Raw genomic sequence first — 72,089 nt, 5'->3', positions numbered from 1 at the left:
CTTCAAAAAGTAAGGACTTTATAAGAAAGGCCTTAAGTCAAAGTCCAAAGGGAGCAGAACTATTTAATTTGGGGCCTGGTGTTCCACACCTGGGACCTGAGATCTGGCATGGAGCTCAGGGTCCTGGATTGTCCATACAGGCTGCAAGGGCCAGGGCAAGGTGTCTGCTATCAAAGGAGCGAACAGGAACTTCCCTGTGATCCAGTGGTTGAGACTCCCCCTTCTCATGCAGAGGGTGTGAGTTCGAGCCCTGGTAAGATCCCACATGCTTTGGGGCCAAAAAACCAAAACATACAACAGAAACAATATTGTAACCAATTCAATAAAGACTTAAAAATTGGTCCATGTCAAAAAAGAAAAAAAAGAAAACAGTCTAAAACTAGAAGGGACAGGTAAGCTATAAGCTGGAAAAGCAAACAAGTGATGCTGACATCATATAGTACAAAAAACAAGAGTTTTGGAGTCAGTTGAGTTTAAATCTTGACTCTCCCACTCATTATATGCATGAACTTGGCTTTACTTCTCTCAGGTTCAGTCTTCTGATTTGTGAAATGTACCTACTTAACTATAGACTTGGGCTTCCCAGGTGGCTCAGTGGTAAAGAACCCGCCTGCTAATGCAGGAGACTCAGGTTTGAAGGAAATGACAACCCACCCCAGTATTCTCGCCTGGGAAATCTGATGAGCAGGAAAACCTGGCAGGCTACAGTCCATGGAGTCACAGAGTTGGACACAACTGAGCAACTGAGCAAAATGCACAGCCACAGACTTTGTGGTCAACTCCCCCAAATTCCTGTCACTTCAACGGATCCATCCAAGCCAATCATGAGATCTCATTCTCCATGCAAATTATTAGGCCAGAATGGCTAGGGAAATACAAAGAAGGACGCCTTGGACTGAATTTTGTCCCCACAAAATTCATATGGTGAAGTCCTAACTCTGAGTGCCATGGTATTTGTAATTTGGAGAGGGGCACTTTGGAAGGTAGTTAAGGTTAGATGAGGTCATGGGGGTGGGGCCTCAAGATGGAATTAGTGCCTTTGTCAGAAGAAACACCAGACAGCTAGCACTCTTGCGATCTCTTTTTCTCTCTCTGCCATGTGAGGACACAGAGAGAAGGCAGCAGTCTATAAGCCAGGAAGAAAGTACTCATCAGAACCTGATTATAGCAGCACTCTGATCTTAGACTTCAAGCCTCCAGACTGTGAGAAAACAAATTTCTTTAAGCCATTCAGTCTATGATATTTAGTTATGGCAGCCCACTGTAATACAAAGGACTTAGTGGAGGATTCTGGGAAAGGTTTTCCTTTCTCTGCTAGTGGAAGGACAGGAAATCTGTCTCTTTTAAAAAAAAAAATTGATTTATTAATTTTTATTTTTGGCTGTGCTAGGTCTTTGTTGTGGCATGTGGGCTTTCTCTAGTTGTGGTGCACAGACTCTCTAGTTACCTCAAGTCATGCGGGGTCTTAATTCCCGAACCAGGGATTGAACCTACATTCCCTGCAATGGAAGGCAGATTCTTAACCACTGGACCATCAGGGAAGTCTCGAGGAAATCTTTTGCTCATTGCTTACATCAAAAAGCATATAAGGAACCCCCAAAAGCACATAAGGGGCCCATTCCACACTACCAGGGAATCAGCTTCAGAACACAATTGATACATAGAATTGGACAGAATTGTAAGAAAATGGAGTTAGAATCCTGATGAAACCTTGCCTGGAAGCCAACATTGTGTTTGCTCTTCCTGTTCTATAAGCCAGTGCAAGTTCTTACTCTTTAAGCAGTCTTGAGTCCAGTTTCTATTCTTTGCAATTTTATGCAGTTTAGGGTTATCAGAGGGCTTCCCAGGTGGTGCATGTGGTAAAGAACCCAACTGCCAATGTAGATAGACCTAAGAGACACGGGTTCCATCCCTGGGTCTGGAAGATCCCCTGGAGGAGGGCATGGCAACCCACTGCAGTATTCTTGCCTGGAGAATCTCGTGGACAGAGGAGCCTGGAGGACTGTAGTCCATAGGGTTGCACAGAGTCCGACATGACTAAAGCAACTTAGCACACATGCACACTTAGTTACTGGAGGACAAAATCAAATAATGAAAGTAAGGTGGCATATGTAAATGATAGCTATTATTATTTCAGGTAAGCAGCTGATTTGTGTCACTCAATACAATCATCATGACTGGGTGATCTACCTGTATACAGAGAAATCTACTATCAGTGAGTAAGGATTATGATGAAGACAACCAGTCTCTGAGAAAAGAGGGAAGACTAGAAGAGGTACAGAATTGACCTGGGATTTGCCCCTGGCAAACCAGATTTAGATTCTGGCTGACGGTAGAAACCAGCAGAAGAAGCAAAGCAGAACTGACGTAAATGTCAGGAACTGCAGCAGTCTCCTTCCTAATTTCCATTTTTCAGCTACAAGTTTTCCTATGCTCCTGGCTTATCAAACAGTTGGCTCTGCTTTAGGAACTTCCTTAGGTCCTTTCCTCACCCTCATTTGTGCTCCCATTATTAATTTCTCTGGAATGTGCTCTTACGTAAACTCTACTTCTCCTGTTTAAGTGCTTATACTACTCAAACAGGTTAAAAAACAGTCAAATTAATGGAGTTCATTTAGTTCTCATTTTGCGGTACTCTTCTTTGGAGTCAAGTGACTTAGTTGCATATTTAAAGCAAAACAATAAAAATGTCTGAAAATTATTCCAAAACCACATTGTTTACTTGATGGTGAGCAGTTTCTAAACAAAACCAACGAAGCCAGGAAGGCTGCTCTAAGCCACTGGACAGCTCTTCCTTGAATTGTTGTAGCTGGTAATTAAGCTGGTATACATGGTATGATTGTTAGAGTTTTCTATTTTTAGCAGTAGTTCTTCTAAATTCTGAAAACTCTTCAGTCCTTGAACTACTTATGAAATCATTTCCTTGTTTTCGAGAAGCAGGCTTCCCAGGTGGCTCAGTGGTAAAGAATCCACCTGAAGATACAGGAGACTTGAGTTCGATCCCTGGGTCAGCAAGATCCCCTGGAGGAGAAAATGGCAACCTGCTCCAGTATTCTTGCCTACAAAACTCCATGGACAGAGGAGCCTGGCAGGCTACAGTCCATAGGGTCACAAAGGGTAGGACCCAGCTGAGCAACTGAGCACATAGGGCAAAATATCAAATTAGCTATTATGATCCTAAAACAAAAATTAAAGAAATGTGCAGGTTTTGACTACAAGGATGTTCATGACAGCATTATTTGTAATAATAATGATAAAAAAAATAACCAAAGTCCAATAACTGGGGATTGGTTTGATCAGTTATCTCACACACTAGTAAAGTAATGCTCAAAATTCTTCAATATCTCACACGCTAGTAAAGTAATGCTCAAAATTCTTCAAGCCAGGCCTCAACAATACGTGAACCAAGAACTTCCAGATGTTCAAGCTGGATTTAGAAAAGGCAGAGGAACCAGAGATCGAATTGCCAACATCTGCTGGATCATCAAAAAAGCAAGAGAGTTCCAGAAAAACATCTATTTCTGCTTTATTGACTATGTCAAAGTCTTTGACTATGTGGATCACAACAAACTGTGGAAAATTCTTAAAGAGATGGGAATACCAGACCACCTGACCTGCCTCTTGAGAAATCTATATGCAGGTCAGGAAGCAACAGTTAGAACTGGACATGGACCAACAGACTGGTTCCAAATAGGAAAAGGAGTACGTCAAGGCTGTGTATTGTCACCCTGCTTATTTAACTTCTGTGCAGAGTACATCATAAGAAATGTTGGGCTGGATGAAGCACAAGCTGGAATCAAGATTTCTGGGAGAAATATCAATAACCTCAGATATGCAGATGACACCACCCTTATGGCAGAGAGTGAAGAAGAACTAAAAAGCCTCTTGATGAAAGTGAAAGAGGAGAGTGAAAAAGTTGGCTTAAAGCTCAACATTCAGAAAACAAAGATCATGGCATCCGGTCCCATCACTTCATGGGAAATAGATGGAGAAACAGTGGACACAGTTGCTGACTTTATTTTTCTGGGCTATAAAATCACTTCAGATGGTGATGGCAGTCATGAAATTAAGATGCGTACTCCATGGAAGAAAAGTTATGACTAACCTAGACAGCATATTAAAAAGCAGAGACATCACTTTGTCAACAAAACTGTCTAGTCAAGGCTATGGTTTTTCCAGTGGTCACGTATGGATGTGAGAGTTGGACTATGAAGAAAGCTGAGCACCGAAGAATTGATGCTTTTGAACTGTGGTGTTGGAGAAGACTCTTGAGAGTCCCTTGGACTGCAAGGAGATCCAACCAGTCCTAAAAGAGATCATCCTAAAGGAGATCAGTCCTAGGTGTTCATTGGAAGGACTGATGGTGAAGCTGAAACTCCAATACTTTGGCCACCTGATGTGAAGAGCTAACTCATTTGAAAAGACCCTGATGCTGGGAAAGATTGAGGGCAGGAGGAGGAGGGGACAACAGAGGATGAGATGGTTGGATGGCATCACCAACTCAATGGACGTGGGTTTGGGTAGACTCCGGCAGTTGGTTATGGACAGGGAGTCCTTGTGTGCTACAGTTCATGGAGTTGCAAAGAGTTGGACACAACTGAGCGACTGAACTGAACTGATGGAGTAACTGTGAATGACTAGTTACAAGAAATTTCACTTGGCATTTAACAAACTTTCATGATGTTCCTACCATGTTTAAGACCTCATATGCTAAGTCTTTAGGTTGAATGAGATCCCTAATTGGGGAGGCAGATAAGACAATTGATTACTGCATTTTTGGGTAACCCTTGACATTATGATTTCAAAACCAGAATATCTAATGTAAGTCAACAATGAGCCACCCTTATAATAATGATATAAGTAAGGTCAAATCATTTGCTCCTTATTCTTCTCTGTTGCTGACACAACCCTCTGTTAAGTTGTTAACTTCTGTTATATTCTAGAATAGATCATCCCCTTAGGCAATTCTATAGGGTAAAAGTATAGTTTGGGGTCTCTGAGTGTGATTGGAGGAGATTAGCTTGCAAAATTTTCAAAATTCATTAGTGCTTTATATATCTTGCCTACTCAACCAGTGGATCCAACTGAAGTACTGACAGGTCAATGAATGGATCACTCCCAAACATCAATGACTTCATTTCTCATCGAGTAGCTGCCAAACGGTTGAGAAACTGATGACAGCAATAGAGGTATTCCCCAACCTGATAAAGTCACCCCCTTCCCCAGTTATTACTTCAGGATCCCAGACCTAAGTTATTGAAACCATTCTTGTTTTGAGAATGGGCATGACCTAATTCAGGCCAATAAGGAAAGTTTGTTCAGGACTTTTTGGAAATGTCCTCACTTTGAACATGTGACGACTATGCAATCCCCATGACCTAGAAAGCCTATCATCAGGAAATCGGTTGTGTAATATTAAATATAACCCTTGGGAGAGGATTCTGTGTTAATGCTCACCCCACATACAGCCAAAGAGGACATTGGATAAAAGCGATCATCCCAGAGGATGGAACTAGGGCTTAGTCAGGGCAAGAGAAAGGGTGCAGACTGCCAGTGTGGTTAACCAAGTCCTCAACTCTCCACATGGCATTGAGAGCCCAACATTCCTGTGCAACAGGATGTGATGTGTGTTTGAAACTGTATGTTGTTGCCCAGTCTTTCATTTTCTAATCCTTTAATCAATTTTCTTCTTTTCTGATTATGCTGGGGTACTGGAGGTTATTTATCATTCAGACATAGGCCTCCTAGGAGGCTATAGCTAGAATTGATAAAGATGACAACGTAACACCCAGATTGCTGAACTTGGCACGACTCCTGAGTGAACGTATCTCATGAAAGGGGGTTGTGCATGAAGGTGTATGCCCAAGGTACTCTTCCCCGACCAGCTTCCCCAAGTGTCGACCAAGTCCCACCCTAGAGATTGTCCTACCTCTGAATTAGACCTGTCCTCAGGAGGAGCATACCTCCAACATTACTCACAGGGAGGCAAGGGTGTGGAATGAGGGATGGTACAAAGGCCTCAATGTAGGACAACTCCCTGCCCACCTCACCCCACAAGGTCTGTTACAATGGTATCGCAGTTCAGCTTCTCCCTCTGCCCAGTCCTAATCTCACTCAGAGTGGTTGATCCCAAGAGTACTGCACCAAAATTCCTATCTCAGACTCTATTTCCTGGAAATTCAACCTAAGATAATAAATAATGATAATAACATTAGGAAATACTTAGAAGCAACTTATTACGTACCAGCCACTCTTCAAAGTGTTTCACATGTTATAAACTCAATTCTCACAACCCCCTGTGGTAGGTGCCATCACTAACCTTGTTTTACAGATGAAACAACATGAAGCACAGAGAAGTTAAGCAAGTTATCCAAGATCACACAGCTGTTAAGTACCAAAGCTGGGGTCTAAGCTTAAGCCTTCTGTTTTGAGAATTCTGTGCTCTTAACTGTGCTGCCTCTTATACACTTGGGATAGTGCTTACCATGTGCTGACCACTTCCACACCTGGAAGTACCACTGCAGATCAGTTCAAGGCCAAGAAAAATATTGAGTTTTCACATGAAGCAGCTGCAGTCCAGATAAGTTTGGTGGTGGGCTCACCAACTTTTGGTGATCTCTGGATCACCTCTAGCCCCACTGGCAGTCTCAGAAGGAGCAACCATCAGCCATATCAAGGACACCAGAGAAGAAAGACTCCTCGGTGCAGACTAAAGACTGCATTGCCTTCTTTAAGCAAAGAATATGACAGCACCAGTGGCTGCTGAGAACAAGAAGACGGCTCAGAGGGAGGCCAAGAATCTCAGACAGCCTGGCTCCACATTCAGTGCTGATCACACTCTACCCATTGTCTCTCAGCAAGGATGCTAGCAAGCCCAAAGAGTGTCTAGAGTGAACTCCATCATCCTCCTACTCTGCCCTGCAGTAGCAACCAGGTTCTTTCTTTTTGGTTTTTATTTTATATTGGAGTATAGTTGATTAACAGTGATGTTTAGTTGCAGGTGTAAAGCAAAGTGATCCGGTTATACCCATACAAGCTTATAAATAAGTTTACCTGTATCATTTTTTAAATTCCACATTTAAGTGATAACATATGATATTTGTTTTTCTCTGTCTGACTTACTTCACTTAGTATGATAATCTCCAGGTCCATCTATGTTGCAGAAAATGGCATTATTTCATTCTTTTTTATGACTGAGTAATATTTCAGTGTATATATGTACCACAGGCTTCCTTGGTGGTTCAGTGGTAAAGAATCCACCTGCCAATGCAGAAGATGTAGTTTCAAACCCTGAGTCAGGAATATCCCCTGGAAAAGGAAATGGCATCCCAGTCTAGTATTCTTGGCTGGGAAATCCCATGGACAGAGGGGCCTGGTGGGCTACAGTCCATGAGGTCCCAAAAGAGTCAGACATGACCCCAGTGACTAAACAACAACAACAACATATATGTCCCACATGTTCTTTATCCATTCATCTGTCAATGGACTTTTAGGTTGCTTCCATTTGCTGGCTATTGTAAAGAGTACTGCAATGAACACTGGGGTGCAAGTATAGTTTTGAACCATGATTTTCTCTGGATATATACCCAGGAATGGGATTGCTGGATGGTATGCAGTCATGTTCTTCAGGAAGGTAACCTTGATGAATCACCATCCTGCTTTCCAGGTGCTAGTTCAAGAACTTGGGCCTCACCTCAACTTATAATATTGCCCTGGTCACAAGGGTTATAATAGCAAGAATTAATGTGAAATGTGGTAAGGACATTAGGAAAGCTTCCTTGAACTCACAGGTGGTTATCTCACCACTTGCCTAAGTGGGAGGTGGGCATGGAAGTGGCAAGACAAAAGGAAATAGTGCTCATGGCCTTGAATTAGGTCAGCCCAGAAGCCTGCATCTCTACTGGGCTTGTAGCTGCAGAAGCCAGCACGCCCTCCTTGCTGGTAGGTGTGAGTTAAACTGCCTTTGCCTGCAGCTGACAGCAGGGGTGTCTCCAGCCTTCACTCACACCGCCTCTCCTTCAGATCTATCAATGTTCTTATCAGACAGATTATTGGGAAACTTTTTATTTTTTTTTATTATTTAAAAGGCATTTATTTTTTATGAAGTATTGTTAATAGTTCAGACTCTTTTGGTTGCAAGTGACAAGAACAAACTTTAGCTATCTTATGCAAAAGAAAGAACTTTCAGATCAATCAGGACATGTCCCAGAATCCAAGGACTGAGTCCCCACTGGAACACATTAAAGCCTGAAGCACTATAGAGAGTCCAAGGTCTTCCTCATTCGCCATCTCTCTCCAGTGCTTTTCCCTTTTTCTTATCACCAAAGGCTCTCTATTTTGCAGTGCATGATGAAGAACATAATGGCACGTAGCTTCAGAATTTTACAACTTATCACCAATGCAGAGATAAATTGATTCATTTTTCCTTCCCTCTCTCCCCCCCCCCGACCCCTCCCTTCCACTTCCCTTATCTGTATTTTGAAATCTCTCTGCCCAAATTTCAAAACGTGTGCAAAATAGACTTCTCAGCCCAGCTTGGGTCAGGTTGCCATCCTGAACTAACAAACAGTGGCGGGTGGCTGGGAGCGAGGTGTTGAGTGCAAGGTCATTTCTAGGAAAATGGTTATTCTTGCTACATTGAAAGGATAGAGGAACAATAAACGGAAAAAGAAGTTCCCAGTAATATTCATATGAATAATGAAAGGGAATACAAGGAAATGAAAGCAGTTTTACCAGGGTTATGGGATTATTTATGACATCATTCTTTTAAATTCTTTTCTTTAGAATAGAAAACAGAGTAGCAATTAAAACTGAAACTTCATTGTCATTCAGACCTGTGGCTACATTCCAGCTCTACCACTTACAAGCTTCATGGCTGTATGCCTGTTATTTAACTTCAAATGGAGGTAATAATACCGATTTAAGAGTTAAGGGTGAAATGAGTTAACCTGTGTAATGCACTTCACACTTTCACAGCACATGATAAGTGCCTTATTTTTGTTGTTATTCAGTCTCTGAGTTGTGTCCAACTCTTTGCAACCCCATGGACTGCAGCACTTCCTGTCCTTCACTATCTCCCAGAGTTTGCTGAAGCTCATATCCATTAAGTCGGTGATGCCATCCCATCATCTCGTCCTCCGTTGCCCTCTTCTCCTCTTGTCCTCAATCTTTCCTAGCATCAGGGTCTTTTCAAATGAGTTGGCTCTTTGTATCAGGTGGCCAAAGTATTGAGCTTCAGCTTCAGCATCAGTCCTTCCAAATATTCAGGGTTGATTTCTTTTAGGATTGACTGATTTGGTCTCCTTGCAGTCCAAGTGACTTTCAAGGGTCTTCTCCAGCACCATAGTTCAAAAGCATCAATTCTTCATTTCTCAGCCTTCTTTATGGTCCAACTCTTGCATCCGCACATGATTACTACAAAAACCATAGCTTTGATAATATGGGCCTTTGTCGATAAAGTGATGTCTCTGTTTTTCAATATTTTGTTATAGTTTTCCTGCCAAGGAGCAAGCATCTTTTAATTTCATAGCTTCAGTCACCATCCACAGTGATTTTGGAGCCCAAGAAGATAAAAATCTGCCACTTATAAGTGCCCTGTAGTGAAGTGAAGTGAAGTCGCTCAGTCGTGTCTGACTCTTTGCAGCCCCATGGACTGTAGCCCACCAGGCTCCTCCACCCATGGAATTTTCCAGGCCAGGGGACTGGAGTGGGTTGCCATTTCCTTCTCCAGGGGATCTTCCTGACCCAGGGATCGAACCCGGGTTGCCTGCAATGCAGGCAGATGCTCAGATGCTTTACCATCTGAGCCACCAGGGAAACCCAAGTGCCCTATAAGTGGTAGCTAATGTTATTTATGAATTTTCTATAACTGATTAAAATACTATTTCAATACAAATCAAAGGTGGAAAAGGGAGGAGATTTCTGGTGCTTGTCTGAAAGCCAAGTCATAACTCACTGGTACTAGGAGAAACGGTTTTTGCTAGCACCTGTGGGTGAGACCACACCTCTACCTTGGAGGTCAGTGGTTGATGAGATACGAAGTCTGCAGCCCTGCCCTTCTGTGTGGGAACATTTCCACGGGGGAGTTGACAATAGCAGAACCATTAGCAGCGTCTCCTTGAGAGCCATCTGGCATTGATTTTTCCACTGTTTCCTGAAGGAGGACTCTCCAGTGCCTGAGCATGAAGGAAACACTGATCCTTCTCTTGCCTTTGCAGCTGCTGACATGGAATCGTCTGACTTTTCTCTATTCACTCTGACACAAAGACAAGCTAGGAAGAAGCCACTGCTCTTCCATAGAGAAGGTCATTATTTCTGAGTTAGTCCACGGGCACTATGTTTCAGTTTACAGTTTGTGTTTAGTTTTGATTCCTATAAGTTTTATGTTGAGGATAGAGTTAGCTCATAATTCGTGTTAATTTTATATTGTGTGTGTGTGTCCGATTCTTTGCAACCCCATGGACTGTACTGGCCAGGCCCCTCTGTCCATGGAATTCTCCAGGGAAGGATACTGGAGTGGGTTACCATTCCCTTCTCCAGGGGATCTTCTCAACACTGGGATCGAACCTGGGCTATGCCACCAGGAAAGCCCTAACCTAAAAATTTTCCATTTAAAGTTTGCTTGCCTTCTGTATTACTGCTACTCTGCCATCACTATTGGTAACTTCAGTTTTTGACTAAACTTTTGACTATTCATTCTCTTTTGGCAATAGAGTTCCAGATGATTCTCTGAAGCAAACCTAATAAAGCAGTATTTCCATGAAATCTTTTGAGTGTGCTAATGTATTATGGTTAACAATTGTAAATACAAAGGTTCAATATAAGGCAAACTTAAGAGTTGTTTCTTTTGAGTGGAATCATCTTTGATTAGACTCACATGTAAATTTAAAAATAAATCTAAAAAAATCAACAAACCGTATTGATGTGTTTCTTTTTAAAATTAATTTTTATTGGAGTATAGTTGATTTCCAATGTTGTGTTAGTTTCTGCTGTACAGCACAGTGAACCAGTTATACATATATCCGCTCTTTTTTAGATTCTGTTCCCATACAGGTCAGTACAGAGTGTTGAGGAGAGTTCTCTGTAGAGTAGGTCTTTACTAGTTCTCTATTTTACATATAGTCATGTGTATATATCAATCTCAGCCTCCCAATTTATCCCACCCTCCTCCTTCCCATCTTGGTAACCACAGGTTTGTTTTCTAGGTCTGTGACTCTACTTCTGTTATATAAAAAGGTTCATTTGTACTATTTTTTAAAATCCCACATATAAGCAATATCATATGATTGATGTGTTTCTGATCACAAAATTACTTACTACAAAAAAAATTGCTTACTAGACCCTTGTTGACATTTTAATAGTAACTGGTTTAATATATTGGAAGGGAAGCCAACTTTATATTGGGACCAAGAAAAGAAGTAAATAGGCCAGTACAATTCATTGGCGGTATATTCTATACCTACCCTACGAAAAATTATGGCACATACTTATAATATGGCATGTACTTAACATTCTCTTTGTATGATCTTTTGTACAAATCTTGGATCTTGTGTTTTTAATAAACTTTCTTTTCCCAGTGACGATGTTATTTTGGTAGACTTCTGAAGTTGGAGAACTGCTACACTGTCAGTAATCCCAGTTGCAGTCCTAAAATTAATAAACATACTCCAGTGTCCACTGATCCACAGCATCTCTTCTTTCAACAGCCGCTGCTCCTCCTAAAGGGACACAGAGTGACCCCACCCAGCCAGCACCTCACCTAACTTGGTCGGGCACCAGCTGGAAAAAAGCTCTGTATATTTAGTATGGCATCTGGAGAGTTACTTCACAGCACATTGTCATCCTGGCCCAAGGGCATGCACCTACTTCCCAGGTGGACTGTCTCTCCACACTGTCCCACTTTTCTTGTTGCTTGTACAAAAGGTCAGAAGACCAAAAACAAACAGAGGAGGGGAAAGAGGAACACAAACACTGAACGCAACGTATTTATTCTAGCGCTTTCTTACAGGTGGTAGTTGTTTAACACCTGCGGACACCGTGGCTCTTTTGCATGTCGCAGCTGACGTAGATCTGGATATACTGTCAAAAAATGACACCACAACCGTCACTGCTGTGCTATTTTTAAAAGGAAAAAGTGCCTATTTTTTGAGGCACAGAGCAAGAGCTCTTACCATTGATTTCCCCAGAAATTTCTGCATAAAATCCATATACTTGCTGTGGGTGGCATCATTGGAGTTTAACCTCTCCCTTAATTTCTGTGTGTGTATGTTTTTCAACTGACTTACCTTCCAGATTGTGACACCATAACCCAGGAATGGGCTTTCTCAGTGGCTCAGTGGTAAAGAACCTGCCTGCCAGCCCAGGAGACACAGGTCCCATCACTGGCTGGGGGAGATCCCCTGGAGAAGGGAATGGCAACCTGCTCTAGTATTCTTGCCTGGGAAATGCCATGAACAGAGGATCCTAGCAAGCTACAGTCCATGGGGTCACAAAGAGCCGGACATGGCTTAGCGACTCAACAACAACAAAGCCTAGAAATAAATGGTGTTTTAGGCCTATTTGTATGCTTGAGTTTTCCATTCGTATTGAATAAAATGGGAGTAATAAAGTTTACATCTGTTTTATTCTAGGGACATCTTTAATACTATAAAATACTTTGAATAACCTGTGTTATGCCTTAAAAAAATCAAGTTTGCCTGTTTTCACCATATCCTGTATTATTTTCTGGATTTGGGAACTCAGAGTGCTAACCTTTTAATGCATTAGAGGAAATAAGCAGCATAAACAGAACAGACTCAGTCCTACCTATGTATCTGATGGTATAATGGGGAAAAATGGTACTGTGGACATATGTACTTATATAGTGACCAGAAACATAGATTTAGGAGGCTGAACTAGGTGGTGCCAAATTCTGGCTCTGCCACATGGGGATTGTTCGACTTTTGGCAAGTTACCCTCTTAGTCTAAATTTGTAAAAGGGGATCCAAAAAAAATGTGTCATTGTAAACATTCAACTATACACACACATGTGTATAAATGTACATGTATATGTAGGAATATGGACTCCTGGTGTCCCAGAGGTAAAGAATCTGCCTGCCTGTGCAGGAGACACAGCAGACGTTGGTATAATCCCTGGGTCAGGAAGATCCCCTGGAGAAGGAAATGGCAACCTATTCCAGTATTCTTGCCTGGAGAATCCCATGGACAGAGGAGCCTGGTGAGTTGCAGTACACGGGGTTGCAAAAGAGTCACACACAGCTAAAGGACTAAACAATAGCAATGTATATGAATATATACATGACTTTTTGTTATAATACTGTCACACACATTCTTCTATGTATCAATGAAAGTGAAAGTCTGACTCTTTGAGACCCCATGGACTGTACATGGCCAATTCTCTAGGCCAAAATACTGGAGTGGGTAACCTTTCCTTGCTCCAGGGTAACTTCCCGACCCAGAGATTGAACCCAGGTCTCCCACTTTGCAGGCAGATTCTTTACCAGCTGAGCCACAAGGAAAGCCCAAGTATACTGGAATAGTTAGCCTATCCCTTCTCCAGCGGATCTTCCCAACCCAGGAATCAAACTGGAGTCTCTTGCATTGCAGGCAATGAGACCAACTGAGCTATCAGGAAAGCCCATATCTATCAATACTTGGCATTAAACATTGTGTATGATCCACAGTAATCAATCAAAATAGTATCTGTTGTTATTTTTATTATCTGCCAGCTTAAAGACTTCCATAATGGGAGCACATTTATATATACTCATACATAATAGCAAACTATATTTTCACCTTCCCCAGATGAAAAAACATAATTTAGCTATAGTATTGTGTTGGTCAAAAAGTTTGTTAGGGTTTTCTATAACATCTTAAGGAAAAAACAAATGATCTTTTTGGCCAATCCAATATTTGCTTATAACGGCAGCACAGAAAGCAATGACAATTTTTGGAATTAAACCCTGAAGCATTGATATTGTGCTGTGATATGGCTAGTAGTGTGGGTAGTAGAAGAATGTCCAACAGTAAACTATGTATATGATGGTTAGTATTGTGCAAAATCACAAAAAGATCTTGTATTTGTGCAATTAATCATAGACTACTTTCTTAATAGTGTTTCTAATTTTGTTTTAAACTACTGTTTCAATTATTTATTGTCACGTATCTTTTCATCACGTGTGATCTTGCCTCCCAGAATAGATTATGTCACCTGTATTGGGTTGGCCAGTGCTTTCCAGGCACTTAATGACTTAGTTTTTCCTTTAAATATGTCCATTTGAAATGCTGAAGAACGCAGTGTGACTGCTTTCACTTCAGTGGAAATCCGTTTACTAATCTGCAAAATGAGAGAACTAGGTCAGATACCCTCTAGGGTCCTTTCCCATTCTAGGCATAACATGATTTCATGTTCATTGAGATAAAATACCTCAAACGTGGATTTGCTCCAAACCTTAGCCAGTTGTGCTGCCCACTGAAAATTATAGAAATATTTCACTGAGTTATTCCTGGAGTCAAACAGCATGTTTTGAGGATAGGCTGTAATGTGACTGTCTGTGGTTGCAGAAAATGGCGATGGTGAGACTGGCACGGGGACAGCTGCCCCTAACATGCTACTTGGGAAACCCAGCAACAAACAGCAATGTGACTGCTTAGCAGGAAAACTGAGGACAATATTCAAGTGTGAAAAACCAATTATGCTGAAACCAGAGCCAAAGATTCAGGTCCTTGCCTGGAGGGAACTCGTAAGTCTTTCATTCAGCAGAGCTTCATTTTTGATAATGTTCTTCTCCCTTTAAAAAGGGAATAGTACCTATTTTATCATCAAATGACACCGGATTGTGGAGGTGTGCTAACACCATTCAGGATCACATGTCAGATGCTCATATTTCTGTTGAACACTAAGAATCTTTATTACTGTTGATAGGTTTATAGATAGGAATTTGTAAACTGTCTTCGTGAATACAGAGATATGTATGTTTCGGTGCCAGGGTATTAAGTGTGCTCTCATCCAGTATTAAGGAGGCACGGTCAAGGTGATGAACAGATTATGTTAGGGATTCATGTAAGTAACTCTCTCCTGGAAACTGATGCCTCTGTTGTTGTCACAGTAACCCGAAGGTTCTGCTGCTTGCCCATTATGCGGAACCACATTTCCCCAGGAACGAATGGTCCATCGAGCCCTGCATCAGAACCATTGGGGTACTGTTAAAAACGCAGCTTCCATAACTTACTCCTGGTTCCCTGACTTGAAATGTCTTGGAATGAGGCTATTTGAATAAACTCCTCAGGTAATTCTGATGATACATAAAGTTTGAGAACCCTTGACATGGACAGAGTGACTTGTCAAAATAATGGTATGGCCATGTCACTCTTCTACCTAAATTCTTAATTGGCTCCACTAAGGCACAGAAGCAAGTGGAAATTTTTTTCACCTGTCAAATACGGCTTTCATGACCTCTGCATAGGTCTCTGGGTTTTTCCTTCTTTAACATCTGCTGTGTGCTTAAAATTGCAGCAACGAAGGACAGAGCATGCCACTTCTCGCCTTCTTATCTGTGCCCACTAGATTGTCTATCTGGAATGTTCTGCCCATCTTTCTTTCATTTCAGATTCCGTCTATTTGGAATGCTCTTTCTTACTCCTCCCCTTCATTACCTTCCACCTGGGTTAAGTCATCACCAGTAATGCTCTTTCTCTGAATAGATTGGTCTTATATTGAATTATAAATGTAATGTTCTTTTTCTGTCCAACTTAACCTACTTGACCATGACATGCCTTCAGAACACAGGATGAATATGTGTGTGAGTTTGGCTGCAAGCCACAAAACTCAATTCTGAATAAATGAGTCAAGTGAAAAAGGAAGTATTGGTAAGATACAGCATGGCTAGGAGATAAAAGGGAGGTTTGTCCACTACACTTAGGAAGGACAGACACCAGAGAAGCTGCAGATCCCAGTCACAGGAACTCCTGCTCAGGCCAAGGGAGGACAGTGAGGGCTGGAAAGTAGACACATGACTGGTGGCCCCACCAAAGTCACGTGAGATGAAGAAAAGTCAGTTCCTCCAAAGGAAGAGGATGTGGTACTGTCACTGAACAAGGTGAGGAGATGCTTGACAGACAAAATCAACAGCTCCCACTCCACTGAATCTTGCTCCTGACTGTGTCCTCAGTGTCTCATGAGGAGCTCGACACATGGGAGACTCTGTTTGGATGTTTGCTGGATGAATGAAGCTGGAGACAACTAACATTTATTTACACTACCTTCCAGGCAATGAGCAAGAGTTTCAATGTCATTGCATTCCACCTCTCAGAACAGTTCTACAAGTAAACATTATCTGTGTTTTCCAGATGAGGAAACGAAAACCAAAGAAGTGACTTGCCAAGATCACTCAGTTAGCAAGAGAAAAATCTAGGACCTTGAACATGTCCTGCACTGCCTTCCCCCAGTGAGAAATATATAATGCTTTTTCTCCATAAGAAGTATTAAGGACCGTGCCTTGTCCCAATAATATCCTTGTTTAGTTAACAGTGTCTTAGAGATGCCTTCATGTTATCCCATGGGAGGCCAGTGTGGTATAGTGGTTAAGTTCATAGGTATTGAGAGTCAGATTTCCTGGATTGGACTCTACACTCTGCTTTTTGCCATCAGTGTGATCTGATGCAAGTTTTTAGCCTATTTGCATCTCTATTTCTGCAGAAGATCAGGATGATAAAATAAGTCACCTATGTTGTAGTGTTATTATGAAGATTAAATTAGGTAACATACACAGATCACTTAGATTAATACCTGATACATGCTGCTGCTGCTGCTAAGTCGCTTCAGTCGTGTCCGACCCTGTACAACCCCTTAGACGGCAGCCCACCAGGCTCTGCCATCCCTGGGATTCTCCAGGCAAGAACACTGCAGTGGGCTGCCATTTCCTTCTCCAATGCATGAAAGTGAAAAGTGAAAGTGAAGTCGCTCAGTTGTGTCCGACTCTTCGCGACCCCATGGACTGCAGCCCACCAGGCTCCTCTGCCCATGGGATTTTCCAGGCAAGAGCACTGGAGTGGGTTGCCATTGCCTTCTCCAACCTGATACATAGTTATAGGCTAAACAATTTTGCTTTGTCTCCTTATTACTGCATTGCCTTCCACAGTATGTATGTATCATAATATATTCCGTCATTCCCCATGGAAATTTTGTGCCTGCATTTTTTGTTATTATAGATAATGTCTCAGGGAACATTCCTGTTTGTGCCTTCTTGTGCACGTTTGTCCACATGTTGGTTCAAGGATTTGAATTGTTGAGTTTAAGGATATTTGTATGTTAGAATGATTAATTTTTACCTATTGCAGTTCAATATATCAAAACAAGCAATAGATCATGCAGTAAAATTATCTCTTCCCACTCCAATTCCTCAGCAATTAGTTCCCCTCTCTCAAGGCATCCACACTTATTCAATTCTTGTGTATATTTTTAAAAAATCAATATGTTTATATAAGTCCATATATGTGTGCATATGTGTGTGTGTGTGTGTGCATAAAGACATTTAAAATATATAAATAATAGTATTCAGTACATATAATTGTGCTCCTAAAGTCTTTTTCACACAGTAATACATGTTGGAGTGCTTCCTTTGAGGAGAGTTATAGAATTGCTTTTCCTTCTATTTTTCTTTTCTTTTTTGGCCACACCATGCTGCTTGTAGGATCTTAGTTCCCCAACCAAGGATTGGTCATCACAGTGAAAGCACCAAGGCCTAACCTCTGGACCACCAGGGAAGTCCTGTTGTTCTTTTTCAGTGGCTGCATACTATTCCATTGTAAAATGTACTATCATGTATTTACTTAGTCATTTATTGGTGAACATTCAAAGTATTTCTTGTATTTTGCTATTACAAATAATACTGTAATAAACATCCATGTCATTTCACCTACATGCATTTTTTAAATTAAATACTGCAAACAAACAAAAAAATACTGCAAACAGGCCTAAAAACAGCAAGCTCCACATTTTTAAATGTTGTTTTATCTGTTTGTTAAGTAAATGTACCATACTTTATGAAAATATTTTCCTATTAGGACATTTATGTTTCCTCTAAATTTTTGGTACTAACAACAAACTGCAAAGAATATATACATGTCACATACTGCTGTGGTTAAAGTGGATAAACCAACAAGGACCCCATAGAGTACAGGGATCTCTGTTCAGTGTCATGTGGCAGCCTGGATGGGACAGGAGTTTGGGGGAGAAGGGATACATGTATATGTATGGTTGAGTCCCTTTGCTGTCCACCTACTATCACAACAACATTGTTAATTGCCTATACTCCAATATCAAATAAATCTATAACAAAAATTTTACCAAAAAGAAATGAGTATACACATGTCTTTCTCATATCTTCAACACCACTTGAAATTGTAAATTCATTTCTTTTCATCACTCCTACAAAGAAATAGATAAGTAAATCATGTATTTTTCCTGGCAATTGTATTCTCATTTAGGTTTACTAAAAGGTTTTCAGACTTCTTGATACTGGAGATGTTGATTGTTGGGCTTTCAAATTTCTTTTTTACTAATGTATTATGCTTCTGATCCCTGTCAGGGCCTACAGTCTAGATTATAAGTTTATTCTCTGCCTAATTCCATCATCATCATTACTGTCAATTTTATGTTTATTAAGAGCCTTATAAATATCAGCTGTTTAATTTTCATCTGTCCTCCCAGGTCCCAGTTTCCTGCCTTAATTTATCTAATGTTTGTCTTATTCTTTTCTAAGATTCTCAGTGTTTCTCATCTCTACATAACTGCCTTAGTGAAAAGCACAAACAAAAGATCTAGGATTAAAATATTGATCTGCCACATATTTGCTGTGTACTCTTTGCTAAGTTAAATTCTTGGAGCCTATAAAATAGAAACAAATAATGTCTACCTTGTAATATTAGTATTGAATTAGAGTCACCAAACTAAGATGTGAGGTTTGAATTGGAGTTGAAAGTGGTGGGTGTTGGTAGAAAGTGTTCAAACAGAGCAAAAAGTCATGTATAAACTCCCTGAGATCAGAAACAGCTTTCTGACCATCCCAGTTAAGGAACAGAAAGAAGCAGAGAAATTTAGGACCATACAGAATAAGGGAGAGAGTGAAAGGAGATGGGAGCCAAAATGGTTATTTTGGGAGGCCCTATTGTGGGCCTACCCAATTTCTTAATCTTCTTTCCTGATAAGGATCCCCTAATTGTATTGCTCAGATAAGTGAAGTGCCAAGCCCTATGGAGTATATTATGAGTTTAAGCCAGTTAGAATACCCCTTTGGTCCTCTGCTACTGACTGGTTTAAGAATGGTCATGGGGCCCAGTTTGAACCAATAAGATACAAGGGGAAGACTACAGAAGGCCCCTAGGAAATGTTTTCCTCCCACTTAAAAGGAGAAGGAGCTAGAAGAAGGAAACTCTATCTTTCCTTTCTGTTTTTAGAGATTGTGGTGCGTAGATGCCGTTATTGGAGCACTTCCTGCCGTCTTGCAGCATGAGGAAGACACTACTGACACGGGGGATGGCAAAGGGCTGAGACCTTGAGGACGTCTTTCAACTGCTGAGCCAGCTCTGGAACTGCTTCTCTCTGGACTGATCTACATATTAGATAACAAATATCTTTATTGATTAAGGTGCCTTCTGTTGAATTTCTATTCCCTGTTGCAGAGGTATTCTACTGATTATAGTTATTGAAGGAGTAAGATCATGGAGAGCTTTGAAGATCATGCTAAGGATTTGAAAGGTAATCCTAAGGGTTATGGAGAGCCATTTAAGTCTTTTGAGCATGGAGTGACGTAAGATACTTGCTTTCCAGCAGGTCACTTTAATTGCGATGTGGATAAGAGATAGGACAGTGGCAATAGGGGATGCAGGTGGATCCACTTCTCCAGGGGATCCCAACCCAGGGATCGAACCCAGGTCTCTCACATCACAAGCGGACTCTCTACCATCTGAGCCACCGGGGAAGCCCGGAGCATATAGCAACTGCTGCATCAGGTCACACGAGAGAATGCAATGATTTAAAGTAAGTGGTGGCTGGCCGTGGGAATAGAGGAAAAAAGGAAACACTTCAAGAACTATTGAGAGATTTACTGGAAGCAGAATCATGATTGGTATTGATTCAATGTGAATGAAGAAGAGGAAGCAATCAGAGGTGGCTCCCAGGTATCTGGACTGAGCTATTAGGTAGATTATGGTGCCATTTACTAAGAAGAATAAACAGCTGGAGGTGAGTGCGTTACTGTCGGCGTTGAGCTGAAGGTGTCTGAAGCAATGGGCTGATTATATCGCATAAGCAGTTGGGCATTTGAGTGCCTAGAGTAAAGATAAAGACTTTGTCACCTAGATGGTAGCAGAATGGATGTGATTTTTGAGATTCTTTGGTAGGGAATAAATGATCAGAAGGGGGAAGATCCCAAGACAGAATCCTACCATCTCCAGCACTTAGGTTTTCCATGGAGCAGAGGAGGCCAGAGAAGAAGACTGAGACAGAACAGCCAGAAAGAGAGAAGGCAAGCCAAAACATGTTTCTCTAAGGAGGCAGAAGTCAACACTGACAAATACGGTTGAGAGGTGAAGCAAGAAAGAGACTAAAATGAGCCACATAAAGGCCACCCACTGGTGACGTTGATAATGAAATGGTTTTCAGACAGATGAAGGTAGAATGGTGGTCAGTTCAGAACCCAGGTTGGACTGCATTAGGAGGTAACTAACAAAGAAAGACATAAAAAAGCAGAGAATCCGGTCAACAAGACATAGGACAGGGAGGGACATGTGGGAATCAAAGGAGGGTTTTTTCCTTTTACAGAAAACAATAGTTATCTTTCCTTCACTCCTGTATCCATTTTCTCAGCAAGCCCCTTTAGGTTTCTGTCAAAATATATCCCAAACCTGTCCATCTCTCACCTACTACCCAGAGAAGCCCCTGGTTCTGCCACTATTATCCTCACTTGGACTCATTTAGTAGCCTCCTAACTGGTTTCTCTGCTTCCATTCTTATTTTGTTTTTGTCTTTTCCAAACCACACAGCAGTCAGAGTACATCAAACACGGCACCTGGAATAAAACCCAGATTCTCGGTTCTGGCCTGAAAGATTGAGTATGATCAGACCTGTCTCCCATCTCATCTCATCCCATTTACACTCCTAGCGCCCCACGCTCCAGCTCCACACACTTCTTTCTGGGCTGGTTGTTATTGTTGTTCTGGCCTGGTTCACAATTCCCAGAGCTTAGCAAGTTTCTCCCTAAATCTTGGAGTGTTTGGCTCCTTTTCATTATTCATGACTCTACTCAAATATCACCGAAACCAAAAAGTCTTCCCTGACCTTCTTAGGCTCACTGCCCCAATCTTCATTCCCAGTTCTATCTTCCTCTTGGCTCTTATTATCTGAAATGAACAAGTTCATTTATTTACTTGTTGATTCCTTATATCGTCTCACTAAAAGTAAAATATGGGCAAAACTGGGTGAAGAGTATAGGATTATTGTTTATTATTGCATGTGTGTATTGCATATGCACACTGTGTGTTACTATGGATTCTCTTTTAATAAGAAGAACATGAATCTTTAATGTTGCTGTTGTGTGCCTGCTCAGTTGTGTCCGACTCTTTGCGACCCTATGCGCTGTAGCTCACCTGGCTTCTCTGTCCATGGGATTTTTCCAGGCAAGAATATTGGAGTGGGTTGCTATTTCCTATTCCAGGGGATCTTCCCGGCCCAGGGATGGAACCCGGCATCTGTTGCCTCTCCTACATTGGCAGGAGGATTCTTGACCAACTGCGCCACCTGGGAAGCCCTGAATCTATGATTATCTTCCCCCAAAACGTTTTTTAAGTAAGTTCTGTGAGAACTGGAATTTTTGTTTGCTTGTTGACGGAGACCGTCACGCAGTGGGCACTAAGGTTTTATTAAATGCGTGAATTAATAACGGATATATTCGGTCATAAATATTCAAAAGAGGATGGAGGGGGGAGTACAAACAACAGCAGGAGATCCTAAGGTGAGGAAATTGGGCGGGGAGCGGGCAGCGGAGGGGGGGCGGTTAGGAGGGAGGAGGGGGACGCTCCTAGAACTTAGCACTGGAATCCCTGTCCTAGCGTTGGGACTCAATTCAGCTCCAAGAACTCTTTCCACTACTGCTTGCTACCTCTCCATTTATGGGGTGTTGATTAGATGACGGAAGTAGTGACTAGCACTTTCTTAGGAGACGCTCGTAGATCGTCTCTGTGGCTACAGCAGTAATCAGAACATTGCAAGACAGAGAGGGCCATCACCTTACAAGTGGGTGTTCGATTGCGTTCAGGCAAGACCACGCCCGCACTTTCATTCACTTGCTCTAGTGGTTCGGAAGGAGGAGTCGTGCGATTGCCGGCGAGGTTCACCGCCAGCCCAGGTCCCCGGCTCTGCAGTTGAGGTGTCAGGTTTCAATCCTCCGGGGCCCGGGGACGTCTGGCGTGCCCCGTGCGCCCCGCCGCCGCCGCCTCCCAGCCTTAGACTCTGGCCGCGAGCGGAGGGAGGTTCACTCCGGACGCGGCCGCACACTCGGCCTGCCGTAGACCCAGGCTGGGCGCCGCTTCCGAGGCTGCTCCCGGGCTGCGCGGGCTGGGCGCGCGGGGAGGCGGCGATCGCAGTTGGGCCGGGACTTCCTTCCTCCACCGCCGGACAACAAAACAAGCCGGCCGCAGGCACCAAGCTCTTGGCGACCGTCTGGGGCCGGAGGCGCAGGGATGGGCTCCGTGCTGAGCAGCGATAGCGGGAAATCCGCGACCGCCTCGGCCACCCCACGGGCCCTGGAGCGCCGGGGGGACCCCGAGCTGCCCGTCACGTCCTTCGACTGTTCCGTGTGCCTGGAGGTGTTGCACCACCCCGTTCGGACCCGCTGTGGCCACGTGTAAGTGCCAGGGGAGCTGGGTTTGCGCGCCCACCCCGCCCTGGGTCGGGGGTAGGGGGGTGGGTGATGCTAGGGGAGCCGTGGGGATGGGGGATTGAGAGGATAGCGCTTGGAGGAGACTGATGCGGAGAGAGACCTGGACCTCTCGAGGGCGGACCACTGGGAAAGTGCCCAGTCGGAAAGTGACACAGGATTTCGGGGGTGGGAGGGAGAAACACCAACCAGCGGGCCCTGCAGCGCCCCCCGAGAGTCGCCTCCTCCGGCAGCCCAGGTGCGGAGCCCCCGGGATGCGGATCCAGGGCTGGCGAGCTGAGGAGGGTGCGCTGGGCTGGAGGAGCGGCACGCGCCGGGACCCCAAGGCGGGGACTCGGCGGAGCGCAGTGACCGCTCCCCTCGGTTAATCGCGCGGCGCTTCCCTCTCCGCCCGGAGCCGGGGTTGGTTTTGTTTTGCTCGATCTGTGCACGTGTGGTCCGGAACGCCTGCCGAGGCTGGTCTGTTGAGCAGGCAAGGATCTGTCCTTCCACCCCAACTTCCCTTTTCCAACACAGACGCCCAGGTCCCTCAAAGAACCGTCAGATTGGACCGTCCAAGTGACTTTCTGTGGCCTTTAGAGTTTAACCAGCCGCGTGGGGTCTGGGGCTTGCATATGTACCCCCCAAGCCCGTGAATGCAGCCTTTTAAAGCCCAGTCACCCGAGTGACGAAGGTTGCTGACTACCTGCGTTGCGCACCGCCCCCTCACACGGTAGGAAGTAGAGATAAAAATAACTGTCTTGAAAACCACATACACGCTTTGTAACGAAAACGCTCTGGGAGCGCACAGCTGTGGTCGTTTCTACGAAGAGTTTAAAACAAAATCCCTGTATAAGATTGGCACCTCCTCAACGTGTGCCCGTGTAAACTAGTAGTTGGGGGGTTGGTTCTGTGAGTTTGTGTTCTGTTCGTTTAAAAAGCTTTCTTCCGGTGGATGCATTGGGTGTGTGACTGGGCGTGTGGGTGAGATTGGCGGGGGGCGGGCGGGGCAGGAGATTTCCTAGAGCCTGAGTGAAAACCCACTTAATGTCTTCTTTGGATCACCAACTAGTTTGATGAAGCTCCGAGGCAGTAAGTGCTTTTTTGGCTTACCGGGGGGAAAAGAAGTGTCATAAATTATGAATGCAAGTGCACAAAACGTCTTTAAAAGGACTTAGGTGGTCCTTGACACCTATAGCCTAGCATCTGAGAAACAGTTTTCAACTCCGAAAAGCCGAGCAGAGAGCCAGGGAGAAAAATCTGCACCGCACACAATGTTCAATGCAAGAGTGCCCCTGGGCATTATATTGTGGCTGTATTTTCAGGGCCTGTCGTTTCAGCTTTGCACTTTAAATTCAAGGCTAATTTACCTCTTGTCTGATACCTGATGTAGTTTCCTAGCCCTCCACATTGACATAATTCCCCCGAGGCCAAGACAGAAGCCAAGATGTTATTCTGTCATGTATGAAAAATATTGATTAGTTCTGAGCAGTAATAACCCTCAGGATACATTTAAATTTAGTCTGTATAGGGCTTCCCTGGTGGCTCAGCAGTAAAGAACCTGCCTGCCAGTGCAGAAAACCTAAAAGACGGGGGTTCGATCCCTAGTCTGTATCAGAGTTAAAGCTTTCCGGTTGCCCGGAACACACACGTGGGCATCGAGTCTGTACAACTTTCTTTTGTAGGACTGAACTGGGTAGCATTGCTATTGGAGGTTGTTATCTGATGGTTTTCCCTAGTTTGGATTTTTGAATGCTGCAGCTTAGTATGTGCAGTGTTTTGCTTCTGCTAAAGGGTAATAAAAACTTGTGAAATGTTAAATCCTGTGTTTAATCTTTTTCTTTGTTAGAGTGAATAGGAAACCAGCAACTGGGGAAAAAAGCCATGAAGTAGCACAAGGGCTGGACAAATCACCTTCCCTCACTTTACTGTTCTTTGTTTTGACAAAGCTGTGTCCATTGTTCTGGCCGTGGGCACAATTTCCATATTCCTACTTTTGGCAAATTTACTTGGGTCTCTTCCACTTTGTCAGTGTTAACTAGAGTCCCTTCTGCTCTGGAGATGGTGAGTCCACCTAACGCCACTTGTACTTCCTAAATGAATTACTCTCTCCCATTGAACTTAAATTGAAAAATGAGGAAAGGAAATGAAACCACTATATTATCCCAGTCTTAAGCTAATTTCCAAACTTATTAAACTAGGTTGTTTATGCTAATTTCGGTTTATAAACCAGTTTCAAGTTGAGCAAATATAATATGTCAACAATACCTTGAATGAATATGTATGTATGTACTGTGATGGAGTAAAACAGTGAGCTTGATAGAAAGCAGAATTTGAAGTTCTATCTGCCAGTAACCAGCTGTGTAATCATCACTCTGCTTAATCTTTTTGAATGTTAGTTTCTTCATTTGTAAAATGAGGTGTCATGAAATTTCTATGGGTATTAAAAATGTAAAAGTTTAAAACATAGTTGGTTTTTTAAATTGGAGTATAGTTGATTTACAATGTTGTGTTAGTTTCGGGTGTCAAAACATAGTTTCTGTTTCCATCAAAGTCATTCCATAAAGCAAGCAAAAACCCACTTATGGATTTTGTATCTCTGGATTTCTTTCGGAGTCAAACTGGGCCACAAGAAGATAAATCTGTGACGTTTCCAAGATGTCCCAGATAGTCTTACTTCTTTCTTCCTTTGGTGGACTTTAAGAAGTTCCATTTTAATGTTCTGACATCATTTGTATTGCCCTATCAGTTGTAAAAATAGATTTGGAGGCTGAGACTTCCTACCTCTGCCTTATCTTCTGTTATCAGTGAGCTGGGGAAAGAGGGAGTAGATGAGTTGAAACTGTATATGTGAAACTAAAAGGGAATCTGATTTAACATTTAAAAGAAATATTCAGAGAAATTTAGTATGGCAGATACAGAGGGAGACAAAAGTGGAAGATAGATGAAGGGGGCCAGAGTTTTGCTCAGGAGGAAGTTAATGACCTCATGATTAGGCCTGTTGAAGGTATAGTAGTCTCATAGGGAGACATCTAAACAGAAGTCTCCTGGGACTTCCCTGGTGGTCCAGTGGCTGACTCTGAGCTACCAATGCAAGGGACCCAAGTTCGATCCCTGGTCGGGGAACTAATATCCCAACTAACAGTTTGCATGCTGTAAATATAAGACTTTGTATGCTGCAACTAAGACCTGGTGTGGGCAAATAAGTAAATAAATACAAGATGCTTTTGAACTGTGGTGTTGGAGAAGACTCTTGAGATTCCCTTGGAATGCAAGGAGATCAAACCAGTCAATCCTAAAGGAAATCAGTCCTGAATATTCATGGGAAGGACTGATGCTGAATACTGAAGCTCCAATACTTTGGCCACCTGATGTGAAGAGCCGACTCATTAGAAAAGACCCTAATGCTGGGAAAGATTGAGGGCAGGGGGAGAAGGGGGCAACAGAGGATGAGATGGTTGGATGGCATCAGCGACTCAATGGACATGAATTAGAGCAAACTATCCAGGAGATAGTGGAGCACAGAGGAGCCTGGCATGATGCAGTCAACGGTATCACAAAGAGTCGGACACAACTGAGTGAATAAGCATAGCATAATTGATATGTAACATTAGTTTCAGGTGTATAACATGATGATTTGATTTTTGTAAATACTGCAAATTGATCACCACCCAAAGTCTAATTAACACTGTCAGAATATATGCTTAACAAAATTTGTCTTTCTCATGATGATTAACTTTTAAGATCTACTCTCGGCATCTTTCAGCAATCCAGTATCATTAACTATAGTCACCATGTTCTGTATTCTGTCCTATGACTTACTTATTTTATAGCTCAAAGTTTGTACCTTTTACAATTCCCTGATCATCCAGAGTTTAAGACTTGGCGCTTTCACTGCAGGAGATACCTGTTGGATCCCTGGTCGGGTAACTAAGATCCCACATGCTGCAGAGCAACTAAAAGCCTGCCCAGGTCAACTGTTGAACCTGTGAGCCCCAACTAGAGAACCCATGCACCATGACAAAGATCCCACATGCCGGTAACTATGACTCCATGCAGCCAAATAAATAAATATTTTTTAAAAACTACTAAAAATTATTTTAGAAAAGAAGAAGTATTTTTCAGGGAAGAGGGACCACGTAATCTGTGGTGCTTTAAAGGGCAAGTGCATGAAGGCTGGGAATTGACCACTGGGTTTACTAAATGTGGAGGCTGTGGGTGGCCTTGTGAAGAGTCGTTTAAGTGGGATGTGGACTCCAAACCCAATTGGAGTGGGTTCACAAGGGATCAGAGGAGCAAATGAGAGATGGGGAGTATCGAAAGCCCTTTCATGGAGTTGGGAGGCAAAGGGAGGAGAGAGATTGGGGCAATCACTGGTAAAAGATGTGGGATCAAGAGCATCTTCTTTTAAAAAAAGAATGGAAAGTGTTCTAGAAGTGAAACTAGAACACTTTCTAACACCATACACAAAAATAAAATGGATTAAAGATCTAAATGTAAGACCAGAAACCATAAAACTCCTAGAGGAGAACATAGGCAAAACACTCTCCGACATAAATCACAGCAAGATCCTCTATGACCCACCTCCCAGAATATTGGAAATAAAAGCAAAACTAAACAAATGGGACCTAATGAAACTTAAAAGCTTTTGCACTACAAAGGAAACTATAAGTAAGGTGAAAAGACAGCCCTCAGATTGGGAGAAAATAATAGCAAATGAAGAAACAGACAAAGGATTAATCTCAAAAATATACAAGCAACTCCTGCAGCTCAATTCCAGAAAAATAAATGACCCAATCAAAAAATGGGCCAAAGAACTAAACAGACATTTCTCCAAAGAAGATATACAGATGGCTAACAAACACATGAAAAGATGCTCAACATCACTCATTATTAGAGAAATGCAAATCAAAACCACAATGAGGTACCATTACACGCCAGTCAGGACGGCTGCTATCCAAAAGTCTACAAGCAATAAATGCTGGAGAGGGTGTGGAGAAAAGGGAACCCTCTTACACTGTTGGTGGGAATGCAAACTAGTACAACCGCTACGGAAAACAGTGTGGAGATTTCTTAAAAAACTGGAAATAGAACTGCCATATGACCCAGCAATCCCACTTCTGGGCATACACACTGAGGAAACCAGATCTGAAAGAGACACATGCACCCCAATGTTCATCGCAGCACTGTTTATAATAGCCAGGACATGGAAGCAACCTAGATGCCCATCAGCAGATGAATGGATAAGGAAGCTGTGGTACATATACACCATGGAATATTACTCAGCCGTTAAAAAGAATTCATTTGAACCAGTCCTAATGAGATGGATGAAACTGGAGCCCCTTATACAGAGTGAAGTAAGCCAGAAAGATAAAGAACATTACAGCATACTAACACATATATATGGAATTTAGAAAGATGGTAACGATAACCCTATATGCAAAACAGAAAAAGAGACACAGAAATACAGAACAGACTTTTGAACTCTGTGGGAGAGTGTGAGGGTGGGATATTTCAAAAGAACAGCATGTATACTATCTATGGTGAAACAGATCACCAGCCCAGGTGGGATGCATGAGACAAGTGCTCGGGCCTGGTGCACTGGGAAGACCCAGAGGAATCGGGTGGAGAGGGAGGGGGGAGGGGGGATCAGGATGGGGAATACGTGTAAATCTATGGCTGATTCATATCAATGTATGACAAAACCCACTGAAATGTTGTGAAGTAATTAGCCTCCAACTAATTTAAAAAAAAAAAAAATGGAATGTTTTGCCTGTTGATGGAAATAACCAATAGTGAGATGCACAGGAGTGAAGAGAGAATTGATGCACAGGAGAAAAGAGAGAATTGCAGAGCTATGATTTTCAATGGAGGGGGAGGCTGGCCTTAGGTAGGGGAATGGACAGTTCATCAGTATAAGAGGATGTAGAATATTAAACGGGCACAGATCCAAGTAGTTGAATTGAAGTGGTGGGAGGTCATGGAAGTTCCCCGTGTGATTGCAGATTATCACTGATGTAATATTTGACCTGTGATTTGATTTTTTTTTATTGAAGTGTAGTTACTGTGTAATATTCTGTGTTACAGATGTACAATATAGTCATTCATAATTTTTAAAGGTTATACTCCATTTATAGTTATTATAAAATATTGGCTATATTCCCCATGTTGTACAATACATCTTTGTAACCTATTTTATACCTAATAGTTTGTACCTCTTAATCACCTGATCCTAAATTGCCCCTCCCCCTTCCCTCTCTCCAGTAGTAACCTCTAGTTTGTTTTCTATATCTGTGAGTCTGCTGCTTTTTTATTCTCTAGTTGTATTTTTTAGATCTCACATGTAAGTTGTATCATATAGTATTTGTCTTCCTCTGACTTATTTCACGTAGCATAATGCCCTCTGAGTCCACCCATGTTGCTATAAATGGCAAAATTCCATTCTTTTTTTTATGGCTGAGTAGTATTTCATTCATCTTCTTCATCCATTCATCTCTTGTTGAACACTTAGTTTGCTTCCATATCTTGACTATTGTAAATAATGCTGATATGAACATTGGGGTTGTGTGTATCTTTTTGAATTTGTGTTTTCATTTTTTTTCAGATATATACCCAAGAGTGGAATTACTAGATCATATAGTAACTCTATTTTTAATTTTTTGAGAAACTTCCATACTGTTTTCCACAGTGCCTGCACCAATCTACATTCCCACCAACAGTGTATGAGGCTTCCTTTTTCTCCACATCCTCACCAACATTTGTTACTTGTGCTTTTTGGTGATGCCATTCTGATAGATGTGAGGTGATATCGTGATTTTGATCTACATTTCCCTGATGATTAGCAGTCTTGAGCATCCTTTCATGTGATTCTTGACCTGTGATTTGATTTTAAGATGAAACTTTGCAGTTTAAACATGAGCCTTCTAGGACCCTGATGCTAAAACAGATGCATATAGAATGCCTCCTCCTTCTAATGTACTTGGGTAAGCATCACTCAAAATACGATGATTAGGAATGCTCTGGCAACCCAGTGGTTAAGACTCTGCGCTTCCAATGCAAAGGGCTTGGGCTTGATCCCTGGTTGGGGAACTAAGATCCCATATGCTGAGCAGCGTGACCAAAAAAAAGTGAGCGTGGAGGGGAAAATAGGATGATTGGAGTCTTTTGTACCATCTAGACCCATAACTCTTGAGAGCCGTTGTTCTAATAAAGGAATGCCACTTTCTACATTGCCACTGCTCTAAGTTCCCAAGCTTAGTGAATGTTAAGTATTTTGAATTAATGAGTGACTCTAAGACAAAATTTGGATGCTTCTGTGAGCAGCACTCTGGACAACCACTTCATAGTGCCAGCCAACTGATGCGGTGGAGTTTGCGTCATAGATAGGAGTCCCATGATAGTTATTGAACTCCCTTCCTTTTATAGGGTTACATGAGAATTTTAGACAGATATGATTAAGCTGGCCTGAAATTTGCTTCATTTGATGATTGGACTGCTTGATGTTTACCTAGCAACATTAGTGTTGTCATAGGCTTGTTAAGTATTAGTGATCTATTCAATTACACATTTTCCAACAAACAGAACCTAAATAATGATGCAGATTGAGTTTTTATGCTGCACAAGATTCTCCATAGAACGTGACTACTGTCCTTAGGTTTTGATCCCTGGGTCAGGAAGATCCCCTGGAAAAGGGAATGGTACCCATTCCAGTATTCTTGCCTGGAGAATTCCATGGACAGAGAATCCTGGTGGGCTACAGTCCATGGGGTCACAAAGAGTTGGACATGAATGAGCCAATAACACTGGTCCCAGGACCAGCAGCACTACAGAGTCTCAGCCCCCAATGCAGGTCTGCTGAATCTCAATCTGCATTTTCACAAGAGGCCCATGTGGTTTTTATCCATTTATAAGTTTGAGAAGTACAGCCTCAAATAACCCTATTTAACTCTCAGTAAGATGCAACAGAGACATTACTTTGCCAAAAAAGGTCCGTCTGGTCAAGGCTATGGTTTTTCCAGTGGTCATGTATGGATGTGAGAGTTGGACTGTGAAGAAAGCTGAGCGCCGAAAAATTGATGCTTTTGAACTATGGTGTTGGAGAAGACTCTTGAGAGTCCTTTGGACTGCAAGGAGATCCAACCAGTCCATCCTAAAGGAGATCAGTCCTGGGTGTTCATTGGAAGGACTGACGCTGAAGCTGAAGCTCCAGTACTTTGGCCACCTCATGCGAAGAGTTGATTCATTGGAAAAGACCCTGATGCTGGGAGGGATTGGGGGCAGGAGGAGAACGGGACGACAGAGGATGAGATGGCTGGATGGCATCACCGACTCGATGGGCATGAGTTTGAGTAAACTCCAGGAGTTGGTGATGGACAGGGAGGCCTGGTGTGCTGCGATTCATGGGGTCGCAAAGAGTCGGACATGACTGAGTGACTGAACTGAACTGAACTGAAGATGCAATAAGTTGAGGACAGTGTTTGAGGGTTATAGAAAGGCACCCCTTTAAGATTGTAGATGAAAGGGAGTAAAATTTTCCTTAGGGAGTTAAATATAAAAATCAACACGTAATGAAGTGTAGATTCAATTTTCCGATGCCAGAGTCAATTTTTGGAGGCTAAATGATTTCCAGGATGGAGTAACCTCGTTGACTACATAAAAACATCAAAGGAAATTTCAAGGGACAGTGGCTGGGGGCCTGTTCCCTGAGAAGAACTGCACTTGGACCTGTCCAGGCTGATCCAGCCATCAGCGGGAGAAGGGAGACTGGTTGTCTGTGTGTTTATTGCCTTGTATTGGAGTTGTTGTTCAGTTGCTAAGTCATGTCCCACTCTTTTGTGACCCCCATGGACTGGAGTCTGCCGGGCTCCTCTGTCCTTGGGATTTCCCAGGCAAGAATACTGGAGTGGGTTGCCATTTCCTTCTCCAGGGGATCTTCCTGATCTAGGGATCAACCCACATCTGCATTGGCAGGCAGATTCTTTTCCACTGAGCCACCAGGGAAGCCTTCATCCTCCCTTTAAATAACAATAGGAACTCCCCTTATTCTATGTTCCCCAAGGGACCCAAGATTTTCGTTCAGCTTCGTATTGGCCTTCCCACAGTGAAGCACCCCAATGCTGAGAACATAAAGAAAACATTAGACCAACCACATGTTGCCAAGAGCTTCTTCCAGAATTGCATTTGGGGATCACCTCTGGCTCCTTATTCTGCCTGTCTAGCCCTGGGCCCCATGGAGTCCCTAACTCATCCTTGATTCTACAAAGGGTGCAGTTTTCCCTCCTAAGATTATGAACATAACTTTACTTACCCAAGGTCTTCAGCAACCCTTTCCCCATTTTCCTCCAATACCTTGCCGACTTTTCCATTTTTTGAGTTTTATTGCTAATCACTTAATTAGAGAAACAGATTAGCAAAGGGGTTAATAAAATACACAATGGGGGTGGGATAATTAAGTTTCCAGCTGGTTTTAAAGTTCTTAGAATCATTGTCTAGTTCCTAATTGATGCCATCAGGAGCTGCAAGCTCAACAGAGGGGAGGCAAGTGGTCTGAGTGAGAGAGGAGGGTGGACGCCTACAGGAACGCACACCAATTCATGTGGCCACGTGGGAACCAAGTCCAGAGCTGCAGGAGACTTAGCTTTTCAAGAGAAGCCAAAACTTTGATTTCATGTGTGAAATCTTATTTTAAAGCAATGACAACTTGGGACTTCACTGGCGGTCCAGTGGTTAAAACGCCAAGCTTCCACTGCAGGGGGCACAGGTTCCATGCTTGATCCAGGAACTAAGATCCCGTGTGCTGCAAGGGGTGGCAAAAAAACAGAGAGAGAGAGAGAAGCAATGACAACTCATTCAGAATTTTTTTTTTTTTTCTCACTCAGAATTTTTGAAAACATTAACTGAACCCTTAAAAAAATGCTGTTGACGTCCATCCTCAGCTTTCGCCTACATTCTCCTCATTCTGATCATGTCTGTTGTGATTCATCATATAGTCTTATGGAGGGGAGCAGGAGGACAGACATGGGAACTCCTTAATCTCCTTGGGCTTGTGTTCATTTTTACCCCGCGGGCTTTCCCAGATGGGGTAAAACACTTAGTTATTAGCGAGAACATTGGCCCCTGCCTTGAAAATTCTCCTTTGGCCCATTCCTTATAACCAATTCAGTTGTTTAAATATGCTGACCTGTTCACTGAGTAGCTACTGGGTGCCTGGGGCTGTGTGGGAGGGACGCTTACAGGACTCTGAATGGGTCTATGCAGTGTGTGTTTCTGTGGTTTTCATGCAGTGTTGTTACTGAGGCATTTTTTGTTTGGTGGGGTTCTGTTTTTCAGCTTGATTGAGGTAATACGGTACATAATTGTATACAATTCTATAACCACCACCTCGAACAAGATCTAGGACAGTTAGTTCCTTTATCTTAAAACTTCCCTCGAACAGGTACACACTGCTATATATAAAATAGACAAACCGCAAGGATCTACTCTATGACAAGGAACTAATTCAGTGTCTTGTAACATAATGGAAAAGAATCTGAAAAAGAATATATATATATTAATATATAAATGTATAGGTATGACTGAATCACTTTGTTGTACACCTGAAGCTAACACAGCATTGTAAATCAACTATGTTTCAATTACAAAAAAAAAAAAAAAGACTAAGTGAAAAGGCCTAACAACATCAGAAAAAAAAAAAGTCCCCTGGAATCCTTTGCAGTCAATCCACTCCCCAGGTAACACCACCTGCTTTTTGTCACTGTGTTCTGGACTCATACAGTAAATAGTCTTTTGTATTTGACTTCTTTTAGTTAGTAACGGGGCGTATATTTATTGTCATTTGGTCAACCCTAAGCCCTTTGCCTCTGCTTTCCAAATCAATCCTAAACCTGTCTGTCCGCTTACAGTGTCTACTGCTGCTTTGCTGGTCTGAGCCGCCACCTTCTCTCTTTTTAAAAATAATTGTGTTTCTATTTCTGGCTCTGCTGGAGTCTTCGGTGCTGTGTGGACTTTTCTTTAGTTGTGATGGACAGGTGCTACTCTAGTTACAGTGCTCGGGCTTCTCCTTGCAGTGGCTTCTCTTGTTGCGGAGCACAGGCTCTAGGGCGCACGGGTTTCAGTAGTCGTGGCACACGGGCTCGCTGGTTGCAGCTCCCAGGCTCTAAAGCACAGTCTCAGTAGTTGTGGCAGTTTGGGCTTAGCTCCTCTGCGGCATATGGGATCTTCCTGGGTCAGGGACTGAACCCGTGTCTCCTGCACTGATGGGCGGATTCTTTACCACTGAGCCACCAGAGAAGCCCTCACCACTCTCTCTTGAACCAACTCTTAAGGTGGACTTAACACTGGACTCTGAGCTAGGGCTCTCATACTGCTAATCCATTCTTCACAGAGGAACCCCAGTGATCTCTGTAATGTAAATCAGGTCATATCACTTAAAACCCTCCAATGCCTGCCCATCACTCTTAGCTCTGGCTTTATGCTCTGTATTCTACACAGGTAGACCCTGGGCCCCCTGCGTTTCAGCCACACTGGCTTTCTGTATCTCAACAAAACGGTCCATATTTTTTGTACCTTCTGTGTTCAGCTTGGAAAACCATTCCCCGGTGTGCTGAAGTCTGGTCTTCAAATGTCATCCCAGGGACCACCCGTCTCACTGCTCCCTCTGCCCCACCCGCTCTATTTTTATTGCCAACTGTTTTCTTCTCAGAGCATTCATCCTTTGCCCATCCTTTTGTTTACCTGCTTATTTCCTCTCTCTTCATCCTGGAACTCTGAGAGCAGGGACCTCAGGCATTGCCAGGGTTTCACCCATGGCATGTCAAACACTGGCAATCAAAAGCTGTTATTAAAAATTTCATTAGTGAGTCCGTGCTTATGTGGTTGAGTCTGGGGAGATTTGTACAGGTTTTGTAAAGTCTTCATTATAAACCACAGAATAACTGTTCTTGCTCAAAGCCATACAAATTCTTTTTTTTTTTTTTTTTTTACAGTTTGTATTTTCTCACTTCAGCCTTTTATTATCTTTCCAATTGTTCCCGCTCTCTTTAAATTTATTTGAATAATCATAAGTGCAAGCTAATCTTTTCCTCACTCTGAATTTCAGTGCTCTTAAAAATATATTTTAAAAAATATTTTTCTCTTCAAATTACATTCTGTTAAAAAAATTCAAAAAAAAATTCAGGCCTCTCATCCTCTGAACATTTCCCTTCTTTTTTTTTAATTTATATTTTTTCATTTATTTTTATTAGTTGGAGGCTAATTACTTTACAATATTGTAGTGGTTTTTGCCATACATTGATATGAATCAGCCATGGATTTACATGTGTTCCCCATCCCGATCCCCCCTCCCGCCTCCCAGAACATTTCCCTTCTTAATTTTCCAACTAAACTTTTCTCAGGAGTAAAAATAATTTAAGTAATTTAAGTAAATTTAAGTCATTTAAGTAAATCATCATAGTAAGATGATTAATTTCCCCTAACATTTTATTATGAAAAATGTCAAGCATACAGCTAAGTTGAAAGAATTTTACGGTGAATATCCATAGATCCACTATCTGTATTCAGTTGTTTGTTTTGCCATATTTGCTCTATCTCTCTATCACATACTTATCCATCAATCTATATGATTTTTTTTAATGCATTTCAGAGTGGGTTACAAACATTAGCACACTCTACCCCTTCTCATATGAGCATGCATTATATTAATATTAACCAGAGTTCAATATTTACTTATGGTATTTTTTAAAGTAAATTGCACATAGTGAAATGCATCCATTCTAGGTATAACATTTGCCCTTAGACCTATGTTTAGCCCAAACCCCTATTAAAATATAGAATAGTCTCATTGCCCTCATATGGGTCTCTCATGCCCCTTCCCAGCCATTCCTGTCCTTGTACCCTCGTAGAGAGTCATTGTTGAAACATTTTTTTTCTATCATAGATCAGTTTTGCCTGTTTAAGAACTTCATGTAAAGTGAAATATGGTCACTTGTGTCTGGTTTCCTCACTCAGTATGTCTTTGAATTTCATCCATATTATTGCTTGTATCAGAAATTTGTTCTTTTTGTATTGCTATTGTATTTCATTGTATGATTGTGCCACAGGTTGTTTATCCACTTTTTTGTTGATATATATCTGGGTTATTCCCAGTTTGGGGCTATTATGAAAACATTCTTTCTGAATATTCTTGTAAAATTTCTTTTGAGGGAATACATGGGCTTGGTATTACAGGTACCTGCAAGTTTTGTGTTATCAGACATTACCAGGCCATTGATCCCAAGCAGTTGCAGGTGATTTACTTTTTAAAAGAATTGTTTGTTAATGTTGGTAATAAGTTGATGTGGCTCACACTTAAAATTTGACAATGAAAATACCCTTCTTCTACCACACACCCTTTCTTTCCAGTTGCCATCTTTGCAGTGGGTAAGTAAATGTTCTTATTTTCTTTACCCCAGATACTCTTATACATCTACAATCCTGCAGGAAGCTCACACTGTGTGTATACAGTTCTACACTTTGCTTTCTGAGACATTTTAGTTTTGAGTTATCTTGTCTGTATTCCCTGGTGGCTCAGATGGTAAAGAGTCTGCCTGCAATGAGGAAGATCCAGGTTCGATCCCTGGGTCAGGAAGATCCCCTGGAGAAGGAAATGGCAACCCACTCCAGTATTCTTGCCTAGAAAATCCCATGGATGGAGGAGCCTGGCAAGTCCATGGGGTTGCAAAGAGTAGGACACGACTGAGCGACTAACACTTTCTGTCTGTATTCCCTGTTATGTAGTATATATTACATAAAGCTGAAAAAAAAAAAAAGCTGAATAGCCCTCTGTGGTTTCTGATTAGGCCCTTCAAAAAATGTTTGGGCACTGCATACTTTTTACAAATATTTGTGTATTTGTCTGCGTTGGGTCTTTGTTGCAGTATGAGGGAACTTTGTTGTGTCATGTGGGATCTTTTGTTGCCCGCAGGGATACTAGTTGTGATTCGCAGGCTCTGTGGTATGGGCTTTGTTGCTCTGTGGCATATGAGATCTTAGTTCGCCAAGCAGGGGTTGAACCTGTGTCCTTTGCATTGGTCGGCAGTTCTTAACCACTGGACCAGCAGGGAAGTCCCAATCACTTGTGTACTTTTCATGCCAAGATACCAGGGTAGGGATGGTAGAAACTCCAGCACTCATGACTTGAATTTGATAGCTACACCTTTAAGGGAAGAATGTTCCCCCTCAGATCTTTTGAACTCAGCAGTTCTGCAGTCTTGCTTCTGCAGCCCAGAAAGTGAGACTTGAGCTGCAGCAGCATCCAGCACCTTTGCATCATGACAATGTTGTGGTTTTTATGTACTCATAATCAGTAAATTCAATCTGTTCCAAAACATCTTGATGTGTTTTCTCCACTTGATAAACACTGCTGTTAAAAGGAGTACAGTTAATTGACTCATCTACCAGATTTGCTGCTAATATTCTCATATAATGCAACAGCATCTGTATCCGGCTCATGTGAGAGTTTCGTGCCACAGGTAACACCACTGTACAGACTTGAGTGGGTTATAGGGAGAGACTTGGTTTTACACATGCCTCACATGTGCTCCTTTTCATGAATATCTACTAGGAATTTCCATTATTGTGGTTATTGATCATAATTACAAAAACATGTATGAAGTATTTACAAAATAACGGCAGAAATATACTTTAGGTAAAGCCCAGGTACAGCAATCAGTGATCTCATAGCTTTGCTGCTGCTACTTGTCACGCATGCTAAGTCGCTTCAGTCGTATTGGACTGGACTGTAGCCCACTAAGCTCCTCTGTCCGTGGGATTCTCCAGGCCAGAATACCAGAGTGAGTTGCCTTTTCCTTCTCCAGGGGATCTTCTCGACCCAGGGATCAAACCCACATCTCTTATGTCTCCTGCAGTGGCAGGAGGGTTCTTTACCACCAGTGCCGCTGGGGAAGCCCAAGGGTCTTTAAAAAGACTACAAACTTTGAGCCTCTCCCAAAACTGCTTGAGGATAAAAAACACTGCTGTCTTAGGAATTCCCTGGTGGTTTGGTGGTTAGGACTCTACGTTTTCACTGCTAGGGGCTCTGGTTCAATCCCCGGTCAGGGAACTAAGATCCCACAAGCTGTGAGCTACTGGCAACAAACACCCAAAAAACAACTCACTACTGTCTTCACGGCTGTGTGATCTCAGCAAGTTGTTCCAGCTCTCTGAACCTCAGCTTGCCATCAGTCAGGGCAGAGAGAAAGAGGAGCATTTAGCGTTACTGCGAGAGTGAAGTGAGGTGATGGGACCAGTGCTCACCATGGAGCTTGGTACCAATATTCATCTTCTGTTTGTCTTCTGTTTGTGCAAAACTCAAATAAGTGTGAGCAAAGAGGGGGTGACTTTTAGTTGACAAGAAACATCGTGTTACCTGTTTGCTCCTAAATCATGTAGACAAAGAATTCCTGCCAGAACCTTAAGTGTTCATTAGAAATGTTAATTATGAGTTGAGCGTTTGGACTGTTGTTTGTAATAAATACTCTTATACTTTGAGAACCAATCCTTAGGGACGCAAGGAAAAGTAACATTGTGCCATAGAACTTACAGTTAATCACCTGAGGCAGACAGAAGTAAAAGACAGCAGAGGACTTAGGTCTTTTGATTCTGAAAGTATTGCTCTTTCCAACAAGGGCAGCTGTGGTTGTGGAAAGACAGGTTACTGAACTTTTGAGTCAGAAAACCAAGGAAAATACCTACAAAAAATAAACCCAAAACAATCGAGAAAATGGTTAATAGGATCATACATATCAGTAATTACCTTAAATGTAAATGGATTAAATGCACCAACCTAAAGACATAGACTGGGCTGTGTGGATGAAAACATACACATGTATGCACTTCCACTTACCACATCTTTCTACTTCACCCCCCAAATTGTATGTAATTGTATGTATAATTGTGTTTTATATTGTTAGGTTAACCATGTTTCCCTTATGGCTCCCAATTGTAATTATCTTTTATTTTTTTGTCTGACTGTTGGTTGTGAAAACTGCTGCTGCTGCTAAGTCGCATCAGTCGTGTCCAACTCTGTGCGACCCAATAGACGGCAGCCCACTAGGCTCCGCCATCCCTGGGATTCTCCAGGCAAGAACACTGGAGTGGATTGCTATTTCCTTCTCCAATGCACGAAAGTGAAAAGTGAAAGTGCAGTCGCTCAGTCATGTCCGACTTTTCGAGACCCCATGGACTACAGCCCACCAGGCTCGTCCGTCCATAGAATTTTCCAGGCAAGAGTACTGGAGTGGGTTGCCATTGCCTTCTCCGTGTGAAAACTGATAAACACCTAAACATCTTTTACTGTTGTGATTGTGTAACTATTCATTCACTTAATGCCATCATACCATGATTGTTCAGCAGAAAATAATAGAATTCTAGAGCACTGAACACTACCACTTAATAGAAAAAAGAAAAAGAAAACCCAGCTTAAGACTAACCAAGTTCAGGCACTTTCTGTAGCTGTGACTTTGCAGAAGTAACAACCAATATGTACCACGGTTTGCTCATCTGTAAATGAAATAATGATCTTTTCTTAGGGGGTTTTTAAGGTTAAATGAATTAAGGGATGTTATAAATTTTGTAAATAAAAAGCAGTGTATCAAATTTGAAATTACGGGGACTTCCCTGGTGGTCCAGTGGTTAATACTCCACGCTCCCAATGCAGGGGTCACTGGTTCAATCCCTGGTTGGGGAACTAACATCTTGCATGCCTCACGGCACTGCATTAAAAAAGTTTTGTTTGAAATTATATCAAAACATAAAGTTTCCAAACAACATTAGTAACAAAAAGCACCCAAGAAGAAAAGGGTAGGAGCCCAGGCAGATCCAGGGTTGTATATAAAGAGCAGGGCAGTCCCATCAAGTTATTGTTAAATCAGTTCGTATGTCACTGTGGAGCATTCATCTCCCAGGGAGAGGCTTTACTTACTTAGTCTGGTCGACATCAGGTGCTCTGCCTTCAGCAAGGGATTGTGGGCACCTGGATTGAGGTCCCACCAGTTTGTATCTCATGTAAGAGGGGTGGGTCCTGCAGAGCAAATCAGGATGCTGTGACAAGAGTAAGGGGAAAGGGGTGCTGGGCAGGCATAAGCATCAAGCAAATGCCTCAGGAACAGTGCAGACATAAGCATCCTCTGTGTGTATGTAAGGGTTTTATCACAGAGGGGGAAGAGAATACTTTTAAGAATCAGCAATGGCTAATCACAATGACTAATGTGGGACTTCCCGGGTGGCACAGAATCCACCTGCCCGTACAGGAGACATGGGTTCGCTCCCTGGATCAGGAAGATCTCCTGGAGAAGGAAATGGCAGCCAACTCCAGCATCCTTGCCTGGGAAATCCCATGGACAGAGGAACTTTGTGGGCTACAGTCCATGGGGTCGCAGAGTCGGACATGACTAAGCACACACACACAATGGCTGATATATTTGCAAATGTTGTTTGTGAAATTTCCTTGAATTTTGTACCTATGATAGATGAACTTTTCAGTATGTATAGTTTACTTAAACCTTGAAGAGCTTAACTTCTGCCATATATTAATATTCCCAAATAGATATTACATGCTGAGTTAAGAGCTATCAAATCATGCTAATGTGTATAACCTATTGAAATGCTCACTTTTACTCATGTGCACTTAATCTTCTACACTTCCCGTAAATAGTCAAGATTTTGTGTGAATTCTGTTGATTATGTTAATATTTTGTCAAGATGACCTTTGAGAAAACCAGAGAATGTATTTCTTAACATGGAGGACATTCCTCATAGTGGTAATTTTGATCAGGTAATTTTTTATATCTGAGGATGAGTTTAAAATTATGAATACTTATGATGTGTCTGGTATTTTTACCTCCTCAACTTGTTATTTTCTTATCTAACACACAAAAACCCACAGAACAAAGACCTATTACCCCCCTCCCCTGACACACAAATTTTAAGGTAAAATAAGATTAAAGAAAAGAAAGAGAATGTTAGATATCCTTTGAGTTATAGGGTTGGTTTTTTTGTGTGTGTGTGTTTTTTTTTTAAGTGTGGTTGATTTATAATGTGTTAGTTTCAGGGGCCTTCCCTTGTGGCTCCGCTGGTAAAAAAATCTGCCTGCAATGCAGGAGACCTGGGTTCGATCCCTGAGTTGGGAAGATCTCCTGGAGAAGGGAAAGGCTACCCACTCCAGTATTCTGGCCTGGAGAATTCCATGGACTATGGGGTCGCAAAGAGTTGGACATGACTGAGCGACTTTCACTTTTGAAGAAGGAAATGGCAGGTGCAAGCAAAGTGATCCCTTTGTACATAGATACATACAGATATATAGATTCTTTTCAGATTCTTTTCTATTATATCAATAGGTTATTATAAGATATTGAATATAATTCCCTGTGCTATACAATAGACCCTTGTTGCTTATCTATTTTGTGTGTAGTAGTTTTTATCTCCTAATTTGTCCCTCCCTCTCCATTTCCCCTTTGGTAACCATAAATTTGTTTTCTATGTCTGTGAGTCTGCTTTGTAAATAAGTTATCTGTATCATTGTTTTAGATTCCATATATAAATGGTATCATATGATATTTGTCTTGCTCTGTCTGACTTAGTACAATCACCTCTAGATCCATTCATGTTGCTACAAATGGCATTGTTTCATTCTTTTTTTGTGGCTGAGTGATACTTGAGTTATAGTTTGAATTCTCTTTATAGGAAGGCTGTTTCACCACCTTGCCTGTCACCTTTTATGTGTCTAGCACATGTGGTGAGAACCTGTGACCCACAGGGAAGATAAAGAGACTTTCCAGCAAGTGTAGGATGCAAATGGAGCTCTCTTTTTTTTTTCTAATAACTAATTTTTATTACAGTATAGTTGATTGACAGTGTTATGTTAGTTTCTGCTATATAGCAAAGTGAATCAGCTATCTGTATGCATGTATCCCCTCTTTTGGATTTCCTTCCCTTTTAGGTCACCACAGAGCGCTGAGTAGAGTTCCCAGTGCTGTTCAATAGGTTCCCATCCGTTATCTATTTTATAATAATGTAGATGGAGCCTTCACTCGGCAGAACTGCTCTTAGTATCCGAGGTATCATTAAAATACAGTTTCCACCCATGAACCCCCAGTGGTGGCTCCTTAATTCCTGTCAAGGAGAATGATGTGTTCTTGGTTTGTGTCCTGTAGATTCTGCCGTTCTTGCATCGCCACCAGTCTAAAGAACAATAAATGGACCTGTCCTTACTGCCGGGCCTATCTTCCTTCCGAAGGAGTTCCAGCAGCTGATGTCGCCAAGAGAATGAAATCCGAGTTCCGCAATTGCACCGAATGTGACACTCTGGTATGTCATCTTGCCTTTGCTCAGCTTAGACCGCCGAGAAAATTGTTAGACAGCCAGTCATTTCACCTCTGCCTTTGATCTCATCCTACTCGGATTTCAAAGTTTATTGTCTCAGTCTCTCCTCTTCCTTTCCTCCAGTTTCATAAGTATGGACTGCAGGAGAGCTGTCACCTGATGCCCACCATCACCTAATTTCTCAAACAAATGCTTTCATCGACCACCTCCGTTTCCTCCCTTCCCATTACTCCCCTCACCCCTTATTATGTGGCCTCTATTATGTTATTGTAGCCCACCCAGTGAATAGCTTTATTTTCAAGCCCAGTGGCGTAATTCCATCTCTACTGTTCTGGGCTTTGCTGTATTTATCTCTGTTGACCACTGCCTCCTGTTACTGTTTTCCTCCGTTGATACTATACTAGTCTGGTTAGATCATGTGAGATCTTAGAAGCTGTGTCAAAGATTCTAGATTTTATCTTAAATGCCATAGGGAGTCATAGAAAAAGTGTAAGCTTTTGATCAGGTTTATATTTTTAAGCTCTCAGTCAGGCATGTGCATCGAGAATGGTTTGGAGGGAGCAAAAGCAGAATTGGTGGAGCCAATTTAGTGGCCTTTAGGACAGGTGGTTAGGAAGCTGGGTTAGGGTAAAAGCATTAAGTATGGAATAAGAGGTTGTTTCAGGGTGTATTTAAGAGAGGGATTGAAGAAAATTGGTAAGTAACTGGATGTGGAGGTGCATAAGAGTGAGGTGTCAAAGATGACTCCCAAGTTTCTGAGATGAGTAGGTGAAAATGCTAATATGGGGAGCAAATTTGGAGAAGAATCTACAGAGTTAAGTTTTAAGTTTTACATGCATTACATTTGAACTGCTAAGGGGAATGTATCTAGATATTACCAGTCTAGAGATCAAAAGGGAGATCGTGTACTGAAGATCTCAATTTCTTAGAGAACCTTTCTTGATTGTTCATCTAAATTATAATCTCTTAAACGCTTTCTCTTAGCACTCTGTGCTTTCTCTTTATAGCACTTATCACCATTTATAATTATGCTTTTGTGACTTTTTTAAGTTTAATGTCCATTATCCATTATCCCCACCAGATTTCACGAGGGTAAGGATTGTGTCTATTTTATTGGGTTGTGTATCAAGAACTTTGAATAGTGGCTGGAACATAGTAAATGCTCAAATGCATTTTTTAAATATTTATGTAAGACCTAAATCTGTTCATGGCTGTGTGACTACGGAATCTATGCATGGGCTTTGGAGTCAGACATCTTAGGGTTGAGCACTGATTCTCTCACTTACTGCTTGTGATTTGGGGCAAATTATTAATCTGAGTTTTTGTTTGAGTCTTTGTAAATTGAGGGAAAAGATAATGTTCGTGTCACAGAGTGGATGTAAAGATGAAAGACAAACCACAAGTGGCTTTTAGCACTGTATGCTCAGTCGTATTGGACTCTTGCAACCCCATCGACGGTAGCCCACCAGGCTCCTCTGTCCATGGGATTTTACAGGCAAGAATAGTGGAGTGGGGTTCCATTCCCTTCTCCAGGGAATCTTCCTGACCCAGGGATTGAATTGCATCTCTTTCATCTCCTGTATTGGCAGGCAGATTCTTTACCACTAGCGTCACTGGATGGGATTCATTTTAGTACTGTGGAAATGAATGCTCAAATCAATAGCTCAAAATCAATAGCTTTTCACATTCTTAGTAATCATTATTGCTAATTTTTATTTTGATAGTTTGCCATCCTTTAAAATTCAACATGCAAAAAATCAAACTCAGCATATTATTCTGTTATCCAGTTCTTTATCCCCCCTTTGGTACCTGTCAGAAACAAGAGCATTCTCTCTATTATCCTGGGTCAGAATCTGCTTCCTTTTTTCCACTCCCCTTTTCTGATTATTCACAAGTATTTTTATCTATCCTTTGGGAGATTTCTTTGTATCCGTCTCTTCTTGCTGGAATGTTAGGCATTCTCAACTCTGCTTCCTGTGGGTCCTGGCCAGATCTCCATTCCATGAGTATTGTTGTCCCCAATATTGAACCATTTCCTATCTACTTGTCTTCACATCTTTTGTTCATTTGTTTTTCCTCTATTAGATTATAAGCACCTTTAGTGCAAGCGCATTGGCTTATTCTCCTTCCACCACTGACAACCGCTTTCAGTTTTGTGTCTGGGGTAGACACCCTGTGAATTTATCAATTCACTTGTCAGGATACAATCCCCAGATTGCTACATATATATGAGGAATGTTGATCAAGGACTATAAAGAGGAAAGAGGAAAGAGACTTTTAACAAAAGTCACAGGGAGAGGAGAAAGCAACTGATGTGTAAAGTTGGATGTTAAATATTGTAGAGCAGTCTGTTTTAAGACAGCTGCCTAGATCAGTCCTAGTTTTTACATCTTTGAGAAGGATAAAGCAAGGATTTGTTGCTAATGTTTCCATTTGCTTTTATTTTTGTCTTTTGTGAAGCAGTTACGTCTACTTCCTTGAGATGGTAGATTTCATGTTTGAGGTTGAACTTCCGTAGCTTGGGCAAAATGAAGCAGGGTGGGTCGGCCACCTTACCACAACTCTAACAAAGCTTCCTTTAGCTCAAGATCTTATCAGAGTTTCTAATGACACATTTAGTAGAATATGTACTATGCAGCAACAGATCCCTCATGGTTAGGATCTCTGAATGTATATCTGGAAGGACAAGGGCTCTTTATTCTGCCTTCATAAAAATGGACTGCAAGAGCTGTCCTTTATATTTGCTCTTAATGGGGCCATTAAGTATACTGTGTATTGTGAATTCATGTAATGCTACTGGATGTATTATAAAGCCATGGTATTTATATCTTTCCCTGAAGCACAGGATTTCTTTTTACTTACCCCGGACATCTCGAAAATCCATCTATTTATTCTTTTTATCTCTCTCTGTTTTTCTTTCTCTCTTTTAACCCCCCCCCCCCCCCCCCCCCCCCGCTTTCCTTCCTTTTGCTCTTTTTCCTTTCCTCTTTTTCTTTCTTCCTTCTTTCCATCACTAATTTAGGCAATAGTATTCAAAAAAAGTAAATTTGACTTAATATACATATTTTCATTTTGAAGAACATATGCTTTCTAAAAGAACCAAATTCAAGAACTCAGCTTCTGGATCTTCTAACGATAAAGAAATTTTAAATTAGTGTTATTCTTGATAATGCCTTAAATTGATTGAACTATTACCTTGACTGCTTCCTTTTAATCAACCGACCCCACACTATGACCTTATCTGAAATAAAGAAAGCAGTGAAGTTGGGTCACAAAAGACTTCATTGACTGAAGTGAGCCTCTTTTCAACAGTGAGCTTATTTTGATCTGCTTTCATATAGGTTTGCCTCAGTGAAATGAGGGCACACATAAGAACATGCCAGAAGTACATAGATAAGTATGGACCACTGCAAGAGCTTGGAGAGACAATGACAAGGTTTGTTTCTATACACTTTGGTTTAATGCTAAATTTGACATGCTTATAAAGAATTTAATGGGCTGGAAAGCTTAATATTTTTATTATGAAAATATGTATATGGTTGTTTTGGCTCCTAATCATAATACCTCTTGTTAGTAATCATTTGTTTTCAATGATTAATAGCAGTAATTACAAAAGAATTTTGCTCTCTCTGCTTTAAAAACTTTGGGGAGAACCAGCTGGACACTGGAGAGATTGAGGAAGCTTCCTCAGACAAGTTTTTATGGAGGAAGATCCAGAAATAGAAAGCAGAACTGTTCAGTTTCTGCTAGGCTCTGTGTTGTGACTAAGAGTCCTGAAGTAGATGATGGTTATGAGATTATTGTTGTTAGTTTTCCATCACCACTACCCAGTCTCCCAGCTCGTTCCCTCTCATTTTCCTGCTTTCTCTTTAGAAGGGACAAAGTGACATCTCAGTATATATTCTAACATGAAAGAACACGCCTGGGGCAGGTGTTCTGAATCCTACAACCTGTTTGCTGGGTAATCTTATATGGGGCTGGAGGAAGGATGGAGACAGCTAGTAGGTGTAATGGAGGATATTGATCATTAACTATTTTTTCTTAAAAAAGAAGGAAACAAATCTACGTCATTAAAACTCCAGGAGATAGTAGAGGATGGGGGAGCCTGGCGTGCTGCAGTTGAGAGGGTCAGCAAAGAGCTGGACACAACTTAGCCACTGAATGACAACTATTCTGAATGGCAGAGGAATTACAAAGTTTGGCGTTTGCCTCTGCCGAAGAAATAGAGAAATGCTTTGTGTACTCCTGAATGGAGGTAATGGCTTTGAAACCATTAAGTCTTCCTTTGAATTCAGCTATCCAGTAGAGGTATTCAGTATAATTTCTTTTCCTCTCCTGAAGATAAATGTTAGTTATGCTTATCTTAAGAAATTATATGTATAGCACAGGACAAAATACTTAATATTTTATAATAATCTATCAAAGAAAAGAATCTGAAAAAGAATGTATATACATGTATATATAACTGAATTACTGTGCTATTTGCCTGAAACTAACACAGCGGTGTAAATCAACTCTACTTCAATAAAAAAAAAATTTTTTTTAAGATAAAAAAGGGGAATGCCCTAGCACTCCAGTGGTTAGGACTCTACACTTTCACTGTCAAGGGCCCAAGTTTGATCCCTGGCTGGGGAGCTAAAATCCTATAAGCTGAGCAATGCAGCCAAAAAAATATAAAAAAAAGAAATACTACTCAAATATAGCTTAAATTTCCTAATCCAGAAGTCTACATGTTTTTCTAGAGGTTACTTTGCAAATGCACCTTTTATTATAGGACTAGATTTATTCCACACTGCTATAAATTGTGAGTATTTTAGCTCTAAGAAGAGTATGGATTCTGTTAGACTGGCCCCAGGGACCAGTAGGAAGGAAGGCTAACAAATGAGTTGAATAAGCATGTGGTTTGATCGGAAAGTTGATATGAAAATTTTAAAGTATATAATACTAATTTATCCTGCTAGTTAGAATTAAATAACAAAGAATTAAAATAACTAAAATGAGAAGGGTTGTTGATTAATCAGTCTTACAAGATAAATATTTGCATTTAACATAGAAATCTCTGCTTTATAGAACTTACAACATAGTTCAAATTTTTTTAAGTTCTTATGCAAGGAAACTATCCAGAATACTTGTCTTGGGGAACAGGAAGTTATATCTATAATGGAAAATGAGCGAAAAATTCCAAGCCTCCATATTGCCCGTAAGAATTTAAGGCAGCACTATGCAATGGAAATATAATGCAGAACACATGTAATTTTAAATTCTCTAGTAGCAATATTCAAAAAATAAAAACAAGTGAAATTAATTTTTCATGTATTTTATTCAACTGGTTATAGCCAAAATATTCTCCTTGGAACATGTAATCAATATATAAATTATTGAGATGTTTTATTTTTTATGTATATATAAAGCCTGCAAACTTCAGAGCATATTTTAAACTTCTAGCACATCTCAGTTTGGACTGACCATATTTCAAGTGCCTGGTAGACACATACCTAATAGCTACTCCATTGGACAACACAGATGCAAAGGACAGGTACTCCTAGATGTGCATAAAAATGTAATAAGGTAGTTGTGGGCTGTTTTTCATTCTTCACTGGATGCTAATACTGTGAATTGACACCTGTGGTTATATTTGCCGGTGTTGTCAGATATTCTGGTTGGAGAACAAGTAACACCCAATTCAGATGTTACCTGCATTAGAAAAAGAAGTAAAAGAGACAGAAAAAGTAACGTAGATACAGCTGGGTGGTATGATCCTCTGTTTCTCAGTTAATGGAGTGCTCAGATTGTACTTTTCTTCCAAAGAAAATAACGTGCTTCAAGTGCACTATAACTGTGTCTTTGTCCTGCCCTTATGAGGTTACACATTTGCATTGCTCATGAGAAAAAATGTAGGCACCAAGATTATCATCAGGATAGGAAAATGAATATGAAATCGAAAGAATGAGCACTAGAAACTAGATCCACCTACATTCTGTTTTTTACCTCTAGTTAAGTGACTACTGTCTAATTATCAATAATTTCAGTAATATTTGTGTTCTATGCAATTTCCAGGTGTGTATGTCCTTTTTGTCAGAAGGAATTGGATGAAGACAGTTTGCTGGATCATTGCATTACTCATCACAGATCAGAAAGGAGACCTGTGGTGAGAAATTATGTTACTATATATTTCTGCATTATCTAAATTTGATACACATTAGAAAATCCATTTATGGGCTTCTATTTATGGGTATATCATAAAGGATAATTTATGTCAAGGTTACAGTGATTGTATGACTATGAACACCATGTGAAAGTGTCGAGTTGAAACCGAGTTGAAACTGACAAGAATTATCAGTGTGCAATTACTCTTTCATTTATGAAATTAGACAACATTGTCTCATACAGATAATCATGGGCATAATCAACTAAGCAGATCTAAAATGCATAATTAAGATTTAATGTTAGTATCCTAACTGTGCTCACATCCTAAGTGAGAAACATTTCTTAATAATGCAAATATGGTTATCATGGCAATAATACACTAGACGTGAAAAGTAGAAAGTCATTCACCTTTACTAATCAATTCATTGTTTTATTTCAGAGTCTGAATATTCATCAATAGGCTCACACATTAAACATCATATTGCTTATCATTTCCTTGATCTATTGTGAATGCTACCTTTTTTCATTTCAACCTGGCACTTTAGTTCTGCTTTGCAGTGTGGCTCTTATAATTTTCATTTTTGTATAGTTGAGAGGTAAGGCAGGGTGATGATGGATCATCATCATTTACTTGGCCATTTTACTAGTTTTTAACTTTTGGATTGCTGTCAGTTTTTAGGATTTGAATTCACGTTCTCGTACGTTTAAACTTTTCTTTCTATATCATTTTTTTCTTAGGAGGAAATTCCATAGATTGATATTTTTGGGCCCAAAAGTGCAAGTTTTAATTAACACTCAAAACGTATTCTAAAAAGTTTGAGTCAGTTTATATTTGTATCAGCAGTTGATGAGTAAACTGCTTTCACCTTAACCTGGCCAAAATTGGGTTACATTTATTTTTAAATTAACAGAAGTAAAATGGTACCTTGAAGATTATTTTGGGTTTTATTTTAGTTCTAAACAGAATTAAAATATGTATATGTGTGTGTGTGTGTTTTATATATGTAAGTTTGGGGTTTTTTTAATTTGAGTTTTAAAGTTTTTTTTTTTTCCCCCCATAAAATCTTTTTGGAAGGTGGATGAGGTTAAAATGCAAATTTATTTGATGACTGGTAGATAGCACTTACAACAATACTATGAGACAGAGATGATTATTATTTCCATTTTACCAACAGTAAACTCAGGCTTAGAGAGGTCAAGTCTTACAGCTGCTAAGTAAGCAGAGCTACAGTTTGAAGCCCAGTGTCTAGCTCTGGGGCATAAACACCTGTGCTCTACTAGCAGGTTCAAGAGAAAAGCCCCACAGCACAGTCAAAGGTCTTTTTTTATTCACCCTAATGGTCCAGAGGTGTGATTCTTGGGATGGCTAGCTAGGAGCTTGATATGTGTTGGGGGAGCAGGGGAGATTGTCATGGGCTTTTCCTGTTTAAGTTGCCCTTGGAGGAACTGAGCTAAGGAGGTGTTTTACGATTGGTCCCTGAGGAACCTTCCTAGAGGAAGCTTGAAGAAAGCACTGGGGACTTCCCTGGTGGTCCAGTGGCTAAGACTCCGAGCTCCCAATGTAGGGGGCCTGCGTTCAGTCCCTAGTCAGGGAACTAGGTCCCACATGCCTCAACTAAGACCTAGCACAGCCAAATAAATAAGTAAACATTTAAAAAAGAAGAAGAAAGAAAACATTAAGATGGCATCATAATGACTAGCACATACTGAGTTTTCTTGGTTTGTCTTTCGGTTTGTTTTGGTCATGTGCACAGATTGCAGGATCCTAGTTCTCCAACCAGGGAATAAACCCATGCCCCTGCAGTGAAAGTGTCGAGTCATAACCACTGGACTGCAGGGGAATTCCCGATATACTGAATTCCGGGTGCCTCTTGAACTCAGTGAAATATAACTCAGATGACCATTATATCTACTACTGTGGGCAAGAATCCCTTGGAAGAAGTGGAGTAGCCCTCATAGTCAACAAAAGAGTCCAAAATTCTGTACTTGGTTGCAAGCTCAAAAACAACAGAATGATCTCTTGTTTCCAAGGCAAACCATTCAATATCAATAGTTTAAGTCTATGCCCCAACTAGTAATGCTGAAGAAACTGAAATTGAATGATTCTATAGAGACCTACAAGACCTTCTAGAACTAACACCCCCAAAAGATGTCCTTTTCATTATAGGGGACTGGAATGCAAAAGTAGGAAGTCAAGAGATACCTGGAGTAACAGGCAAATTTGGCCTTGGACCACAAAATGAAGCAGGGCAAAGGCTAACAGAGTTTTGCTAAGAGAATGCACTGGTCGTAGCAAACACACTCTCCAACAACACAAGAGAAGACTCTACACATGGACATCACCAGATGGTCAATACCAGAATCAGACTGATTGTATTCTTTGCAATCAAAGATGGAGAAGCTCTGTACAGTCAAAAAAAACAAGACCAGGAGCTGACTGTGGCTCAGATCATGAACTCTTTATTGTAAAATTCAGACTGAAATTGAAGAAAGTAGGGAAAACCACTACACCATTCAGGTATGACCTAAGTCAAATCCCTATGATTATACAGTGGAAGTGACAATAGGTTCACGGGATTAGATCTGATAAAGTGCCTGAAGAACTATGAATGGAAGTTCGTGACATTGTACAGGAGGCAGTGATCAAGACCATCCCCAAGAAAAAGAAATGCAAAAAGGCAAAATGGTTGTCTGAGGAGGCCTTACAAATAGCTGAGAAAAGAAGAGAAGTGAAATGCAAGGGAGAAAAGGAAAGATATACCCATATGAATGCAGAGTTCCAAAGAATAGCAAGGAGAGATAAGAAAGCCTTCCTCAGTGATCAGTGCAAAGAAATAGAGGAAAACAATAGAATGGGAAAGACTCTTCAAGAATATTAGAGATACCAAGGGAATATTTCATGCAAAGATGAGCACAATAAAGGACAGAAATTGTATGGACCTAACAGAAGCAGAAAATACTAAGAAGAGGTGACAAAAATACACAGAAGAACTATACAGAAAAGATCTTCATGAGCCAGATAACCACTGGCTCAATGGTATGATCACTCACCTAGATCCAGACATCCTGGAATGTGAAGTCAAGTGGGCCTTAGGAAGCATCACTATGAACAAAGCTAGTGGAGGTGATGGAATTCCAGTTGAGCTATTTCAAATCCTAAAAGATGATACTGTGAAAGTGCTGCACTCATTATGCCAGCAAATTTGGACAACTCAGCAGTGGCCACAGCACTGGAAAAAGTCAGTTTTCATTCCAATCCCAAAGAAAGGCAATGTCAAAGAATGCTCAAACTGCCACACAATTGCACTCATCTCACACACTAGCAAAGTAATGCTCAAAATTCTCCAAGCCAGGCTTCCACAGTACATGAACCTGAACTTCCAGTTCAAGCTGGATTTAGAAAAGGCAGAGGAACCAAAAATCAAATTGCCAACACCTACTGGATCATCACAAAAGCAAGAGAGTTCCAGGAAAACATCTACTTCTTTATTCACTACACCAAAGCCTTTGACTGTGTGGATCACAACAAACTGTGGAAAATTCTTAAAGAGATGAGAATACCAGACCACCTTACCTGCCTCCTGAGAAATCTATATGCAGGTCAGGAAGCAACAGTTAGAACTGGACATGGAACCACAGATTGGTTCCAAATTGGGAAAGGAGTACGTCAAGGCTGTATTTTGTCACCCTGCTTATTTAACTTATATGCAGAGTACATCATGAGAAATGCTGGGCTGGAAGAAGCACAAGCTGGAATTAAGATTGCCGGGAGAAATATCAATAACCTCAGATATGCAGATGACACCACCCTCATGGCAGAAAGCAAAGAGGAACTAAAGAGCTTCTTGATGAAAATGAAAGAAGAGAGTGAAAAAGTTGGCTTAAAACTCAACATTCAGAAAATGAAGATCATGGCATCCGGACCCATCACTTCATGGCAAATAGATGGGGAAACAATGGAAACAGTGATAGACTTTATTTTAGGGGACTCCAGAATCACGGCAGATGTTGACTGCAGTCATGAAATTAAAAGACACTTGCTCCTTGGAAGAAAAGCTATGACCAACCTAGACAGCTTATTAAAAAGCAGAGACATTACTTTGCCAACAAAGGTCCATCTAGTCAAGGCTATGGTTTTTCCAGTAGTCATGTATGGATGTAAGAGTTCGACTATAAAGAAAGCTGAGCGCAGAAGAATTGATGCTTTTGAACTGTGGTGTTGGAGAAGACTCTTGAGAGTCCCTTGGACTGCAAGGAGATCCAACCAGTCCATTCTAAAAGAAATCAGTCCTGAATTTTCATTGGAAGGACTGATGCTGAAGCTGAAGCTCCAGTACTTTGGTCACCTGATGTGAAGAACTGTCTCATTGGATAAGAACCTGATGCTGGGAAAGATTGAAAGCAGGAGGAGAAGGGGACGACTGCGGATGAGATGGTTGCATGGCATCACCGACTCAATGGACATGAATACGCTCCAGGAGTTGGTGATGGACAGGGAAGCCTGGCATTCTGCAGTCCTTGGGGTCACAAAGAGTCAGACATGACTGAGCAACTGAACATAACTGACTGGGTGCCTCTTTGACTTCTCCCAGCAACCCTATGAAGGAGATATCATCGATGCAGCCTGAGCCGTGACTAGTAGTGCCCAGGTGCTGTGCTGACTGGAGGAACACTAGGCATTCTGGACCGTGGGCAGCACTATAGCATTCATCTAGGGCAGGCACCTTACTTGTCTATCCATTGGTACTATGTACCTACTCCAGCAGAAATCCCGTCCATGTGCTGCTCAGTTTGGCCATCAGATTAAAGGTTGCCCGTGGAAGCTGGGTCTTCTATTATTTAGGGGTCATAGAAGTCACTGAAGAAAACTGCCATAAGGACAGAAATAAACCAGGAATCATGGGATCAGATTGCCTGTGGAATTTAATAGTTAAAAAGCCTAAAGTCGCTCAGTCATGTCCAACTCTTTGTGGACCCCATGGACTATACAGTCCATGAAATTCTCCAGGCCAGAATACTGGAGTGGGTAGTTGTTCCCTTCTCCAGGTGATCTTCCCAACCCAGGGATTGAACCCAGGTATCCCGCATTGCAGGTGGGTTCTTTACCATCTGAGCTACCAGGAAGCCAAAAAAGCCTAAACTTAGGTGCAAATCTCATTAATCTTGTTGCCTCTGTTTCATCATCTGTAAAATGGAGGCGATGATGATGCTAATGCTCTTTTCACAGGATAGTAAAAGAGACAGGTGGTGATCCTTGGGTACTACTATGTTTGCAGCCATATCAAATCAAGGCTAGAGCAGATTTCCTAGAAGAAGCTGCATACTCTCACAGTTGGGGAACCCAAGCTGGGAAGGATGCTGTCTTGACTTAAGGCAGGAGCAGATTGTTCAGAAAAGCTGTGGTTCTGTAAAACACTTGGGCTGTGTAAAAGTGGTCACCGGAACAGAAGATCTTCAGGTTTCCTCCATTAGTGTTTCATGTTTGAGTGTATGAGCTTAAGACAAGCCCCACTCCTTGGTGGCTCAGACAGTAAAGAATCTGCTTGCAGTTGGGAGATGAAGGTTCCATCCCTGGATCAGCAAAATCCCCTGGAGAAGGCAGTGGCAACCGACTCCAGTATTCTTGCTTGTAGGAGCCTGGTGAGCTATGGTACATGGGGTCGGAAACGACCGAGTGACTTTCACTTTGCCACTAGAAGTCAGATTAAACCATATGGTTATGAAAAGGCTGGAGGCAGATCCTGTGGCAGCACTTAGGCAGCACTAATGGGGACATATATGTGAAAACACCCCAATGAAGTCTTTGGACAAGGAGGGTTGAGTCCAAGACTTCCTCTGAGTTGGCATGGGATGTAGTGAGGAATCACTGCTTTAAAGGACTGAATTGCTAGGTTTGCCTGCAGATAAGGTCAGTGACGTCATCTGACTTAGCAGATATAAGTAGTCTCAAGATAGCTAGAGATTTGGGCAAAGGATTCTGCCTTCCAGATAGAATTAGATAATTCAAAAATCAAGCCACAAGCAACTAATCCTTTGTTTCTGAGTTGCTCAAGCAAACTAGGGTAGTAGGTAAGAACATCAAGGAGTTTCAACAAGTCCTTTTCATGATACAGTAATTAACTATATTCTGCTGCATTTTTTTAAAAGTATATCTATGGAATATTAGACTTAAAAGAGGCAAATGATACAGCATGCTTCAGATTGAATTATGAGACCACTTGAGAGAAATTTAATATTTTATCATATTAAGGGAAGATATTTCAGCAAGAGCCCCACTTTCTGGCTATCCTCTTTTTCCAGTGTTTTCTTTCAGTGGTTGGTTCTTATTTATCCTTTAGAACTCACCTTAAATCTCAGTTCCCTGACACCGAAATTATTTTCGGCTCTTGCTTTTTTTCTCATTTATCACAGTTGTATGTTGTGTGTTTATTTTGTGTCTGTCTCTCCCTCCAAATTAATAGGTTCATGAAGCCATAGAACATATTAATAATTTCTTTGTTCACATTGCATGCCCAGCTCTTGGTGGAGAACCTAGCTATAGTAGGATATAGTGATATGAAAAATAAGATATTGTAAAAAATCATAGTTCCAACCACCCAGGTTCAAAGGTAGTTTTATTTTCTTCCTTGATCCTGAGATTCATTCCTTGTGAGAAGGGACAGGACTTCATTTGGTTTGAAATTAAAAACTGTATTGACAAAACCTGAGCCCTAATCCCCACAGCAATTTATTTCCGTGTGTATTCAGAATATCTGTAGCTTGACGGAGCAGTGGGAACGTACATGCATAAATGTTTTGGAAAGAAGAAAATCTTCATTAGATTTGCTTCCAAACTCCTATTAAATTAGGTGTTCAATCTGGTACCTTAATTTTGGTTGAAGATTTGCCCATAATTATTTTCAATGCATGACTCTTTTCTTTTGGTGTTGGATTCAGTTATCTTTAATTTCTTCCCCAAATGGCATTTACCATTATATAGAAAGTGTTCTTCAATTGACTGAGCTGCTGTGAGGATTAATCTAAACCACAGACAGAACTGAATATCCATTGTAACAGACGTTCCAAAGGATTGAAGTTGGTGGTAGCTTCTAATATGGTGGCTGTTATTTACCCATTGCATTCACCATCAGATCAAGTCCATACTGAGATGAGGCCAACATCTGTTTTCTTTTTAACTGAAGTATAGTTGGTGTACAATATTATATAAGTTACAAGTATAGGTATACAATATAGTGATTCACAACTTGTAAAGATGATACACATTTATAGTTATTATAAAATATTAGCTATATTCCCTATGTTATACAATATATCCTTGTAGCTTATTCTATACATAAGTTTGTATCTCTTAATCCCCTACATCTATGTTGCCCCTCTCCGCTTCCTTCTCCCCACTAGTAACCAGTAAGTTGTTCTCTATGAATCTCTTTTTTTTGAGGCCAGTATCTTTTGATGTATGCTGTAAAATTGTTGGTTATTAATATAGTGGTATGGTCTGGGAGCATATCTGAATAAAGAGAGATAATAAAGGATGAGCTGACATTAGGAAATTGGCAATGGTTGTCTGAGGAGGCCTTACAAGTAGGCTTACAAGTAGCTCTTCTCTTGTAAGGAAGCCTTACAAGAGAAAAGAAGTGAAAAGCAAGGGAGAAAAGGAAAGATATACCCATATGAATGCAGAGTTCCAAAGAATAGCAACAAGAGATAAGAAAGCCTTCCTCAGTGATCAGAGCAAAGAAATAGAGGAAAACAATAGATTGGAAAGACTAGCGATCTCTTCAAGAAAATTAGAGATACCAAGGGAATGTTTCATGCAAAGATGGGCACAGTAAAGGACAGAAATGGTATGGACCTACCAGAAGCAGAAAATACTAAGAAGAGGTGGCAAGAATACATAGAAGAACTATACAAAGAAGATCTTCATGACCCAGATAACCACGATGGTGTGATCACTCACCTAGATCCAGACATCCTGGAATGCGAAGTCAAGTGGGCCTTCAGAAGCATCACTACGAACAAAGCTAGTGGAGGTGATTGTATTCAGCTGAACTATTTCAAATCCCAAAAGATGATGCTGTGGAAGTGCTGCAATCAGTATGCCAGCAAATTTGGAAAACTCAGCAGTGGCCACAGCACTGGAAAAGGTCAGTTTTCATTCCAATCCCAAAGAAAGGCAGTGTCAAAGAATGTTCAAACTACCACACAATGGTACTCATTTCTCATGCTAGCAAAGTAATGCTCAAAATTCTCCAAGCCAGGCTTCAACAGTACATTTACCAAGAACTTCCAGATGTTCAGGCTGGATTTAGAAAAGGCAGAGGAGCCAGAGGTCAAACTGCCAACATCTGTTGGATGATAGAAAAAGCAAGAGAATTCCAGGAAAACATCTATTTCTGCTTCATTGGCTATGCCTTTGACTGTGTGGATCACAACAAACTGTGGAAAATTCTTCAAGAGATGGGAATACCAGACCACCTGACCTGCCTCCAGAGAAATCTGTATGCAGGTCAAGGAGCAACAGTTAGAACTGGACATGGAGCAACAGACTGGTTCCAAATTGGGAAAGAAGTACATCAAGGCTGTATATTGTCACCCTGCTTATTTAACTTATATGTAGAGTATATCATGTGAAATGCTGAGCTGGATGAAGCACAAGCTGGAATCAAGATTGCTGGAAGAAATATCAATAACCTCAGATACGCAGATGATACCACCCTTATGGCAGAAAGCAAAGAGGAACTAAAGAGCCTCTTGGTGAAAATGAAAGAAGAGAGTGAAAAGTTGGCTTAAAACTCAACATTCAGAAAATGAAGATCATGGCATCTGGTCCTATCACTTCATGGCAAATAGATGGGGAAACAATGGAACAGTGACAGACTTTATTTTCTTGGGCTCCAAAATCACTGCAGATGTTGACTGCAGCCATGAAATTAAGAGATATTTGCTCCTTGGAAGACAAGCTATGACAAATCTAGACAGCATTTTTTTTTTTTTTAGACAGCATGTTAAAAAACAGAGAGATTAATTTGCCAACAAAGGTCCATCTAGTCAAGGCTATGGATGGATGTAAGAGTTGATCCATAAAGAAGGCTGAACACCAAAGGATTGATGCTTTTGAACTGTGGTGTTCGAGAAGACTCTTGAGAGTCCCTTGGACTGCAAGGAGATCAAGCCAGTCAATCCTAAAGAAAATCAGTTCCGAATATTCATTGGCAGGACTGATGCTGAAGGTGGAGCTCCAGTACTTGGATTACCTGATGCGAAGAGCTGACTCATTAGAAAAGACCCTGATGCTGGGAAAGACTGAAGGCAGGAGGAGAAGGGGATGACAGAAAATGAGGTATCACCGACCCAATGGACATGAGTTTGAGCAAGCTCCAGGTGATGGTGAAGGACAGGGATGCCTGGAGTGCTGCAATCCATGGGGTCGCAGAGTCAGACACAATTGAGCGACTAAACAACAGCAACCTTAGGGAGAGTGTAGGTGAACATTTAGGTACTTAGGTCATGATCAGCCTCTCACTTTACCATCTCTTTCCCTTTCCTGTTCTTACCCTCTCCTTCCTTATGTCAAATTCCCCAATTCAAGAAACAGAAGAAATTTTTTAAGTCGTATAGACTGTCACCCATTGTTTTGTAGTGTCTTTCTGGTGAAAGTCTCTTCAGTCACACAACTAATTGTCTATACACCTGAAGTCTGACGCTTCCACTAGTTCTCTTTTAACATCAGACTGAAAACAAAAACCACTTTGCTTGAAATTCCAGGTTTTCTGTAGATTTCCTGTCCACTGAGCTCAAAGTTCCTTAATCATGGGACCAAGGCTTAGTCATCTCTGTTCCTCTGACTCTTGATACTCGGCCAACAGAAATCACATGAGCTGCTCAGAGGAGTGTATATCGATTAGTACTGGTTCCACCTTACCGTTCCAAAGTCTCCTCCCCCGGCTGCCCTCAACAGGCCCTGTCTCCAGCTTCACTGAGCGTTTTCCCATTGCCTAAGCAGGCCTGGTCCTTTTAGGGTTTCCTACCTTTTTCCACTTTGCTTTCCCTGCCTGTGGTGCTTCTCGTCTGCTATGGCTGACTCGTTCTTCAAGACTCACACCAGCTGCATGCAACTGGGCTGAATCCTTTCCTGACTTCTCAGAAAGAAAGTAATGATTCCCTTATCAGTCTTGAACAGTTGTCTGTTCAGATCTTGATTACAGCACTTGCCATTCTGTGTTGCAAGTATCTGCTTAGGTGATAAGAATAGTAGCCATTTGTGGGACTTCCCTAGGGGTCCAGTGGTTAAGACTCAGCTTACTGCAAGGGGCGCACTCTGGATCCTGGTAGAGAACTAAGATCCTGCATGCCGGGCAGTGAGGCAAAGAGGGAAAAAAACAGCTGATATAGAGAACAAATCCATGGTTGCCAGGGTTCAGGAGAGAAGAAGTTAAGGGATAGTACAAGGGAGTTTTTTGTAGTGAGAGAACAGTTCTGTGTCTTGATTGTATTGGTAGTTATATGACTATATGTGTGATAAAATTTCATAGGATATATATACCCCAGAAAATAAGTTCATGCAAAAACTGGTGAAATCTAAGTCAAATGTTGTCTAGTTAATTGCCAATTTTGTGGTTTTGATAATATGCCATAGTTATGTAAGAAGTAACGTTCTGGGGAAGCTGGGTGATGGTGACATGGTACCTCTCTGCATTATTTTGCAGTTTCTTTTGAGCTTATAAATATTTCAAAATGAGAAGGTTTTTTAGATGGTCATTCATGGCTATTAAATTAGGAAAATATGTGTAAATACTAATATCTGATGCTGGTGTATTATAATCTATAGTGCTGGTGGTAATATAAAACCATAAGCATGCATTATATATAGTGTATATTATGAACCATGAATGTTCATGAGTTTGACCTTCTAATCTCCATTTATAGTCATTTATCCTAAGAAAATAATCCCCTCAAAAATGTAATTTGATATATAATTATAGATAATATAATTTGTAATAACAATAGCAATGTAGATAATGTAATTTGTAATAGCAAAATATCCACATACCTAAGAAAACTTTAGTATTGCAAGAGGTAGGTGACAAATTAAATTATGGCACACCTCCTGACTGTAATATTATTTAAATAATAAAGTGGTAAGTATGAAACAAATAGTTATACTCTTTATATACAAGAAATGTGTATGAAGAAATGTGCAATTTTATTTGTTGACATTGCTTTAATATTTATATAATTCTAAAACATAATATCAAGGTATGGCCAATAGATCCATAAAATTAAAATTAACTTTGTTGAATGGTTATTTAATTTTTTAATCTCTGACACTAATGATTATTTAAAATTCTTGAACTCTTGATCTTGTTTATTTCCAGTTCTGTCCGCTTTGCCGTTTAGTACCTAATGAGAATCGAAGCAGCTTCAATGGCAGCTTAATAAGACATCTGCAAGTCAGTCACACTTTGTTTTATGATGATTTCTTAGTAAGTGTATTTTCTTCCTTCTATATTATGTTTTTATGCTGTATTAAACTTACCTTTCTTAACATAAGAAGTCTTACTATAAGATTATAGGGGGAAAATGCATATATAGCTGCAGTGTTAAGTATTAGTATTAAGGAGGAAACATAGAAACACAGTGTTTTATAAATTGTGTTTTATAAATATATATATTTTATATAACTCCTTTAAGAGTAGTTACCTAAAAAAAAAAGAGTAGTTACCTGCTTTAGACAAAATCATTTTCTTTGTGTTGTAAATAATTAGCCATTGTATAAAGACCCAGATTTCACTTTCCAGTTATTTTAATTTCTACTTTAATGCCTCCCACTAAATAGTTATAATTTTTATGAAGTTAAAAACATATTAACTGAGAGAAGATCATATCAGTAACGAAATGGCTCAGAGAATTTGCACTCATTTTGTAATACACTGAATGGCCAATAACAGATACAACATTATCAATGTAGTGAGACACATGGGCTCTATTTTTAATTTAAATTTTATAAAATATAAAACTCATGTTTATTTAACATTTTTCAACTTAAATTATTATGAACAAATTTTAGACATATATAGAAGTAGACAGAATTATATAATGAACCTCTGTATACTGACCAGCTACCCATCAATAATGGCCAACTCATAGCCATTCTCATTATAGTCAGAATGTTTTTTAAGATGAAAGAAAAATCTGTTATAGTATGAATAGTTCTGATACTTATGACTCAATTTCCCATTATCAGAAATGGTAAAGCAAGCTAAAGGTTAGCATAGCTTTTGTTCTGCTTTGGTCCATGTGAGAGTGATGCATTGTCCCATGAGTCCCTTTCAGCAAAGGGGATTGCTTATCATGGGGACTTTCATAGCCATGTTCTGAAATGGTACATTTTATTATTACGTCTATCAAAATACATGAAATGTTAAGAGTTAAATTTGAATTTGCATATAGTTTTCACATGATTTTGACTATTTTCTTTTTATGCAATTTCAAATGGAATTTAATAATTGTTGAAGATTATCATTTGAAAAATTTCCCCATGCATTCTGATGTGTCCAGGTTGATTATCCAGATTCAACACAAGGAAGCTGGGTTTCAGTAACAGTCCTGTCACAACTTGTGACCTTGGGCAAAGTATTTAACTTTGGAGCCTCTGTTTGTTCATTCGTTAAAGTAAGGACTAAGCAAAGTTCATACTGTTTCCAAATGCTTTTGTGGGGATTAAATGAGATGATGCATGTCAAGCGATTTACTCAGTTTGGGCATGGATGTTAGGCAAACTGGAGATGGGGAGAGAGTAAATGGAAATATTAGGACCACTTGAAGAATTGAACAGACCACACCACAGAGGCTTCATAATCTCTCCTCGGTCTCTCAAATAATGTTTTTGTCTGGCCACTAAGGCACACAAGCCCTCAAGAGAGCCACGTGTCCTCATTTTTCATAACACGTAGGGGTTCCTCTTTATCATAGCTCCATGAGATGTTCTAAAAGCCAGATTGATTCCATACCTGTTCTGACTCTTCATTATTCAGTCCATTCTTTTCAAGATCATTCACAGTATAACCTGGGGCTGGCCAGGAAGAGGTCACTTTGGTGAAAATACTCTCCATCCCCTCAAAATCACATTCTTGGATGTGGAAGTGAGGTCAAAACAGTGTTCTTTGTTTTGATTTTTTTTGTTTCCTCAACTACCAAGTACTATGCTAGGCACTTTATGCAAGTTGTCTCATTTCATTCCTTGTAGCAACTTCTGTGAAGTGCATACCATATGATTATCCTTACTTAGCTATGAAGTATCTGATGCTCAGAGGTTAATAAATTGCCTCAGAACAACCTGGCATTGAAAAAGACCCTGATGCTGGGAAAGATGGAAGGCAGGAGGAGAAAGGGCGACAGAGGATGAAATGGTTGGATGGCATCACCAACTCAATGGACATGAGTTTGAGCTTACTCCAGGAGATAGTGAAGGACAGGGAAGCTGGGTGTGCTGTCGTCCATGGGGTTGCAAAGAGTCAGACATGACTTACTTACTGAGCAGCAACCTGGCATTAAGTCCAAATATTGTGCTCTGCTCTGTTTCGTGACTTTCTTGTGGATTTTATTTATTTGCTTTTATGTTTTAGAGTGAACTTCCAATAAAGATTTTATTTTCTTAGTTTATTGGTGAAGAGGAGACGGGTTGCAGAAGATGGGGCTCTTAGTTTTTATTTACAGAATGTGCTGACCTAAAGTTTTGAATTCAGTTTTGACCATAAGGGGGCAAGGAGAAAGAGCATTTTGTTCCCAACATTCTTTTTTCAGAACTAGATATTCAGTAGTACTGCTGGGAATGGTGAATCCTATGGGAGTGTCTTAACTTCACTCCATATTACATGTTTATGTGGAGCATATCTGACCCGAATTTGTAATACTGACTAAAAACTATTATAGTTAGATCAGATAAAAAACTTTAAATTCCAGATCAAGACTATTTTATTAATAATGATAGTTAACTGATATACAGTGAAAATGAAATAGAAAATGCACAAGCCCCAAAGCAAAAGTCCTAGGTTCTATGAGTTTTGTGTGTGTGTGTGTGTGTGTGTGTGTGTGTGTAAACTTGGGGATTGAATTCAGGGCTTTACTTCGCAAAATGAGGCATTGTCTTAACATTCATCCTCCAGTTGCTGAAAACTGTCATGTCTGACTGTATGTTTCTAATTCTTTTTCTTTATTGTAGGATTTCAATATAATTGAGGAAGCTCTTATCCAAAGGGTCTTAGACCGGTCACTTCTGGAATATGTGAATCACTCGAACACCGCATAACTGTATTAAAAGAAAAGAGAAGGAGGCCGTACAATTGCACCATTTTTTTTTTTTTAAGATGCTGCTTGAAAAATCGTAGGGAAGCTGTCAAAGTCTGATGGGCAGAAAAGTGTACAACACATTCTAATGTTTGTCCATGTTTATTGTTGTATTGCATTTTAAAACTGCTTTCACTTTGATGACTTAGGTCTGTTTTATGTTCTTGAGTTTCTTAGACACTTAAGAGCAAAAAAGTCTCCATCCGCCATTAATACATGAAAGAGAATATAAGGCTGAGTATGTGGATGAAGAATCTTTATTTGCAAATTGGATGACGTTGTGTGTAATGCTACATAATGATAACTACTCTTATGATTGGACAAGATAACTAATCTTTGTTCTGTGGAGAGTGAAACAGTGTGTGGACATTCAAGGAAATGTGAGATCTGTTCCAGTGCTCATGTTCTAACAACTAATAGAATAACACCAATAACCTTGTATGGGAGTAGGAAAGGAAAATTTTGGAAGTCAACAACGATCATTTAACCAAATCTATAACATAATACTGTAACAATACTGTAATTTCATGTTAGGAATGTATACTTAGTGCTTTGACTTTTTATAACTATACACACATAAGAATTTAATATTATATTTTTCAAATATTTGTAGCTTATTATTTAGAAATATTTCTATAATATAGGCAACTTCTTAAGAACCATCAGCCGAGATTTACAGTAGAAGTATTCCCATCCATAAATTTTAGTGGAAAATCCTAAGGGCTTTGATTTTTTTTTTTTTTTAATTTTATCTTTTAGAAAAATTATAAAATAAACAAATACTGAAAACCAAACAGAAGATGTATAGCTTATTACATTATTGTAAGGAAACAGTCTTTTAGAACTCTGCCAGTCACCTTGGATGTCCTCTGTGTGTCCTATAAAAGTTAACAACTCTCTTCCCCAGCCCCACAGAAGTAACCACTACATTGATTTTAACAGTATCCACTTCCTTGTATTTCTTAGTTTATCCCCCAAGTCTGTATCTCTATACTAGCTTTTAATCTTACTCACTTAAAATTGCTTTGTTAGCTATATCTCTTAATGTCTCTTTTTAATCTGTGGGTTCCCCCTTCTTGCTTTCCCTTAAAATTATTCTGTTGAAGAACCTGGTCTTATATATACACAACTATCTGTATTTTGTTAATAGTACACTCATGACTCAATTCAGCATGTTCTTCTGTCATCTGGATATGATACATGGATCCAGAGGTTTGAGCAGACTCAGTTTCAACCTTTTGACCAGACTGTATAGATCATGGTGTCTTCTTTCAACAGAGGGCAGAGAATGTCTGGTTCGCTCTTTTTGTGATGTCAGCTGAAATGGATATGCCTAGATCCACTGATTTGTTGTGGTTTAGAGTTTCTGTCATTTCTTTTTCACTTATTAGTTGGAACATTTTTATATATAAAGAGATGTTGCTCCCCCTATCTACTGTTTGGTTAACCAGTGGTCAATTTCATAGAGGAAAAGAAAAATAAATACTTGAATCTTCCCCTTGATTTATCAATTTTCAGGCTAATAAACTTGTTTTCTATCATCCTCTGTACATCACTTTTTTAAGTGTAGTAAACTCATGGATTCAAACATACTTGATGGACTTCAATCCATTTTGCCCTATTAAAGCTCAAATTGTCCTGTTTTTGGTCATTGAGAGTCTTATCAAGTTGACTCTGAGTCCTTTTGACACTATTCTAGCAGTCTTTAATGGTTTCCTTGTAGTCTCCTGTGACAAGATATTTCAGGCTCAACGTGATTGTTTTCTGCACCAGATCTGGAATCAGCCATTTCTCTTAAGAAGCCTGGTTCCTTTCAGTGAGAAATAGTGCTTCAAAACTATATTTGGGACTGTCAGATTTGTTGTGGCTAGATTGGTTATTGTTTCTAGGAGAGAGCTAAGAAATACCTTTTTTTTCCTCTAAGATAGAACACTTAATGAGTTATTTTGATATTTCCAAATCAAATTAAGTATTGCAAGGCTTTTGCCTAATCCTTTCTATTAGAGTTGTGTCTTTTATTTTTCTGTACGAGAGTCCAGATTTTCAAGGACATAGGAATATCCCACAATTATTGGTTTTCTTCAACTGCCTTACAAATGCAACAGTCTCAGAATAATAGTATTAATAAACCACCACCATTATGATAGCTGGAACAATTAAAAATGTTTTTCGTTTGTTCTCCCCAATCTCCTATTTTTTAAAGTTGTACTAAAAAATAAATAAATAAAGTTGTACAATATCAACATTTTCAGGCAATTCCCTGGTGGTCCAGTGCTTAGGATTCTGTGCTTCCACTGCCAGGGACCCTTGTTCAATTCCTGTTTGGGAAACTAAAAATCCCATAAGCCCATGGCACAGCCAAAAAAAAAAAAAAAAATTCAGAATATACGGGTGTAATTTACAATACTCTCTCCCTTCTATCCTCCATCTAGTCTTTAGTTCTTCAAGTAACTAAATGTTTAGTGCTTGCCACCACTCCTTTGATGGTTCCATTTTTCATATTTGGCTCTTTAACAACAAGTCTGGATATGGAATATTTCCATCTTGAAAGCAAGCAAAGAAGTTATAAAGACTACTGATTTCAACTCCTGAGGATAAAACATTATTTGATTATAGTTAGTTTCTTAATTGTAATTGTTTATAAACTTCTTTGTTCCTTATGCATAAATGTAGTCATAGTCACGTTCCCCTAAATTTTCTGTAGTAAATTTTCCATTACTTCTTCAAAACCTTGTTTACTGTTCTGCCATCCCCAACAAGGTGATGAGAAAAGCATAAACCTGGATGAAATCTAGAGGCCTTATTTCCTCCCTTTTACTCTTTTTCTTTTAACTTATTTGGCTGCACTGGGTCTTAGCTGAAGCACACAGACTCTCTAGTTGCAGCATTTGAACTCTTAGTTGCAGAATGTGGGATCTAGTTCCCTGACCAAGGATCAAACCTGGGCCGTCTGCACTGAGAGCACAGAGTCTTAGCCACCGCCAGCGAAGTCACTTCCTCCTGTTTTAGATATTGGCTTCAAGTTTGCTTTTCACAGCTGCTAACAACTGACGGCAGATTTGAAGTTTCATGACCTCTCTCCTGCAGTTTGGATGGGTCATCCAATAAAGCAGAACCTATTGGGCAACAAAGACAAAAGGAGAGGAACTTCCCAGAGATAATCATTAAATTGAAAAATCTCGTCCCCAAAAAATAAAAGAATATATTTCTGAGTATTAGTACTTACTAACCAGAAAATAAATTTTGGTTAATTCTGAGCAATACAAAGGTATCCTTAAATCTGTAAAACATGAAAAAACTTCCAAACTTAGAAACTGTATTGTGAGTAAAGCTTTAAGTCACCTGCCACTGTTAAACCTCAGTAGATCAATTCTGCATCCTGTCTCTCGGTTCCTCTTATGATAAGTTTACCCCCTTGTTCAGCTGCTGGATCACGTCTGACTCTGCCACCCCATGGAGTGCAGCTCTCCGGGCTTCCCTTTCCTTCACTGTCTTCCGAGGTTTGCCCCCTACAGGACAAATGAGGTGCTGGCCGCCGGAATTATTTTGTCTTTTGCATTGTTTTGAGTTTTAAAATAGTGAAATGCAACTCTTATTCATTGTTTCACTGTGCCTTTAACCTTTTATAAAAAAAGAATTTATAATTCATTGTTTTAAAAAATGAAAACCAGTATTTGAAGCTTTTGATTAATAACAAAAATCTTGTTCTTTTTTTTTTTTAATAGCACCTCAAGATGCCAATGTTTCAAGGCCTTTTGAGGGAAAAACTGATTCATATAGGATTCTTAAAAGGCTAAAGTCTTCAAATTTTACAAAAAGCTATGGAGATTTTCCTTTAACGTGCTTTTTCTCCCAAGTTTCTAAAATGTATGTTGAGAAATTGGATTGCAAGTGTATGATGAAGATACTTCTAAGTCAGATCTCTTAAAAGGTCTTAGCTCAAATGATATTGCTTTATTACTTTTACTGGGTGCTAAATGTGTTGTGTTTTCAAGTGAGCTTAGCAACAGTTATTAAACGTGTTTAACATATAATTAGTACCTTCGATTAGCACTGAAGTGACTTTTAAAGGTCACTAAGAGATTCATCCTTTTATTCAACTGCAAAAAATCTGTATAATGATCAGAATTTAAAATGTACAATTCTTTTTCTTCTGTAAATATGTATTATTGTGAGAAATAAAGAATGGCAGGACCATTGCTTTCATTAAAATATCTACAGTGTATGTTTTCTTTTTTTGGCTATTCTAGGTTTTCATTGCTTCAAGGACTTTTCTCTAGTTAAGGGGAGCCAAGCTACTCTATGGGCTTCTCTGATAGCTCAGTTGGTAAAGAATCTCCCTGCAGTGCAAGAGACCTGGGTTGGCAAGATTCTCTGGAGAAGGAAATGGCAACCCACCCCAGTATTCTTACCTGGAAAATCTCATGGACAGAAGAGCCTGGCAGGCTACAGTCCATGGGTCTGGTTGCAGTGCACAGGCTTCTTCTCATTGTTGTGGCCTCTTTTAAAGCACAAGCTCTAGGGCCCAAGCTTAATAGATGCACACGAGTTTTGTTGCTCCACTGGTTGTGGGATCTTCCCTGATCAGGGATTGAACCTATGTCTCCTGTATGGGCAAGCAGATTCTTTACCACTGAGCAACGAGGAAAGCCCTCTACTGTGTCTGTTCTTAAATATGGATCTTGTAATGTTTTACATTTAATACTCTTTTCATGCTTTTAAATCTGATATTTTTAAATTGTCATCATTCAGCAGTATCTATCACAGAAATACACCTTCATTTAGGCTGGTAGTTCCTGGTCAGAGGCAATTGTGCCTCTCAGAACATTTGACAACGTCTAAAGGCATTTGGTGTTGTCATAACGGGGATGTGCTATTGCCCAGGATGTGGGTCAAGGCCATGGATGCTACTCAACATTCCACGATACATGGGACAATCCCTCACAACAAGAATTTCCCTGCCCCGAATGTCAGTAGTAATGAGGTTGAGGAACCCTGGTTTAAGTCAAGATAATGCTAAGCACCATGGGAATTATTATTGGTTCTGCTTCCAAGGGGCCCCACTGAAATTTAAAAAGCCAGATGAAGATGAATGTTGTGTATCCTTCTCCCTGCTAAATACATATTAAGCTTTGGGTGGCCGTGGCTCCAGTTCAGAATATGATAAAACATAGGAAAGTTTTTTGGATTCTTCACAAGAGGCACAGGCCAAAACACAGGTCTGGTTGACTGTTTTCTGAGTGACGTCCTAAAAGATATCGGGAACCCAGGTTTGGGAAGACTTAACCTGTATCACTTAGGTTATAGTTATTGAAGTTAATAAGGTAAAATAAAAGAGAGCTGTTACACAAAAATATTGGCTTTCTCTGTACACTGAAGCTGAATACAAAATATGGAGACAGTTTAGAGGAAATAGAATGGCTTCAATCCTCAGCCAGCTTGAGGGGAATAGAGCAGGCTAGTGCCTCAAGAACTGTGCCCTCCCCTACTCCCCCATCTCCAATCCCCTGCTAGGGGAACCTAGAGACTTTATATAACCTGGGTCTCACAGTCTGAGGGCTCAGAGTAATAAAGGTCTTGCATTCTTCTTGCTTTGTTTCAAAACAGTCATAGCTAGCGTCAGGTAGCCTGGTAATTGGGCTGGGCAGTCCAGTAGCCCAGTCATTGGGTCCATTTGTCCTGGTTTATTGTACCATGTCCTTTTTTCTGAAATGCAGAAAGAAAGAAAGAAAACTACAAAGGGTGGTCTGTGGTAAAGGTAAGCACCAGGTACAGGATGTAATTAGCATAGAGTTAATAATAGGCACAGAATGTAGCTTATGCTGAGTGAGGGAGTGATAGGTGCAGGATGTAATTTACATAGTAGGTTAATTTGGAGAAAAGCAAATTTAGTTACAGACCACAGATTAGGAACAGTTAAAGTAAAAACTAGGAGTGACCAAGTCTGCTCACTGTTCTCTTTATCTTTTTTGTTCTCGGGAAAGAAAAGAAAGTAAAACTCATTCCTCTTTTTTCCTTTTCACTGTGACAGAGGGACACACCTATGCCTGAGATCCTAAACCTAAGAAAATACTTAAGTTTTTACCTTATGTTTAGAACATCTGATACCTTAATCCTGCAGGCTTCAGAGAAGGCCATGCATGGGTCTTGATTAGGGCTAATTATTGTCAGAAAGCAGCCATTTAAAAGGTAAAATGGGGACTTCCCGGCGGTTCAGTGGTTGACTTTTGTTTCCACTGCAGAGGACAGAGATTTGATCCCTGGTTAAGGAACTAAGATCCTGCATGGTGCAGTCAAAAAGAAAGGCACAATGAAGTTGAAATAGAGATTGGTCAAGATAGATTAAGTCATGCTTCCATGTTTTGATTACAAAAAACCCCCAATCTCAATGTTCACCCAAAGTCTACGGACCTTGGCAAGAACTGAATCTTGGCAGTTCCCCAGCCTCAGAATTCCAGCGTGCTTTGATCTCACGGTACTTGTATGTTACCATGTGCCTCTCCAGCCACCCCTCACCACAAGGGATGGGAGAGTGTATTACACAGTCATTTCCACTCATCTCATTTGCTCCAGCAAGTCATGGCCACCCCCTTGGACAGCAAGGAGATCAAACCAGTCAATCCTAAAGGAAATCAACCCTGAAAATTCATTGGAAAGACTGAAGCTGAAGCTCCAATACTTTGGTCACCTGATGAGTCAACTCATTGGAAAAGACCCTGATGCTGGACAAGATTGGAGGCAAAAGGAGAAGGGGGCAGCAGAAGATGAGATGGTTAGACAGCATCACCAACTCAGTAGACATGAATCTGAGCAAACTCTGGCAGACAGTGAAGGACATAAGAGGCTGGTGCACTGCAGTCCACGGGGTTGCAGAGTCAGACAGGACTTAGCAACTGAAAAACAACAACAATTTCAAGACATCGGAAAAGGGCGATTTCAAGTAGAAAAGAACTGGATTTTAGGATATAATATTAATGCCAACCATGGAGGTACTAGCCAAGAAAAGCTGATAGAGAAGCTGAGGTCACAGGGCAAAGATTTTAAAAATATCTGTGAAAAAGAGGGATGGAAAGTCAAAATGAAACTGGCCTTTTAGAAACATGTGATATTCATTTTTGCCATGGCAGTTTTTTTCATTAACTTTCCTCAAAATTTGGAATCAGTTTACCAAATGAAAAGCCTGTCCATTTCTCAAACATCTGACAATAATTTTTTTTTAAATCATTTTTCTTGGTCATTGAAAAACACCAAGTATATTCTCAGTCTTTTACCACTGTATTTTCCCAGTATACTTCTCGTATACATTCATCAGAACCACCTGGGTTACTTGGTATAATAGCACTTTTCCCCACATGTACAGAATTAGAAAGTCTGAAATTCTGATGGATTCATCAGCAAGTCATCAAAATGTATTCAAATCTATCAATTTCTCACCATCTATATGATTATTACAATTTTAGTCTAAACTATCATATCTTTCCTGGATCCCTGTAGTAAATATCTAGTTAGTCTCTCTCCACTTACATTGTGGACCATTATCCAAAGGACAGAGATCTTCAAAAACATAAATCTAATCACGCCCCTCTCTCTACCCACAGCTTAAAATGCCCCAAGGGCTTCTCACTGTTACTTGAATAAAATCTAAATGGCTTTCCATTCCCTTCCAAAGTCCCTCATGATCTGGCCCCTGCCTATTTCTCCAATTTCATCTATACTCACTTCCTTAATCCCTACATTTCAGCTACACTGGTCTTCAAGTTAGTTAAGCAAACCAGAATTAGTGGTTCCTGCACCTCAGCACTTCCTATTCCTTCTGTTTGAAAAGCCCTTTCCAGGATTTGACATGGCAGCCTTCTAGTCATTAAACTCCCAGCTCAACTGTCATCTTCTCATAAAGGATTTTCCTCGTAATTCTAGCCAAAGTCATTTCCCTCTTTTGTCTATATCCTATTATAGTGTTGTAGCCACGTGTTGCGGGAAACAAATTCACAATGCAGATAGTGAAGTGCAGTTTATTACACCAGCGGGCCCAAGGCATAGTCTCCTCTTAGCCAAGGACCCCGACCAGTTTTTGTGAAAACCTTATATATCCTAAGTGTATAAGTTTCCCTGAAACTAGTCTGAACAAAGGAAAAAGAAAGATACAATTAAAGTTAACTCGTGATTCATATGCCTTAAGCCTAGGTAGTTAACAGTGGACAATTATCAATAGGCCTGTGGTCATACCCCAATAAGAATAATAGAATGTATGATTCTATTCGGTTACACAGATAATCAGGGGATTCTTTTAGGCAATGGAGAGCCCTGGGGCTCTTCCTTCCAGGGGCCTAGTTTTCCAGTTGGCATGTTGTTTTCATAGATACTGGGCATATAGCTCAAAGTCCACAGTCTGGCCTAAGACGGAGTCCTGCTTTCAAGATAGAGCCTGTTCTGTTTCCTCCTTCAATAGTTTCTTCTTAACTGCTATTAGAATTTGAAATTGGTGTATATGTTTCTTTTCTCTTTTTTTTTTTGAGTGTGTCCCTTCTCCAGAATATAAATTATTTGAGTGCAGGTACACACCACTAACTTACCAACATCTTAACAGGCATCTTAAGACAACATCCAAAACAGTGGCACATGGTAAGTGCTTGGTAGATATTTCTGCTGTCTATACTATCATAGTTACTGATAATATAAACACATGTAAAAACATGACATTTTTATCACACAAAGTTCACAAGAGTGATAAAAACATTAAAACCCTGGAATCTGGCTAAGTCTTTATGAAACTAAGCAGAGGTGCAAGTTAGTTTGTTAGTAAGAATAACTCAGTAGATAAGTGTCTTGATCAGCTTAGCTGACTATAAGAAAATACCATAGGCTGATAAAAAAAGAATGAAAGAATAAAAGAATGCCATTTGCAACAACGTGGATGGACCTAGAGATTTCCATACTAAATGAAGTGAATCAAACAGAAAAAGATAAACATTAATACCATACGATATCACTTACATGTGAAATCTAAAATATGATACAAAGGAACTTCTTTAGAAAACAAACAGACTCACAGATGTAGAAAACAAACTTAAATTTGTCAGAGGGGAGACGGGGTGGGGGAAGGATAAATTTTGGAGTTTGGGATCAATGGATACAAACTATTATATATAAAATAGATGAACAACAAGGTCCTACTATATAGCACAGGGAACTATATTCAGTATCCTATAATAGACCATAATGGAAAAGTGTATGTATATGTGTGTGTGTGCGCTAAGTCACTTCAGTTGTGTCTGACTCTTTGAGACCCCATGGACTGTATAGCCCATCAGGCTTCTCTGTCCATGT

General features: G+C 40.5%; 1 protein-coding gene across 1 annotated transcript; it reads left to right on the top strand.

The window, feature by feature from the left end:
• Positions 1 to 22,303: 22,303 nt before the first annotated feature.
• Positions 22,304 to 66,976, top strand: RNF125 (ring finger protein 125). Its single transcript, XM_061131393.1, has 6 exons — positions 22,304 to 22,901; positions 42,101 to 42,254; positions 45,611 to 45,705; positions 48,327 to 48,417; positions 59,792 to 59,899; positions 62,638 to 66,976. The coding sequence occupies exons 1-6, from the start codon at positions 22,738 to 22,740 to the stop codon at positions 62,722 to 62,724; spliced, it is 699 nt and encodes a 232-aa protein (XP_060987376.1). The 5' UTR covers positions 22,304 to 22,737; the 3' UTR covers positions 62,725 to 66,976.
• Positions 66,977 to 72,089: the final 5,113 nt, after the last annotated feature.

This window comes from Dama dama, chromosome 27 (assembly GCF_033118175.1).
Source record: "Dama dama isolate Ldn47 chromosome 27, ASM3311817v1, whole genome shotgun sequence".
Taxonomy (NCBI): Eukaryota; Metazoa; Chordata; class Mammalia; order Artiodactyla; family Cervidae; genus Dama; species Dama dama.
Note: the sequence above shows the minus strand (reverse complement) of the source record. Positions and strands in the feature narration are given on the sequence as shown.

What these genes read in the sequence shown, in the direction of transcription:
- RNF125 (XM_061131393.1), top strand. Translation starts at nt 22,738, where the DNA reads ATGGGCTCCGTGCTGAGCAGCGATAGCGGGAAATCCGCGACCGCCTCG. An exon ending in GCACCGAATGTGACACTCTG is followed by an intron (nt 42,255 to 45,610) that starts GTATGTCATCTT and finishes GCTTTCATATAG; the next exon opens with GTTTGCCTCAGTGAAATGAG. An exon ending in GATCAGAAAGGAGACCTGTG is followed by an intron (nt 48,418 to 59,791) that starts GTGAGAAATTAT and finishes GTTTATTTCCAG; the next exon opens with TTCTGTCCGCTTTGCCGTTT.